Below are 68,150 nucleotides of genomic sequence, written 5' to 3' on the forward strand. Positions count from 1 at the left end.
TGCTTTGAGGGGACTGCGGCAAGGCGGTCGGGAGTTGGAACGGTATGTGGAAGAATTTATCGAGCTCTCCCACCAGGTAGGCTGGCACGAAGCTGCCATCTGCGTTGTGTTTGTTTTGGGGCTGGATGATGAGACGGTTCGCTGCGATCTCCCCGCTTGTAGTTTTTCCTTGATCAAGCTAATCAATCTCATTCTCTATTTAAATGGATCTGATTTTGAAATAGAAGAAGTTCCTAGTCCGAGAAGGTCTCATCTTCCAGTCCCCTCCCAAACACGGCGCAACGCACCAGCCTGCCCTCAGCCGAGAACCTCCACATACCGTGTCAACGGCTCGAGCCGCCAGCCCAGTCCCAAATCCCCAGTCATCCTCCAGAGCTCCACCGCGGTCCTCAGCCCGATGCGGCCCAGCGCTCAAGCCTGCCGGCTTCCTCTCCACGCTCAAGCCCGTTAGCCGCCAGGCCAGCGTCAGCTCGCAAAATGGCCGACACGCCAGTTCACAAGATGGCCGCCATGCCAGAGTCTACAAGCAAGATGGCTGCCACGCCAGAATCTGTAAGCAAGATGGCTGCCACGCTAAAGTCTGCAAGCAAGATGGCTGCCACGCCAGAGTCTGCAAGCAAGATGGCTGCCACGCCAGAGTCTGCAAGCAAGATGGCTGCCACGCCAGAGTCTGCAAGCAAGATGGCCGCCAAGCCTGAATCCCTGGCCAAGATGGCCGCCGTTCCTGAGTTCCCGGCCAAGATGGCCGCCAAGCCTGAGTCCCCGGCCAAGAGGGCCGACGTTCCTGAGTTCCCGGCCAAGATGGCCGCCAAGCCTGAATCCCTGGCCAAGATGGCCACCGTTCCTGAGTTCCCGGCCAAGATGGCCACCGTTCCTGAGTTCCCAGCCAAGATGGCCGCCAAGCCTGAATCCCTGGCCAAGATGGCCGTTGTTCCTGAGTCCCCGGCCAAGATGGCCGCCAAGCCTGAATCTGCACCCAAGATGGCTACCGCCAAGTCAGAGTCTCCGCTGGTTCCGCCCAGCCTCCCTGAGTCTCCGCTGGTTCCGCCCAGCCTCCCTGATTCTCCGCTGGTTCCGCCCAGCCCTCCAGTGACCGTTAATGTCAGGATTATGCCTCTGTTTTGTTCTGTTCTCCCAGTGTTTTCCCCCTCTGTTTCTAGTCCTTATGGTTTAGTCCTTGTCTCCCCCTTTTGGTTTAGTCTTAGTTGGTTTTGTCTTGCCCTTATTTGTATTTCCCCCTCGTCATCTTGTTATCTCGTTTGTTACCACGCCCCTGTTTCTCTGTATTTAAGTCTGTGTCTAATCACTCCCTGCTGTCCGTTGTTAATGTTACATATGCTCATTTCTTGCTCCCGGTTTTTGTTTGTTTGTTATCATTTTCAGTGTTTTGTTTAATAAACTTTATTTATTCATTTACTCCAGTTCTCCTCCATCTCCACTCCTCAACCCAGCCAGACTGTGACAGCATATGGCTGTTGATCAAAACTGATAAGTAGATTTTCACTGAAATTGTGAACTCTTCACAACTTGTAAACATTATTTCATCATGCGAGCCATCAAATGCAAAACGATCAAATATCAAAATCTGAGTAATATGAGTATATTCTGTAACTGTCTGACATGGAATGGTTGTAATGTCTGCTAAGCTGGCAAATGGCTTGCCATTAGGGTTGCAAAGGGAATTTTTGGAAATTTTCCAGACATTTACCAGAAATGTTCTCCTTCTTTCCAACTGTATTTGCCATTGTAATTGTAGGAATCACAATTTTGGCAATCAAGTTTGGAAGCATATATATATATATATAATATATAATATATATATATATATATATATATATATAATATATAGAGTTTGCTCAGTACAATCACTATTTTTTTTTTTTTTTTTTTTTTGGAGGAATGTCACAACCCTAAACAGCAGCAGCTACAGCAGTAATGTATACATTTATATTTGTACAGTACATTTATTTACAGTACAAAAAGTATTTATATTATTACTAATTACTTATTAAATCATATATCTCTACAAGGTAATGATACAAGGATAGACTTGAAACTGTTCTTTTAATTCTTTCAAATAAATAATAGATAACTACATAAATTAGTTAGACTTTTGCCTCAGTATACTCCTAATTACTGCATATTAATACTTAGTAAAGTAGTTGTTAAGTTTAAGAATTTGGTAGGATTAAGGATTTAGAATAAGGTCTTACCAATACTTTTTTACCTACTGTTAAAATCTATATTTAAAATGCTCAGTGTGATACATAGACAAAATTGACATTCTTGTGTAGTATAGAAAGCTGTCAACACAAAGTTGAATATATTGCATATAACAAATATAAAATTGTATACAACATATTGTTCTAAATATAGTCTCATTTGTAAGCATTTTTTTCTATTAAAAAATTTATATTTTTTTGGTGTGCCCTGATTTCATGTCAGCCCTGTTACCCTCATCAAAAACCCTTGTATAATAATGTACGTTCAAGTAACATAATTTCTAGGAGGTTACATCATCTCTCAACCAGGATTCCAACACTTTAATACATAAGCATGTTTCTCTCACTCCTCTATAATGTTCTATTTTTGATCATTTATGAGGCTTGACTGAGAGGGAACCATCATACAATGTCAATTTTAAAATGTAAATTTAAACACTTATTTCTTACATTTAATATAATTAATATCTACAAGTAAAATCCTTTCAAAGTGGACAATATGTGCTTTTGTGAACTTGACTGTTAGCAAATTTGTTTGAAATCGTCAAAACTTTTACTTAGGGTGTGGGTAACAGGGATGACATTGATTGTTTTTAAAGATTGTCTTTGTAAAATTCAAACATTTTAAACGTCATCCTTGGTATATTATTGACCTAATGCCTATATCGTTCAGTGGCATATGAGTTCTAATTAAACTATAGTATCTAATAACGCTTATGTCAGTAACAGGATTGACAAAAACACCAAAACATGAGGTAGAAAAATAGTCATAAAATAATAATTACATAGCCTGAGAAGGCACAATACAATTTCTTGTCATTTTAAGGTGTCTTCATTTCATGGATATTTAAAAAATATTGATTAAACTTTTTATTTTTCAAGTTTTGAAAGTGGAAAAGGCACAGATTTTGTGGAATGACACATTGGCCAAGTCACTGACACAATAATTTGGTTTTGAAGCATGGAATAAATTTGGGTGAGTTACTAAATTGTTTCAAAAGTGAGTACACCCTAAGTGATAACAGCAGTATATTGTTTAACCATGCAAAGCCACATGTCCTATTCATCATGTTTTTGTTTTTATCTGCTTGACAGGACCAAATAAAGTTGTGTATCTTGTATTACAGCAATTCAAATTAGGTGCTTTAAGTACAATTCTTTCATACTGACCACTGGCTGTTCAACATGGCACCTCATGACAAAGAACATCTATGGTTACGTATGTAACCCTGGTTCCCTGAGGACAGGGAACGAGACGCTGCGTCCTGGTGGACACTTTGGGAACTGCCTCCAGCAGGACCGGTTCTGAAGCAAGCTATAGAACAACGACAATGAACTTGACATTGGCCGGCGCCAGCCTATGACATCATTAACAAGGCGCCAAACAGTATAAAACAGGCGCCTGTGAATACATCAACCATCTTTTTGTCCTCAGGGAACCAGGGTTACATACGTAACCTTAGACGTTCCCTTCCGGAGGGAACTCTACGCTGTGTCCTGGTGGACACTTTGCGAACGTCTATACCAACGGCGCCATGCTGAGGGATAAGTGATCAACTGACTGATTGAGGAGTCAAGAAGGAACATCACCCCTGCTTCCAGCGAAAATCGCTTGGGCCAGAGCCTGAGCTCAACCTCACAGGTCAGGTCAGAGCTTCGTCGCGTCATAGCTAGCTCGGCTACCCAAGCACGGAACTCTCAAGAGTGGAGGCCTTCTAAGCGAGAGAAGATCTAACTACACTCAATGCCACAGAAAGTAATGAAGCTTACAACTAAGCCTTCATAATAAGTGGAGTTCTGAAGAGCGGAGGCTTCAGCAGAATGACTCTCAAAACGAGAGGAAGCCTGGCAACACTCTGTGCTTGCAGGAAACAACTCTAAGAATGGAGGTCTCATGACCTAGCTACACTCAACACTGGAGGTAATCAGTGAGGCTCAACAGCCTACACAACAGAACTACCTGCGTGGAGTCTCTGGAGAGTGGAGGCTTCAGCAAGAAGACTCTCTAAACGAGAGGGAGCCTAGCGACACTCAGTCCTAGTAACAGTGTTACCTGGATTAGAGTTGGAAAAACCAGAGGTTTTTAGAACCAAACCAAAGATGGGAACGAAGGGACTGCGTAACCCACACCGTATAGGTTTTCAGGAAAGAACCCAACACTCGGGGGAACATTATCACTAACGTGGATTTCAGGAAGTGCTTAAAGACTCGCTTGCACTTACCACTCATGTGGATTTGAAGGAGTGCTCAAAGACTTTGCATGAGTACTACTCACCACTAATGTGGGTTTGAAGAGGTGCCCAGAGCATAGCGAGGGATCACCATATTACTATCTTAGGCGGTAGTAAGCCTGGAAGCGGAGCTTTTGGAGAGCTCTAAGGAGTGGAGGTCTCAGAATGATAACCCTCAGGTGAGGGGAGACCTAGCTACACTCAACGCTTGGAAGTAACACACAGAAGAGCTCACATGCTGAAAGCAGAGCTCTGGAGAGTGGAGGCTTCAGCAAGAAGACTCTCTAAACGAGAGGGAGCCTAGCGACACTCAATCCTAGTAACAGTGTTACCTGGATTAGAGTTGGAAAAACCAGAGGTTTTTAGAACCAATCCGAAGATGGGAACGAAGGGACTGCTTAACCCACACCGAATAGGTTTTCAGGAAAGAACCCAACACTCGGGGGGAACTTTACCACTAACGTGAATTTCAGGAAGTGCTTAAAGACTCGCTTGCACTTACCACTCATGTGGATTTGAAGGAGTGCTCAAAGACTTTGCATGAAACACCGCTGTGTGTTTGTCAGATTTGCGACTGTTCTGCTGCTTATTTCGTTAACAAAAACAGTCAGTGATGTGTCTAAAAATGTAAGTCAGTTAATATTAGTTAATATTAAATACTAGTTTATTGAACTACTGTTGTATAAAATCAATGTCACGTTTGCAATCGTAATGTTGCTTACCTATATAATATGTTATACAATATTTATCTTTTTTTTCTACCGCAGTATGTTTGTTTCTTTGTGTATGCTGTTGCGCCTATTAGTTTAAAATTTCCGTGAGTCAGATAGGCTGCACGAGCTTGATACTTGATACTGTCCATTTTCAGTCACACTTGCCCATTCACAAAATCCACTTGTCCCAGACAAGCGGACAAGCGTTAATGTCGAGCCCTGTTTCTGATGACATGTATTGCTTGGGAGTGCAGGCTGCTGAACCTGAGAAGTGGACGGAGTTTTGTTATCCATGCTGCTTTGTTTTGGTCGCCCACATGCGTCTGGTGAGTGGGCGTGATGTGTCGACTTCTGGATTTGACGTCTACGTTTTTTTTAGAACCGAGTCGTCGACGTCATCGACGCATCGCTGCAGGCCTACTTACCACTCATGTGGGTTTTAGGGAGTGCTCAAAGGCTTGCTTGAGTACTCACCACTTATCGTGGATTTGAAGAGGTGCCCAAGCTCAGCGTGGGAACCTGTGTTTACAATGGTAGCAGATTGCTCACAAAAGGCCTGAATTTCTGGAGAGCGGAGGCTTCAACAGAAACACTCAAACGAGAGGGAGCCTGGCAACGCTCGATCCAAATGGAAAAGCTCTAAAGAGTGGAGGTCTCAGCATGATGACCCTCGGTTGAGGGGAGACTACACTCAACGCTAGGAAGTACCAAACTCACATAAGAGTCTACATGAAGGGCTCTGTAGAGTGGAGCCTTCATGGAATGAATCTCTAAAGAGAGAAAAAGCCTAACAACACTCAACCTTGGCAGACGGGCTTTAGCACAATACCAAGAATAGTTAGCGAGACCTCAACAGGGCCTACCAGCTTTTACATTGTGAGAATGGGTCTAAAATGAGCTCTTAAGAGTGAAGGTATTAGCACAACGACTCTCGGACAGAGAGGAGACCTGAATACACAGTGCTACCGAGAATGGAGTTGGGAAAACCAAGGTTATGACCAACTCGAGGATGGGAACGAAGGAACTGCGTAACCCATACCGTATAGGTTTTCAGAGAAGAACCCAACACTTGGAGGGAAATCACCACCATGTGGATTTTAGGAAGTGCTTAGAGACTCGCTTGTGCACTTACCACTGAAAGTGGATTTGAGGGGGTGCCCAAGCTCAGCGTGGGCCAACACCATATTAATATCTCATGACGGTAGCAGTGCTCACAGTAGACCTATGTACTAGAAGCGGAGCTTATGGAGAGTGGAGGCTTCAGCAGAAAGACTCTCTGAAACGAGAGGAAGCCTGACGACACTCAATCCTAGGTGGAGAGCTCTCACGAGTGGAGGTCTCTAAAACGACTCTCAAGTGAGAGGAGACCTAGCTACACTCAACACTAAAAGCAGTTAGTGAAGAGCCTACATTTACTACCTGAGTGGAGCTATGTAGACGAGAAATAAGTCTAACAGCTCTCAGTCTAGGCTGTAAGAAAGACTGTGAGAGCAAAAAGGTCTCAGCATAACGACTCTCAGGCGAGAGGAGACCTATTCAGCAGCACTTAAGAGTGGAGGCTTCAGCAGAAAGACTCTCTAAATCGAGAGGAGGCCTAACAACACTCCGACCAACTTGCTCTGAAAGGGGAAACTCCTAAGAGTGGAGGTCTCACTTGTATGTGTACAAATACTCAAAGGGAAGGGACCTGACTACACTCGACACCTAGAGGCAGTTAATTATGCTCAGCAAAAATAAACCGCCTCAGTGGAGTTTCGGAGAGCGGAGGCTTCAGCAGAGTGATTCTCAAACTCGAAGAGGCCTGACATCGCTCTACCGTGGCAGGAAATCTAGGAGTGGAGGTATAAACAGCACACTCACTAAAAATGAGGGGAGACCTAACTACACTAAGCCCCAGAGTAGTTAGCGAGACTTAAAAGAAAGCCTGCATACTAAGGATACCATCTGAACAGAGCTTCTAGCGTATACAGAAAGTTCTTAATAGACTATGATGAGTGGAGGTCTAACACAGGGTTTTCTAACCAAGGGAAGACCTGACTACACTCATTCTTACGCATAAAGTAATTAGCGAGGCTGAGAAGAGCCTACAAGCTACTACTAGAACTGCTGAAGATGGAACTATGAGAAAACGGCCTAAAAGCGAACCTTAAGTGAGGTGAAGGTTACAGCAGAACAACTCTCAATGAGAGGAGGCCTGATTACATTATGCTAGAAGTAGCAAATACTCACAGTGGGGCCTAATTTTTATTTACTAAAAGCAAAGCCCTGGGGAGCGCGGCTTCAATAAAGACTCAAAACAAGAGGAAGTCTACAACAATCAACCCCGGGTTGCTCTTTAACATAAGTATATGTACGTATAATGATGTCTAGGCCGAGCTCTAAAATAGCGGAGGCTTCAGAGGATAACTCTCAGAGTGAGAGGAAGCCTGACAACGCTTAACCCCCTTTTTCGGGTTATAAAGAGTGGAAGTCTCAAACACTAACTCACAGACAAGGGGAGACCAACTACACTCTACGCTAGGGACAATAACGGCTCAGACAGAGCCTAGCTAAAGTCTAACCTAAGCGGAGCTGGTAGACAAAAAATACATACATATACAACATATAACATAAATGTTTTATTATTCAGTTCATGTACCGGGCCATCAGACTGAGTTTATCAATCTCATCATCGGCCCAGCCCCAGAGTCTTGCGAGGGGGAAGGAGGCAGGCAGCCGAAAGAACGTGAGGGAAAAAAAGGAGAGGAGACCCTAGGTACCCGCTCCAGGCCTGCCGCCACGCCTGCGCTGGATCGTTTCCCTCAGATCCCCTCTCCTCTGTCACGCATCACGTCTCCTCTGAGACAGACTCCTCCCAGGGGGAGGGCCTCGAGTGGCCACACTAGTCGCCTGGCCCTGCCTCTGGCCCGTAGACCAAGACGTTCCCCTGCGTTCGGGTGGGGGCGTAGACCGGCGAGGTATAAACTACCTGAAAGCCGCTGAGCGCGCCTTCACCTCCCTGAATTTCTCGACCACCGTCTCGACGGATGTGCCGAACAATTCGGAAGGCGAAACCGGCGCATCGAGGAGAAAGCACTTCTCTTTCTCCCCGATGTCAGCCAGGTTCACCCACAGATGTCTCTCTGTGGCCACCAAAGCTGCCATGGGCCTGCCCACTGCAGTCGCTGTCTGCCTGGTGGCCATCAGAGACAGATCTGTGGTGCGGCGCAACTCAGCCACTTCCTCCGGGGAAAGCCCCAGACCCCGATCTAGATCTTTCAGTAGATCAGCCTGGTACGCCTGCAACACTGCCACCGTGTGCAGAGCAGCACCAGCCTGACCAACTGCCGTGTATGCCCTGCCATTCAGCCGATATGTTTCTTTCAAAGGCTTGGATGGCAGGGCCGGAGCCCTCAGCGTCGATGTCACCCCGCTGAGAGATAGTTTGCTAACGTCTCCTCAATGGGGGGCATCGTCGCATATCCGTGCCCATGCATTCCCTCGATATCAGCATAATTAGTATGCAGATATCTGTGAATGCGGGCCGAATATGGTTTATCCCATGCCTTCTCGATCTCATTATGCAGATCGGGAAGGAATGGGAGGCTCACGGGAGCTGGTCTGTTATGACCAGGAAGAAACCGCTCATCTAATCTGCCATGAGCAGCCTCTTCCCACGCGTGCTTCCACTGCAAATCCAAGTGGGCAGCCGCGGGGTCCATAACAATGAATGTCCCAATTCCCTCGAGAAAAAGGACAAACGAGAGCGGAGTTTCTTAAGAGAGAAACTCTCACAATGAACGCACTCTATACCCTCAAGCACAAAGCGCGCATGCTCTTCACCCAAACACATCACACAGAGGTTGTATCAGGTGTCAGATTTCTCCGACACGGATCCGCACACTTCCTAAATAGTTTTTCTCTAGGCATTGTTTGTACTCACTCGCTTAGAACAAAGACTCTCTGAAGACAAAAAGATGGTTGACGTATTCACAGGCGCCCGTTTTATACTGTTTGGCGCCTTGTTAATGATGTCATAGGCTGGCGCTGGCCAATGTCACGTTCATTGTCATTGTTCTATAGCTTGCTTCAGAACCGGTCCCGCTGGAGGCAGTTCCCAAAGTGTCCACCAGGACGCAGCGTAGGGATTTGAGAATTAGAATTGTTGCTCTCCACAAAGATGGCCAAGGCTATTGGAGGTTCAGTAACACCCTAAAACTGAGTTACACTACAGTGGTCAGGGTCATACAGAGGTTTTCCAAGATGGGTTCCATTCTGAACAGGCCTTGGTGGTGGTAGCATCATGGTCTGGGGCTGCATGAGTGCTGCTGGTACTGAGGAGCTGCAGTTCATTGAGGGAAACTTGGATTCCATTATGTACTGTACATTCTGAAGCAGAACATGATGCCTTCCCTCCAGAAACTAGGCCGAACAACAGTTTTCCAACATGATAATGATCCCAAACACACCACCAAGATGACAACTGTCTTGCTGAGGAAGCTGAAGGTAAAGGTGATGGGGTGGCCAAGTATGTCTCCAGACCTGAACTCTATTAATCACCTGTGGGGCATCCTCAAGCGTAAGGTGGAGAAGCACCATGTGCATAATGTCCAGCAGCTCTGTGAGGAGTGAAAGAGGATCCCAGCAACAACCTGTGCAGCTCTGGTCAATTCCATGCCCAGGATAATAAAGGCAGTGCCAGATAACAATGGTGCTAACACAATATATTGACACTTTGAGCAAGTTCACTTACGGTGTACTCACTTTTGTTGCCAGCTATTTTGACAATAATGGCTGTATGTTGAGTAATTATCAGGAGACAATAAATCTATACTGCTAAACAAGCTGCACATTGACTACTCTAAAATATATCCAAGTTTCATTTCTATAGTATTGTCCCTTGAGAAGATATACTAAAATGGTTGCTGAAATGTGAGGGGTGTACTCACTTTTGTGACATACTGTAGATAGATAGATAGATAGATAGATAGATAGATAGATAGATAGATAGATAGATAGATAGATAGATAGATAGATAGATAGATAGATAGATAGATAGATAGATGATGATTTTTGGGGTGAGCTAAGGGCATCAAGACACTGTTCAACAGTGTCAGTAGCAAAAGCTTTGAGTAAGTTTTTGTGGATGTGCTATTAGGCCCTGTCCACTCTACACTCAGCAGTGAGAGAGACTGATTCAGACAGAAGTGCTTCCGCCCCAGGTTCATATTTCCTCACTTCTTGCTGCACTTCAATAATTAATATTCATAATCGCATATCATGTCAGCAGAACACCCTCAGCTTCCTCTGCGGAATGACTGATCCCATCACCAACATCATTTTCCATTGTCACATCAGCATATATTAATAGCTTTATTCTACACTGTTTGCAGCTGGAGCTGGCAACCACTGGCCAGCCTCTTGTCACACGATGTCAGTGGGTGGTCACTTGATACAATTATGAGTGAAAAGGAGCAATCATTTTTCAATATTCTATATGTTTTTGGCTAGTCGGATTGCTGAAAATGAATTTGCCACTCTGGATTTGGTCCAATGTATATGAATGTGCTTTTTAATACTGACTATCAACAAGGAAAAAGGCTGCAATATTAATAACTGCAAACTATATTGTTTATTAATGCATAATTTATTAAAACTATATCACATGAAAGTCTCATCAGCTTTTATGTTTTTTAAACATTTTAACATTGCTTCAAATATAAAAACTTAATACATAAGCAATAATTTTTTCATGTAAATTTATGTTTGGTACTGTATTATGGCTAAAAACAGACTGATCTGAAAGGGTTGAGTTGTACAGTTTGACCTCTTTTGGTAGATTTTCTCAACAAGTAGCTAGCACAATCAATCAAATATTTAAACGTTTTGAAGAATGTTCACACTGTTTTAAAAACATGATGCTAGGTTTGATGTCAGTGATGCCAAATGCTGGTGATTAATTACTCATACAAAATGTATTTTTTATAGTATCTTTGTCGCTATTTGTATATGAAAAAGAGTAGCTTGTACATTCTGTCTAATATAATATACTGTGCTCTATGGAAGAAAGCATTTAAAGTAGGTTTAAAACAACATGAGGGTGTGTAAACAATAGAGCTGGGTTTGCAATAATGATAAATTGATTTTAATTATTCATTATTTTGATATCAATTCTTAAATCCCAATCATTTAAGCCTATGCTTTTTCAATTGACACATAAACAAAACTTGCATTGCATTGAAATGAATATCTCCCTCTATACTACTAGCAGTTGAAATAAACATCAATGAACATTAGAGCGTATGTTGAAAGATACAGAACAATTTACTGAAATGTAGCTAGTTATCATTTTTTCATGTAATGGAAAAAAAGACTATTTTGTGAAATTAATTGAATGTGATTAAATCATTTTAACATTACATTTTCTTCACCCTTCACATTCTTATATTTCCATAATAAGTACTCATTTTAAAAGAATGCTTATTTTTTATTTTATTTTTTTCAACTAAGTGGTTTCCCAATACAATTTACAGCCAACTGAGAGTTTCTTTCTCCCTTAAGAAAAACTGATGCTGTACTGTATTGGATATACAGTCAAACCAAAAATGACACCAGATATAATTTTTGTTATTTTTTTACTTGTGGGTGCAAGACACTGTAGTTCATTTATGTAAGTGAGGGTAGCAAAAAAAAAAAGAAAAAAAAAAAAAGTAAACCCCAAAATTCTTCATACAGCGGACTACCACTAAAACTGATAAAAATTTAGGACCAAAAATTTTATTTGACACTTTGACCTGACCATGTTTTCTACCTTTCTAATTATCTGACATTATCAAGATGAATTTGTTCTAGCACAGTTTAACTCTTGAGTTCTTGTCATATTTTATTACCATTTTCTAAACTATAGCGAATAAACTGTGATAACGTGAGCAATTTTGAAGGTGTCTGAATTAAAAGTCTACTTCTGTGACTTCTTCTATGACTTCGACTTCGACTATAACTTCTGCTTCTTCATTTTTTTTCTTCGACTTCTACTTCTTTGACTTCTATGGCTTCTGTTTTTTTAACTTTTTTTCTTTGACATCTTCTATGGCTTCTGCTTCTCCGACTTTTTCTTCGACTTCTATTTCGATTTCTTCTATAACTTCTGCTTCTTTGTTTTTTTTCTTTGACTTCTATGGCCTCTGCTTCATTTTTTTTCTTCAACTTCTTGTATGGCTTCTGCTTCTTCGACTTTTTCTTCGACTTCTACTTCGACTTCTATGGTTTCTGCTTCTTTGACTTTTTCTTCGACTACAACTTCTTCTATGGCTTCTGCTTTTTCAACTTTTTCTTCGACTACCACTTCTTCGACTTCTATGGATTCTGCTTCTTCAACTTTTCCTTCGACTACGACTTCTTCGACTTCTATGGCTTCTGCTTCTTCGACTTTTTCTTCAACTACGACTTCTTCAACTTCTTCTATGGCTTCTGCTTCTTCGACTTTTTCTTTGACTACTACTTCGACATCTTCTATGACTTCTTTGACTTATCTATAACTTCTGCTTCTTCGTTTTTGTTCTTCAACTTCTACTTCTTCGACTTCTATGGCTTCTGCTTCTTCGACTTTTTCTTCGACTACCACTTCTTCGACTTCTATGGATTCTGCTTCTTCAACTTTTCCTTCGACTACGACTTCTTCGACTTCTATGGCTTCTGCTTCTTCGACTTTTTCTTCAACTACGACTTCTTCAACTTTTTCTATGGCTTCTGCTTCTTCGACTTTTTCTTTGACTACTACTTCGACATCTATGACTTCTTTGACTTATCTATAACTTCTGCTTCTTCGTTTTTTTCTTCGACTTCTACTTCTTTGACTTCATTGGCTTCTGCTTAAATTTTTTTTCTTTGAATTCTACTTCTTTGACTTCTATGGCTTCTGCTTCTTCTACCTTTTTTTTCTTCAACTTCTACTTCGATTTGTTCTATAACTTCTGCTTCTTCGACCTTTTTTTTCTTTGGCTTCTACTTCTTTGATTTCAATGGCTTCTGCTTCTTAGACTTTTTTTTCTTTGACTTCTATGGCTTCTGCTTCTTAATTTTTTTTCTTTAAATTCAACTTCTTCGACTTCTATGGCTTCTGCTTTTTAGTTTTTTTTTTGCTTCTACTTTTACTTCTATGGCTTCTGCTTCGTTTTATTTATTTTTTTCTTCAACTTTGACTTCTTCTATGGCTTCTAAATTCACGTGTGATTATCAAGATGAATTTATTTTGACACAGTTTAAATCTGAGTTCTTGTCATATTTTATTAACATTTTCTAAACCATTTTCTACAATTTTCTAAAATATAGTGAAGAAACTGTATAATGTGAGAAATGTTAAAGATGTCTAAATAAATTTGGGTTTGACTGTATTTCCAAATTAATCAAATTTAATTGAGATCTTTGACTCATGAAATTTGTATCAATACCTGGCCCTAGTAAACAATGATGGAGTTTTCATGTTTGCATGAGCTATTTCTTTAAGGTCTCAGTGTATCTACTTCATTTGACCTGTTGACCCCCTTGCTCCTATAACTAGGGCTCCTGTCAAGGGTCAGTGGTGTCCCCCTTGACCCTAGGCCCTCACATACACAAACTCTCCTGACACTGAGACCTCTCTGGGACGGGCAAGTATCTCCGTCTTCTTCCATTGGCTGCCACTTTCCCTCAGCCACTTGACCTTTCTTCCTCTGTGCTGTTGGAGTTTCTTAAGAAATGTGCTTGTCCATCAAGTCGTGGTTTTGACGGGGCCTGGCTAGACATTTCCTTTCCATCTTCTCTTGCCTCTCCATCTCCGGCCATAAGCCTCCTGACCTCTCCAGGGGAAAGGTGAGCAACTGCTTTTATTTGTGTTATCTTTCCACATGCTCTCTCAGCCTCCTTTCAGTCTATATACATAGGTTTTGTAGCCCATCTACAGTCTAAAGTACCCCTAAATGTTGACACTTTAAACCATTTGGACCCCAAACAGAGTATTTATTAGGCCATTCTGGTGTCTTGAAGTGTTTTCTCTCATTCTCGTTCATCAAGTCTTGTCTTTCATTTTATCTTCCCATTTCTTCCTCTGTTTTCTCTTCATCTGTTTATGAGACAACGAACAGACACTTACGGCAGGTCTGCACTGTCTTAAAGATGTTCTTAAAAGGGCATTCTGGAAACTCTCCTTCTTCTTCCCTCCCTCTATCAGAGCTCAATCATACTTAATGCTGTCTTTTCCCTCACTCCATCCATCTCTGTCATCCTCTCTCTCTCTTTCTCCTTCGCTGAGCCTTTGCTGATGCACTCCTGGCCATTAATAAAAATTTTATACATAGTCAGGAAGTGCATTTGCAGCGGGAGCGGCTGGAGGCTCTCAGGACGGCAGGAAATGAGCCTCTGGCTGGCGGCCAGCTTGGCTATTCCGAGGGGCCGGTGGCTCGGCCAATCAGAGAGCTCCGTTCACTTAATGGAATATGGATACTTCACCCCCAAACTATTAGCGACAATTACGTGGTGCGAAGGGGGGACAGGGGATGTGTGTTTGTGTGTTGCGAGAGGAGTTTGGGGTGTGTTTTGATGGGTTGTAGATGTGTGTGTGTGTGTGTGTGTGTGTACCTGGTATTCATCACGTTGTGGGGACACACATGGATAGGAATACCAGTAGATTTTGACCTTGTGGGGACATTTCTCAGGTCCCCATGAGGAAACAGGCTTATAAATCATGCACAATGAGTTTTTTTGATGAAGTAAACGTATGCACAATCTCCTGTGAGGGCTAGGTTTAGGTGTAGGGTAGGTGTAGGGCGATAGAAAGTACGGTTTGTACAGTATGAAAACCATTATGCCTATGGAATGTCCCCATAAAACATGTAAACCCAACATGTGTGTGTGTGTGTGTGTGTGTGTGTGTGTGTGTGTGTGTGTGTGTGTGTGTGTGTGTGTGTGTGTGTGTTCACATCTTCGCCCATGTCCATGTAATGGGGTGATGATTTGTAAGTATCTCCATGTGTGTATGGGACCAGGCTGCGAGAGGGGCAGCGGGGAAAGATGGAGAGAACCGAGGGGGGTGGGCATTAATTCTGATCAGATACAGATGGTGGTGTTTACGTAGCTCAGTGGTACAGAGCAGGAGGATGAGAGGGCTTGACTAGTTGTTTGGAAGAATAAGCTCTGCTTGAGTGTGTGGGGTTAAGGCCGCTTTAAAAATGATACTTCAAGGAACCTGCATGAATGGCTCACTCTGCTTTCTGGGGTTTAGTTTAAAGGCACAGTTCAGGCAAAAATCATTATTTACTTACCTTCATGCCATCCGAAAACTGCATGACTTCTTTCTGTGGAACACAAGAGGACACATTTTGAATTCTGTACCCATCACTCTATACCATTTAGCTTCAACAAATATGGGTTTCAAGCCTCTAAAAGGATGCAGAGATACTGCAAATGTAACATAGAAGTGGTTCATATGACTCTTGCACTCTTTTTTAAGCTGTTAACTACTCTGATTGAATTGAATTTAATAACCAACTTGTTCTGTGAATTAGTCAGGCAGTTTACTGAAAAAAATTCAAAAAAGCATTCATTCACAAATCGCACATCACTACTTCTCCCATGAACCCTCTCAAAAAAAAAAGCCAATGACAGCTAGAGTCGATGATTTTTAGTAAATAACAGCTAACATTTCTAATGTTTATTTATTTATTTATTAGGGGTTCAAGCGTGTAGCGCCTATTGTAATTGATAGAATGGCCAAAGATCAGCAACCTCCACATAAAAATAATCGTGCAGACCAAACCGTAAGTTGTAGAGACTTGAATTTTGGAGTGATGGTAGTACTCACACCGCCGACAATGTCACCAAGGCTTGCCCCAATCGGACTGAAGGGATACGTCAGATTCAACTGTGAGCTGCAAAATTTTCAAGTATTTTAGATTTTTGGGAAAAACTACTTTTGCAAACTATTTCTTTCTTTCTTTTTTTTTTTTTTTTTTTTCGCTCAATCAGATCCAAGCAGAAAAATTCTCTGGAGAGGAATATCAATAATAATCAAAAAAAAATTTGACTCACCATCGCAAAGGGACACCAAAACGTTTGAAAGGGGTAGGGCCACTTTTAGTAAAATGCCTATAATTCCTGAATGGAATGAGATATCTTTGCCAAACTCAGAACACTTATGTAAGAGTTCAACCTGAGATCACAAAAATAGCTGAGCTGAAAGGGAAAAAACATAAAAATGGCTATAACTTTGTAACCATTTGTCCTATCAACATGAAAATGTCTTGGTCTTGGTCCAGAGTGCCACAGCTGTCTATAAGGACATTTGCGTATCTCAAAAAACATGGCCGCCATTGGCCGATGAAGTTTGAGCACCTATTAGACAAGGTTAATGGAGGCCGATCGGAACGAAACTCGGTAGGGGCTTTTTTGACTCATGGCCCCAAAGGTCTGTTTCGCACATACACGCAATATTCGTATCATATTATAGAACTCCTCATTATGGACAACTTTGCCTCTAGAACCACTGGTGTCAAATAAATTGTTTGTTAAATGTTGATGTAAAAAAACTAAGAAAAAACACTTCAGTACAATTCTCTGGACTCATATGTCAATAATTATTAAAAAAAAAGTTTTCCCCAAAACCTTAAGCTATAACAGGGTAGTTTAGAAAAGGGGCCTGTCCAAATGTACCCAAAATCCTATAAAGCCTAAAGGAAAACTCAAAACTTCACAAAACCTAGTGAGCACGTGCGACAGGTGATTCTAAACAAGGATTTTTTTTTTTTTTGAAAATGCAAGTCTTTAGGTGTCAGTCACTTTTAGTTATTTTAGATGTACAAAAACAGTCATTGTTGCTTCATATTGCAAACTGTTATTTGCTGTCATATTATTTTACTTTACTTTCAGAAACACTGGTTTGTGGCACAAATGCCAATTTCTGTCATGAAACTCTAGATGGTGCAGGCTGATGGGTCATTAATGCAAACTGATGTTATCCACAGCGTTAAATTACTTGACACAGGGTGATTGGTTCATATTGCATATGCAGCCAATAAGCATTCTGCTTTACAAATAAATGTTACATTTCACAGCGCACTTTGAGAGTTCCTCTGAAACCCTTTACCTTCCCCAGCTCCACCTGTATAGGTCTGCTACCGGTTATTATATATACTATTTGTGCAACAGCAGTATGTCTTAAATACTCACTTAAGCACTCACAGTATGTACTGGCAGTAGCAAGTACCTGTATTTGCTTTCCAGCAGCAGCAGAAATAACCAACATCGGCAGCAATTCAGCAACGTAGCAGATTTATTCCGTCAAGACCAAATACATTAACATTGTCATATCTATGCTTAAATCATCCTAGAGATGTCATGACAGTAATAGTTTTACTGAGTACTGCATTTATTTGCATGTTATTTTTCTAGTTATTTACTTATAGCAGCTTATGACGAATCAGTCTTCAGCATTGCATAATAAGGTGAATAGTGTTATATTCATGTTTATAATATTTTGATTGTGCTTTTTTCAGTGTTCGGGGTCACACATTACAAGTAACACAAGTTACGTAATCAAAGTAACACACTACTTCTAAATTTACAACAAATATCTGAGTTACCTCTTCAACTTTGTTTTTCCATTCATTCATTAACACCTCTCCTTACCCCATGTTGAGAGAAATTAGTGAGGTGCAGAGGCACTTCCTTTAGCCAGAGGCTGAATAATTTCACTTTTGGTGTGAAAGAGCCTTTACAGTTGCCAAAAATAAAACTTTGGGGTTTTTTTTGGTTAATAAAAAACAAACAAGCAAGTCCAGCCCAGGTGACAAATGTATTGCAAAAGTAACGTAATGCATTGCTTTCCATAACAAAATTAGTTACTTTTTATGGAGTAATGAATGAAATGTAATTTTCCCCAACACTATTTTTATTTATCCTTTTGAAACATGACAACCTCAGATCTCAAGAAGGATGAGCATGGTCTTTAAAAACACAGGTTTGGAACGAGGTAAATGGTGGCAGAAAATTCATTTATTTTATGTGGACTATCCCTTTAAGTGATCTGGATGAGGCAGGGCCGTGAGTGAGGGGTGTTTTGTAACTCAATAGTACAGCTTCATCTGCAGTGGTGCTTTGACATGGGAAGTGATCTTTACACTAACACTGTCATAACAGAGCACACACGCACATTCACACAAACACTCTCGGTTCCTCTATTTATCAAACCCCAACATCAGAAGTCCATTGAGCTTTCATTTGTTTTTCTAGCCGGGTCTCTTTTTCTGCTTTTTATTTCCTAATTCTTCCTCTCTTTTTCATGTTTTGTTTCACATAGACTAAGTGCAAATCCCTCCTGTTCACGCACACACAGAATACATAGTGCCGGCAGAAATGAATGACTTTGTCAGATGTGTGCCGGTCATTAACCAGGCCATTTAACATTGATCCTTCTATGGCCCAGTACTGCCTCTCTCTCTCTTTCTCTCTCTCTCTTATTCTCTTTCTCTCTCCCTGGCAGTATGATCGCCATGGGCTGAGGCAGTGGCAGGCCTTGGGGAAAAAAGGCAAACCAGTCAATGTTCCCATCACACTCACACACATTATGATAGAAAGTGAGATGGATACATGCTATTGCATCATACAGATGGAAGAAGATAAAAAAGGACTTGAGTAATTTTACGTCATTGCTATAAATGTATTATTGTGGGAAATGTGTTCACTCCAATATTGTTGAAACAGATCTTTATGAAGATCTAATATGATTCTTGTGCAACTTATTTGTTATTGTAAAAAAAAAAAAAAAAAAAATACATATAATTTTCATTTTGAACTTCTTTAAATTATTTAATATCTAATATAAAATTACTATAAAATCAGCTAATAATGTAAAATATTAATAAATAGGTTTGAGGACATTTATTTCAAACATTTATTCTGCTTTAGAGCCTTACATATGCAGGATTTATGTTTAAACTATGGTTAATTAGATTTTTTTCTTTTCTTTTCATTTTTAAATAGAATTTTAAAAAACTTTGTACAAAACTTACTGTAATGTAACGTTACTGTAATGTAATTTTGACACATTATAACTTATAGTCATTAAAAAAATAATATTTTCAACACTTTTCATTTTGAATTTTGTAAATTATTAAATACCTCAGCTAATAATTTATAAGATTAACAATTTTAAGTAATAGTTTTGAAGACATTCATTTCAAACATATATTCTGTCTTAGAGCCTTACATAATAATGCATTTATGTTTAAATTATGTTTAATTTAATTAGTTTATTTATTTCCTTTTTTAAATATAATAAAAAAAAAACTTTTTGTGCAAAAAAAAAGAAAAGAAAACTTTAATGAGAGCATCTCTTTTGTCTTTTAATTTCCTGTCAGTTTCTTACGTTTAAAAAGTTTATTTTTCAAAACTTGCTTAAAAATAGCTTTTCAAAATGTCCTTACTATACTGTATGTTAAATTTATTAATATATAATAGTATGTAACATATTCATTACTTAAGTTTGATTAAATATGGTAATAATTTTTAATTTCACTGGATTTTGACACATAGTCATTGTAAAAAAAAAGAAAGAAAAGAAAATAATTTTTTAACATTTTTTTTAACAAGATAAAAAAATGTAGGTAATAGGTTTGAGGACAGTGATTTCAAACATTTATTTTTATAAAAAAAACAATAAATTAAAATTGTAAATGACATATCTAATGTTAAACAGCTATAAAAAAGCTAAACAATTTTAAGATTAACCATTTTATGTAATAGGTTTGAGGAAATTGATTTCAAACATTTATTCTGTTTTAGTGCCTTACGTAATCATGCATTTATGTTTAAATTATGTTTAATCTATTTTTATTTTTTTAAATATGGTTTTAACATATAAACATTATTAATGTTGGAAAAAACGTTTTGTACAAAAAATAAATAAAAACATTGAGAACTTTTAATTCCCTGTCAGTTTCTAAAGTTTAAAAAGTTTATTTTTTAAAACTTTCTTAAAAATAACTTCAAAATGTCTTTACTGTGCTGTATGTTAAATTTATTAACACATAGTATAGTATGTAACATATTTATTACTTAAGTTTGATTACATTTGTATCCAATAGTTAAAAAGATAGAAAATAAATGTTTTAACATTTTTCATTTGAACTTCTGTGAATTATTAAATATCTAATGTAAAATCACTATAAAATCTGCTAATAATTTATAAGATTAACAATTTTAGGTAATAGGTTTCGAACATTTATTCTGTCTTAGAGCCTTACATAATCATGTATTTATGTTTAAATTATGTTTAATTTTATTTATTTATTTTATTTTTTACCATTTTACCATATATATATATATATATATATATATATATATATATATATATATATATATATATATATATATATGAAAAAATACTTTTTAACATTTATCATTTTGAACTTCTGTAAATTATTAAATATCTAATGTAAAATGACTATAAAATAATTTAGAAGACTAACAATTGTAAGTAATAGGTTTAAGGACATTGATTTCAAACATTTATTCTTATTTAAAAAAAAACAAGTTAAAATTGTAAATGAAATATCTAATGTAAAACAACTATAAACAAGCTAATCATTTTTAAGATGAACCATTTTATGTAATAGGTTTGAGGACACTGATTTCAAACATTTATTCTGTCTTACAGCCCTAAGTAATCATGCATTCATTTTTAAATTATGTTTAATTTGATCTATTTTTGTTAAAAGAAACAAATTCAGAACTTTAATGAGAGCATCTATTTTGTCTTTTAATTTCCTGGCCGTTTCTAAAGTTTAAAAAGTTTATTTTTAAAAAGTTGCTTAAAATTAACTTTTCAAAATGTCTTTACTGTACTGTATGTTAAATTTATTATAGTATGTAACATATTTATTACTTAAGTTTGATTAAATATGGTAACCATTTTAAATGCACTGGATTTTGACACATTTTAATGTATTGCCATTGTAAAAGAAAAGAAAAGAAAAGAAAATTGTAACATTGTACAGAACGTCTGTAAATTATTAAATATCTCATGTAAAATGACTATAAAATCATCTAATAATCTATAATATTAACAATTTTAGGAAATAGGTTTGATTGATTTCATTTATTCTGTCTTAGAGCCTTACATAATCATGCATTTATGTTTACATTATGTTCAATTTGATTTTTAGAAAAAAATTGTGAAAATTTTAATGAGAGCATTAATCTCTTTTGCATGAGTGCATAATCTCTGTTTCCGACACTAAATAAAAAGTAAAAAAAAAAAAAAGGTTATTGCGACTTGTTATCTCACAATTCTGACTTTTTGTTCTCAGAATTGCGTGATACAAACTCGCAATTCTGACTTTTTTCTTAGAATTGTGAGATATAAACTCACATTTGTGAGTTAAAAAAGTCTAAATTGCAAGATATAAACTTGCAATTCTGAGAAATAAAATCAGAATTGTGAGATATAAACTCGCAATTCTGTAAATATACCAGTCTTTTTTTATCCTCAGAAATGGACTTTTTAACTCACAATTGCAAGTTTGTATCTCACAATTCTGAGAAAAAAAGTCAATATTGCGAAATGCAAACCCGCAGTTGTGAGAAAAAAAGTCGCAATTGTGAAAAAAACAGGCTTCCATACTTTTGTTTTTTAATTTCCTGTCAGTTCCTAAAGTTTAAAAAGTTTCTTTTTAAAATGAGCTTAAAAGTAACTTTTTAAAATGTCTTTACTGTACTGTATGTTACATTTAGTATAGTTTGTAAGAGATTTATAAATTATATTTTATTAAATATGGTGACAATTTTTAATTGCACTGGATTTTGACACTAAACTTGAGTATATATTTTTTGTTTTTGCTCTAAATTAACATCTGATTCATAGCACACTGCGAGAACATAAATTAAACAAATTTCATTGTGAACAGTTTAAGCAGAGACTCTGTTTTAGGGCTGAAACTGTTCTGTCATGCGTTTTGAGTGTGTTCAGTATAGAGAAACCTGATTCACTCTCTTCTCTCTGCACTGTTTGGCCATCCTAGCTATTTCCCTCGACAGGAAGCCAGGAAGCACCCCTCTTCCTGCCCCATTACGCACACAGACATACACACAGACTCACATTAACACACACACATACGCTCACATACACACAAAATGTGTCCTGTTACCTTGGATATACCTTCAATGTGCTATCAATAGTCTGACATGAACACATATGAATATCCTGTATATTTTATGCTCCAGCCAGTGCATTCACATTATCCTTTTGTTTATTTCCAAGCAGGAAAAATGATAAAGCCTTCAACACTGCAGGCCACAAACAATCCTTACTTTCATCTAAATTTACATGTGTTCATACTTGATCATTTCACTGCCATTATGATAAGGCAGTTTGTTGTCTGTTGGCAATGACTGAAGTGAAGTGGAAAGGAACATGGGCTGGGTTCCAATCCGTCATGCACTCGATTGAGACACTGAATTATTCACTGTTCTAGGATGTAACCTGCTCTAGGACAGCTGCTAGCTGGCACAAACACATCAGAATGGGTCAGTGAGTTCCTAAATGTTGAGTCTACAACCACATGAAGCTCTTAGAGTAAAAATGGCATGTGATGTTCATATACCTCCATGTTCTGTTCATGTTAATTAACCGTGAAGTTCAAGGCCATGTGCGTATTTCTGTTATACAGTGTTGCAAAATATATTTGCACACTTTTAGAGAGTTTTTTCTGAGCCGGTTTTTGCAACAACTTTTAATCAAGTGATTTTAAGTGAACGTTTGAAGTCAGTTCTCCTCAAGTTGGTCAGGTGTCACAGGTGTCATAGTCATTGCATCATTACATTCCATGCTTCATTCTGAATAAAGTGCATATTCATTTACAATGTGATATGTTGCTTCTAATGCACAGATTCTAAATACTTCTAACTGCATAAGTGCCCAAATTGGTGCTACTGTATGCCAGGGTCAATCAGCAAAAATGGAGTTGTTGATATGTATTCAGTATACTGCCTGAGCTGTTGGTCTCTTCACGGTTCCAAGAAGTTCTTATAAGTTATTGTGTTTCTCATCTCTCTCCCTCATTGTTTTCATCACCTATCATATTGTTGACTCATATCTTCCTTCTTTTTGCCCATCTCTCAGTGTCTTCATCTCTCTCTCTCTCTCTTTATCTCCTGTTCCCTTCCTCCCTCTGTCCATCTTGTTAGGCTTAGCTCAGGGAATCATATAGAACAGTTCCTGAGGGGGAGAAAATGAGAGATTGGGTTTCAGCCCGATGATGCCACTTAGCCATTAACTATCTCCAGCAAAACCAAGTACCCCCCACCCCAACCCCCTCCGCCCGGCCTCCTTCCTTCTACCATTCATATCCAACCACCCCTCCTCCTCCTCCTTCTCCCCGTCCCATCTCCCTCCCTCTCTCCCTCACTGTTTCCCACCCTCCATCTCTATCTCTCTCTCACACACACACACACATACACACACACACACACGCTCTGGGAGTGAGTGGATGATCGCACGAGCAGGAAGCGCTGACCGTACACAGATAGAGAGAGAAAAAAGAGAGACAGAGAGTCCGAGAGAGACAATCCAACATTTACATTTTCAGCTCATACTGAGAGGAGACAAACTACATAGCTGCTTCTGTGCTCTTTCCACACTGTTATGTGGAAGTACTTCTGAAAAGCAAAGCTCCTCTCCGTTACTTTGCCCCGGGGACATTTTTGTTTCTTATTCAAATAAATTGGGATATTCCGTGTGACATGTTGCCCTCGTTTTCACAAGAACCGTGTCTTTCTTCTGAGTGCTCTTTGAACGTGCAGTGCTCTAGCTGTTCCCTGATAAAGGCTGTTGCTGTTCTTCAGAGGGAATGACTGAGCGCTGAGGAACCAGGATTGCTTGCACGTGTGGGACAGTTGTGAAGAAGCATTGGGAGGCAGAAGAGAGAAAACTGCTCAAGAAAACATAAAGGAAAGAAAGAAAACAAGAAACAAACAAACATAAAATACTGTTTTGCCGCAAAATGGATCTCCCTCCTTTTAGGGGTAAGCGCTTGTTTATTTAAATCTCTTTTAGCCTAAGTCTTAATCTGTTTTTGAATTTGTTTGTGAATGGTTTTCTCTTGAGATTCTCTAGATCTAGTTCTAGATGTTCTCTGAATGAAATATAATCTAGCTGACATATAATGGGAGTAGAATATCATCCGAGTGAGAGATGATCTCTGTGTGTCGCGTAGTGCCCTAAACTCAAGTCCTACTCTGACCCAGCCAATGCACAGGGCTTCGGGCATAAAGGCATGGAATTGATTGTCCTCAAGGTCGGAGATGTCAATACTACCCAGTTTGTGCTGGCAGAGGCTGATGGAGAGCTTGGAAGTGGAGTGGGAAAGGACATGGGACAGCGCCGCACAGTTTCTGTGTGTTTGGAAACTGCTTTTGTGATAAAGTTCTCAAAGATAGAGGCCGGCAAAAAGAATGTGAATTTTGTGAATGGCATAGATTACAACAACAGTGGTTCGAAGGTATTCAAATGTTTCAAGTTTCCTCACTCTGTCACAGTTTGTAATTCAGTTTGTACTGTCATAATAGTTTACATCACTGTTTTACATTTACAGCCCAGTTTGTCAGTCATTTTTGTCTTTCTCTCACTGAGTCTGTCGTTATGTTATATATTCCTCCTTTCTCTAAGTGACCCTCCCCCCTTCCTCTTCTCAGTCTCTCTCTGTTTCTCTCTCACCCAAACTTGCTGGTCTGCAGTGTCTATTTCAGTCCTTCCTGGGGGTCGGATTCGGCACATCCGGAATCTCATACAGTTTATTGTCATTCAATCCCACTGTGTTCCCAGAGGGGCCAGTGGGGCAGATCCCAGGGTCCTGGTGCCTGACAACTCAAGTCCAGCCTGGCCTCTAGGAGCGTATATATGCCCTCTGCAAAGCCCTCGGCCCTTACCCCCTGCGACTACCAGCTAATCAACACTCAGTCAGCAATTGCCAATCTGCCACTCTATCTGAGTCAGAGAGAGAGAGAGAGCAGAAATGGAAAATGGATATCTCTAATGACAGTTAGCCTGCAGGAAGTCAGACTGGCCTGATGGCTGGCTGCAGAACTGCTGGATGCTTATCAGCAGCAGCAGGGGTCAATGAAAGGAGACTGGAGGCTTTAAAATAGCACCACAGCATGATGTCATTGGCCCACATCCCATCAGCACCTCGTTCACCTGATGGCCACACCCACCGACAGATAAACAGGCTGAACAATCTTTAAGCTGTTCCGATGTTGTCCGACGACCCTTTACGGTACAACTGTTTTGCCTTTTCTCATTTGCCTGTTTTCTCCTCCCTGTTTCGGAGGTTTAAAGTTTCTCCCAGTCAGTGGTGTGTGGTGACTGTTATGAATAATATGCTCTTCTCATCCTCTTCCTGCCCTGGATTGGATTACCCTGGCCAAGGATGTGTGCAAGGTAACGGGTGCAAGGAGCCCCGGGGCAGAGCCGCGACGTACAGCTCACTCAGCACTGATACTCCCAAAGCGCAGGGGCCTGTCTTCAGGTTACCCCTCATGGCAGGCAGGGCTGAGTAAACACGGCCCTCTCTCCCCTCTTTTTCCTCTCTCTGGCACTCCAGATGCAGCTGTCTATCGCTTGCTCTGAGCTGTATGTGTGGTTCTGGGATTTAAAGTGTTTCTTAACCTGGGACAGGTGTTGTCTTAGAATATGTTTTCTTCTTACGTGCTCACAGTCTCCCTTTTACTTTTTTATTAATTTATATTTATTTATTTATAGATCAGATGTCTCTTGCATGTCTATTCCCTCTGCTATAGTGGTTTAAATGTGATACAAATTTGGATCAGGGCTCTTGTGACCTGAAAGAAAAAGAGAAATACAGACAGCCATTAGTGGTGAATGGTTATTGGATTTGCTTTACTTCATCCAATGTAAGATATGCTATCAAGTTTGGAGAGTCAGATACAGCATATCCTTTTAAATGATAAAACCATCCAGAGAAAAATAGAGGATGGAGTCTTCAGATGTGGGACCGGAAAAAAAAAAAAACATGCTTTGGATGAATGCTGGATTGCAGAAACAGATCCCGAACTCTGCCTTCAGGATAGCTGTTCTAAACGGATCTGTTTCAGAGTGAATGCTGAAGTGGTGTAGTTTAACCTTCCTCTTTCCTTCAATCCCAGTCATCACCCCATTAAAATAAATTGTACTCTAAATCAGGTTCATCTAGGTGCTTGCTCATTTAGAGTAATGCTTTTAAGAGGTCACAGTAAGAGCTTACGAATGAGAAGACTTCATCTGAACAACACAATCAATATCCTAGTGTACACTGTCACAATGCAAGCAGATTTGAATCAAAACGTCCAAAGTCTGAATGTTCCATAAACAACAGCCAGTAGCACTTTGGAAGGCACTTAAGTAGCAGTTATCCACAGAATTTGTTTAAGAGAAAACAATTGTGCAAGCTCCACTGTAGAGACATGATAGACCGGTCTACAGCTCCAGTACAGCCTCGCCCTGGTGTGCGGTCTGGGGCACGTGGGGCTAAAGAGTGCTCTGGGACTCGATAGGGAGTGGTAGAGTGCTCTTTGTTGGGGGGTTTTGAGTGGCAGGGTGATCTGCTGGGCTTCCTGATGTCAGCACCTTGCCTGCTATGCCGCTGGAGTGTGACTTATCGATCCTCTGGCACCCTTGCTGCTGCTTTTGGGTGGGGTGGAAGATCGTGTCAGGGGCTGTTATAGAGCAGCTTCTGCTCTGGTCTTCTGCTTCACAGCTTATTTTACAAGTGCGCCATGTTCATTGACAGAGCGAGGATGGAGGTAGTTGGGGAATGCTGGTGGCAGGCAGTTTTAGGTTAATGGATGGTGGCTTTCCAAATGGTCTGGCTCAGGGGAAGTAACTCACAGAATAAAAGAATATTTCATTAATGATAACTTGAGAGGAACTTTTATGGAAGGAGTTAATGGTGAGCGGGCAGTTCATTAGAAAGTGGCAGCTTAGAAATTTTCTTTGTACTATTTCACAGAGCCCAGGAAATGCAACGTTTTAAGGTGTAATTTGGGTCTGTTTTTACACAAGAGCACTGCAAGTCAGTGGAAAGTTCCAAATAAACTCCAGTGTAGCCGCGAGTGATAAATGCTCCCAAGTGCTGACACACTTGAGGAAAACCACATGGAGAGGACATGTGCAAATGCTCAAACAAATATGCAACCAAAAGTGCCTGACATGACACAGATGAGCTAACCCAAAACTTCCTCTCTGGCTTGCCTGCAGATGCGAGACTAAAAGTCCAATGTTGTTTTCGAAGTCAGGCCCCAAATAATGAGCTCATGGAAATGAACAGCAGACCCCTTTCAACAATTAGATGGACTGATAGGACTTGACTACAGCTCTCTGCTGGGTTTGATGTAATTACTCTCCAGGACTTCTCTTTCCTCCTCTGTGTAATTTGCAAATGCATTTTGTGCTTCCGACCTGGGCCTCCTTATCTTGAGTTTCTGGCCGGGCAGAGGGGGTGGGGAGGATGCTATCTTACCTTTTTTTGCGAGAGCATTCAGGGCTCTTGCCAGGAATTCAGCTGACTGTGCCCCGGATGCTTGGGGGACTGGGAGCAGACACTGCTTCTTTTAATCACTGCTGTTGTGTATGGATTTCTGTTGCTTGTTATGTCAGAGGCAGCTCTCTTTTTTGTCCAATCTCTTCATAGGCTGCCTAAAAAGTTTGCGTTTATCCTTATCACACATTGACTTTTGAAACTGTCTGAAGAGTCTGACAAACATCAAAAAGTGGTGCTCTCTACGTCTCGATGGAAGAAAGCAAAACCCATCGTTATCTAATCCAGTGCAATCCAAGGTCTTGTTCGGCAATGACATCCAATAATGCGAGCAGCATGTTTCTCAATTCCAGGATGCTGATTTTTTCCATGCACATTCCAATAGCCATGTTGTTCCTGTTTATGGAGGATAAGGCTTAACAAAAGAAGGGCTGCAGGGAGGGGCTACAGCAAATTCCTCCAAGCTGCTGAGGAAGAGATACCTCAGGACACTGACACTAAGTCTTTTGGGTTCCCCAGTTTCTCACAATTCATTGCTGTCAAATTCTTTGCTCTGGTTCCCTTCCCTTGTGTCAACAGCTGTGTTCTCCAGATGCTAAATTACAGTGTGATGTCAATGGTGTTATCTCTCCATCCTCTGTGTCTAATAATAACCGTAGCTTTAGCCATGGACCATCTGAAAGGAGTAAAAGGACTCATATGAACATTTGTTTCAGCAACTACACATTATACAGACTGAATTTAAACTTTAACCATTACATTCGATTGTGACTCTAACAATGATGCCTTTATTTTATTATTTTCTCACTACAGGTTTATCCGATGTACCGTGATATTGGTCAGCCTTGCAGCTCAGCCCCTACCCTGGTGGCCCTAAAAGAATGGATCCAGTACCACCTTTTCGGATGGACCCTGAAAGCCTGGATCTTCAGCAGGTCCCTGTATTGTCCATTGACCAGATCCGTGCTATAAGGGCTCATAATGACTATGTGGAACGCCCTGTGGCACTGGAGCCTGCCTCTCAGGTTGGTGTCTTCTATGCACACGACGAACGACATCCTCAGATGTCTCGCAGTCAAAGTCAGCATCAACATTCCCACTTGGCCCACTTAAGTCGCTCCAGTACCGTGAGCTCTATGTCCCGTGGCAGTGCTGCTTCAGACCAGAGACTTCTTACAGGATTAACGCCTTCCCATTCTGGTCTAGCGACTGTGGTGAGGTCCCAGCCCAAAGGTGACTTGAAACCCGACTCGCTAGGCAAAGGACTGGCTGACGGCGAGGACTTGGGCCTGCATCTCTTTATCTGTGAACGTTGTGGCCACTGCAAGTGCCAGGAGTGCTGTGCCCCTCGTAATCTGCCCTCCTGTTGGACCTGTGGCCAGCGCTGCTTGTGCTCCGCAGAAAACGTCTTGGAGTACGGCACCTGCCTGTGCTGTGTGAAGGGTCTGTTCTACCACTGCTCGGCAGATAAGGAGGACAACTGTGCCGACCGACCGTGCTCCTGCGCCCCGGCTCATGCCTGCTCCCGCTGGAGTGCTATGGCCTTCCTAGCACTCTGCCTGCCTTGCCTGTGCTGCTACCCTCCTGCCAAGCTGTGCCTCACTCTGTGCCAGCGTGGCTACGATCGCGCCACCCGTCCCGGCTGCAGATGCAGCAACACCAACACTGTGTGCCGCAAGATCTCTGCCACCAACCCTGCGCCCTTTCGTAAAACCCTGGAAAAGCCTGTATGACAGCATGAATGAGCCTCTTGCAACCCTCCTTCGAGGAGACACCTCTGATGCTGAAGCAGCCGGGGAATTCTGCTAGATGTACTGACCTACTCGAAACCAATCAGGCCTCCCTGCATCATGTCCATCATCATGTATCCTACTTCCCTCTTTTTTTTTGTAAACCCTTGTCTATTTATTTATTTATTAGACTTCCAGGATAGAGTTGGGTAATGTGAACCATATGTAACATACAGGGAGTATGCTTTCAGAATTAATGCAGAGGCTGTACTGTGTAAAAGGATCATCTAGGCATGGGAAGCTGTCAACAGGAAGTCGGCGCTGAGTGTGTCTTCTTTGGCCTTACTGAATGAAAAACTGTAAGCAAGCTGGCTCACTCTAGACTCTACATGGATACAGGGCGCTGGTTAGGGAGAAGAGCCCAACCAAAAAAAAAATCTGACTGTTTAAGTCAATTCTGTTTGACACCAAAAATGGGACCATACAAAATCAGAATATTAAGCTCACCTAAGAGGGATGTGTTTCAAGAGAGGCGGTAAAGAGAGACATTGTGTGCATTAGTGTATGTTAAGGAAGAAGAAGTGTGTGTATGTGCATGTGTGTATGTGTGTGCAGTCTCAGGCCGGCATCTGCTGTCAGCAGAAGCCTCTCTTTTTATTTTTAGAGGAGCTACTCTGAAAGATAAAGTGTCTGGTCAGGTTTCCAGCCCAGGGCAGCCTGACGCCAACCTCTCCCAAGCACTCTTAAATCCTCAACTCTCTTTTCCACTGCTGCCCATTGTGCTTTCCAACTGCTCAACAACAGCGATTGGATCCTTGACTGTTTCTGCATCCAACCACGTTGTGGGACCAAACGTCAAAAGGGACTGTCTGTCCAACTTTGACAGTGCTCTCAGGATGAGATACAAGCCATTACTTCGAGAGCTCTTGGACAAACTGGCCAGACAACCTGGACCATACTTTAGGTTAACATCAGATCCGAGCAGTATCAGCAAAATGAAGCCATTGTGGTTCCCCAGTTATGCCATACATGGGACATTAGCATCTCCAAGGACTTTGGCCTTTTCTTGAGGTTATCTGGTTGGCCCTGGATGCTTCACAGGAAATGAGGTTAATGGAGACTATTGTGTCATCTGACAGGAAGAAGGGATTGTATTGAGACAAGGGCTTAGTCACCTGGCCAGAACGAGGTAGAATACAACACTTGGGAACAAGGTGAAACAGATGCACTGACATCCAAAACTGGGAAGCAAGTTGAATGAGATCTGTTTCAAGTGTGTGTGTTCTTCCCCAAAAATGCACATCTTTGTGAGTTCCTTTGCTATATTTTTGTATGTACATAGAATTCTTATTGTATTTGTATTTTTATTCCATTTGTTTTAATCTGGTTATTATTACAATTTTTTCTATTACTGTTGGACATTAACCTTGTCAGATACCTGGCTAATTCTTAAGACTAACCATAAGGCTGATTGGGTATTGTGGAGGAGAGGTCCTTTTGTGCAAGGCACAATGTTCCACCGCAGAACTGTAATTTACCCTGCAAAAATATTAACAATTGGACTCTTTTTGGTTGCATGTATGCATTATCATAAATTGCTACAGAAATAACTGTCTCAAAACTGATTTTGACAATTTTTTTTGGACAAGACCTAAACAGCCTGAAATATACTTTTCCACAGTTATATAAGATAAAATGTCTGACATTACCAAGTGTGCCATTACTGGTTTAGGTTACACGGAAGCTTGCAGAGCCAATCATATGTGTTCTACCAATATTTATTAGCATGAGAGCAGAAAACATGCATCACCATCAGAGGCAAGCGTTTACAGGGTGAAACAGTGAGAAAATACCTCTCCTCCACAGTTGCATCCCAAAAGAATGGCTTCTCTGAGGAGGGTCCATGATGTGGTGTTTCAGTGTGTAGGTACATACAATTTACAAGAATGCCTAACTGGTGCTGTCCACAGTCTCTTAAGTTAACCACTAAAAGTTCACCATGTTGTAAGTATTGCTTTGGTACAATTGGCATCTTGTAAGTTGTAAAATAATTAAAGAAGAATATATAAACATATATATAAATAAATCTATACAAATGAATATATTATATATATATATATAAAATATATATATATATACATTTTACACTTTTTTGTTGCTGATATTATCATAAAGCCACAGATATTTATTTAAATGATTGCAAGGAAAGCTATGTATTTATTTCGGGTGAATGATGAAAAGAAATTAAATGAAAAGACCCATGTGATGATTTCAGCTTTTTTCAGAGTGGACTGGTGGGTGTGGCCATAAGGCCATGGATAATAAATAAAACATTTTGAAATATTCTGTGTACAAGACTTGTTTTTACATCTCTAAACTATGTTAAATTTGACTATACTGCATGTATGAGAAATTTCAAGATGTTTAAAAAAAGGTAAAATCCATCTTTAGCTTTACTGAACTGTGCAACACTTTTAAAGTACCTGTGATACACACGTCTGCAGTGCTAAATCTAGTTGCATCTGTAGTTTTGTAGTATTTATCACTAGTGCAAACACACTATCCCTAAAGGAGTTATTAAGTGCATAAGTGATCTGAAAAAAAAAAAATGCTGTGAAGTAGCAAATATATGTGTGCGTGTGTGTGTGAATGTGTGTGTGTGTGTGTGTGTGTGTGTGTGGACACTTATGGACGTTAGTTTCAGTGCAGAGGGGTTCCGGTCTTTGTCTGTCTCTTTACTCCACTCTCCGCACTTCTGCCTGTTTGCCTCATAAATAAGTAATCAAGGCCATCTCGTACTAATGGCCTTGGAAAAGAGGGACTAGAGATGTGTGTGTGTGTGTGTGTGTGTGTGTGTGTGTGTGTGTGTGTGTGTGTGTGTGTGTGTGTGTGTGTGTGTGTGTGTGTGTGTGTGTGTGTGTGTGTGTGTGTGTATGTGTGCACCTGGTATTCATCACTTTGTGGGGACCAAATGTCCCCACAAAGATAGGAATACCAGTAGATTTTGACCTTGTGGGGACATTTCTCAGGTCCCCATGAGGAAACAGGCTTATAAATCATGCACAATGAGTCTTTTTGACGAAGTAAAAGTGTGCACAATCTCCTGTGAGGGCTAGGTTTAGGTGTAGTGTAGGTGTAGGGCCATAGAAAATACGGTTTGTACAGTATGAAAACCATTACGCCTATGGAATGTCCCCATAAAACATGTAAACCCAACATGTGTGTGTGTGTGTGTGTGTGTGTGTGTGTGTGTGTGTGTGTGCGCGTGTCTATGAGAGAGAGCATGAGTTAGCTCAGAAGTGTGAGAGTGTGTATAAGATGTGTGTATACCACCATTTGTGTGTAACGCTTGTCACACCACCATGCTTCATTTTCCCAGAGCTTCAGAAGCATTAAGTCTGTACCCCAACATCATAATAGTCTACTCACTCTCTAGCCTTTGTCTATGTAAGAAGATGCTGCATGAATACAGATCCTGTGTTTTCTTTATATGTGTGTACATTAAGATATAGAGTACATCAGTTCATCAGTTCGGAGACACACAGTTTTTAATAGTGTAGCATTCATTTAACTTAATTTAAAGGGATAGTTCACAAAAAAATGAAAATTCTGTTATCATTTATGTACCGGCATGTCATTCCAAACTTGTATGACTTGCAGAAATATCCCAAAACATAGCAATAAATTCCTTTTGAAAAGTCTTGCGAAGCTATACAATAGCTTTGTGTGAGGTACAGACTGAAATGTATGCGCATATTCCAATTTACGCAAAGTACGCTACAGTTTCTGAAATTAGTTTTTCATTATGGTTTTTAACTACTATATGTAATTTAGTCAGGGTTGTTTCTTTAAAATGTATGCTTAAACTAGTGGTTTGTGCAATGAAATCAATGCTTCATGGGAGTACTGTCAAAAGTCAGAAAAGACTTCACTCTAGAAACTGACTCTGGAGGGATGCTCTTTGCTTTCTTAACCTTTAACCCAGCTAATAAAGAGCAAGAAGGGATGGGGTTGGTTGATCTTCTACCATTCTGACCTCATGGCCTCTGCAACCAGTGAGTCCCCCTATGTGGCCCTTGTCCAGCGGGGACAGGCACTGTTGAGGACACACCAGGGGTCAGGGATGAAGCTATAGAGGCTGTCAGTCAGGACTCCATGCATATGTCAATCACAGTGCAGCGGTGTGTGAAAATGGACCTTTTCTAAGCCACCCTAATCCAAATGTAAAAACACTCCACTTAAAAGCAGCGGCATTAGAGCTTACAAATCACTTACATAATTGAGCAATATCAAAGCAGGTTTTGTAACAGTTCAAAAATCATATGTAACTGTTTTGCACTAGTCGCATTAGTTCACCACATGTAAACTAATCATCATATAACTTAAACACAAAACATTAGATCAACAGGATTTCTTCATATTTGATGCATTCATCAGATTACAATAAGTAGCAAAAGTCATTTCTGATTCCATGGTTATTTCTAGCACGGTGGCTCCCAAAAGGTGAGACTGGTGGCAGTGCGGCCCTGAGCCACTCTGGGGGGTGCTGGAGCCTCAGAGGCTGGGGGAGAGCTGGAGCTGTTGACAGGTGGAGGTGTGATAGAGAAGCAGGCGCCAGAGAGAGCTGAAAGGGGCTGAAGAGGGCCACAGTGCCGGGGCAGAGCGGAGCCAGCCTACAAAGCCTAATAACAGAGATTTTGGGCATCAGTGCTCATATACACTACCAGTCAAAAGTTTTTGGACAGTAAGATTTTTTTATGTTTTTTAAAGACGTCTCTTCTGCTCACCAAGCCTGCATTTATTTTATCCAAAATACAGCAAAAGCAGTAATATTTTGAAATATTTTCGCAATTTAAACAACTGCTTTCTATTTGAATATTTAAAAAATGTAATTTATTCCTGTGATCAAAGCTAAATTTTCAGCGTCATTACTCCAGATATCAGTGTCACACGATCCTTCAGAAATCATTCTAATATGATTTGCTGTTCAAGAAACATTTATTTAAAACAGTTAAAAAACGTTAAGCAAATCAGCATATTAGAATGATTTCTGAAGGATCACATGACTGTAGTAATGATGCTAAAATTCACCTTTGAAATCACAGGAATAAATTACATTTGACAATATATTCAAATAGACAGCAGTTATTTTAAATAGTACAAATATTTCACAATATTACTGCTTTTGCAGTATTTTGAATAAAAAAAATGCAGGCTTGGTGAAAATAATTCTTTAAAAAATATTAAAAATGTTACTGTTCAAAAACTTTTGACCGGTAGTGTATTTTCAGCAACTATTACTTCAGTCTTCAGTGTCACATGATTCTTTAATCATTTTAATATGAACTGATTTCCAGGGGCATTTTTTACATTTGTGAGGGCAATTTTTATAATCACCTTATTATTATAAAACCCATACTATGCTGTCTTTAGTTTCAAAAACCAATCACTTTAATCAATATTTACTATTTAAAATAACTGTTTTCTATTTGAATATATTTTAAAATGTAAATTATTCCTGTGATCAAAGCTACATTTTTAGCATCATTACTCCAGTCTTCAGTGTCACATGATCCTTCAGAAATCATTCTAATATGATTTGCTGTTCAAGGAACATTTTTTAGTTGAGTTTTTTTTTCAGAATTCTTTAATGAATAGAAAGATCCGAAGATCAGCATTTATCTGAAATAAAAAGCTTTTGTAATGTTATACACTATACCATTCAGATAAATGCTATTCTTCTGAAGCTTCTATTCATCAAAGAAACCTGAAAAATTCTACTCAGCTGTTTTCAACATAAATGTTTTTTTAGCAGCAAATCTGAATATAAGAATGATTTCTAAAGGATCGCGTGACTGTAGTAATGATGGTAAAAATTCACCTTTGAAATCAAATAAATGCAGGCTTGGTAAGTAGAAGAGAGTTCTTGAAAAAACATTACAAATCTTACTGTCCAAAAACTTTTGACTGTTAAAAAGTAAAGATATTGTTGGCATGAAAGCATTATAATTTTCTGAACTTCTTCTGTTCATGAACTACTTTAACGATGTTCCTACTACCTTTCTGGACCTTAAACATGTCAGTTGCCTTTCTGTCTATGCAGGGTCAGAAAGCTTTCGGATTTCATCAAAAATATCTTAATTTGTGTTATGAAGATGAACGAAAGTCTTACAGGTTTGGAACAACATGAAGGTGAGCAATTAATGACAGAATTTTCATTTAGGGGTGAACAATCTCTTTAAAATGTTATCTCTTAATTTCAGTTTGTTAATGTAAATATATGGTCCAAGTAAATTTATTTCAGTTCTACTCTGTCTAGACATGACTCCATCACTCCACGGCTGTGACAGAGTTTTCGGGCCATCTGTTTCGTGGTGATCGGTTAGAGGTTGGCGGTGTTTGTGTTAAAGTATGTGAAGTGTGTTTTAATGTCGGGTTGGCTGAGATCTATGTATCTTGCTGCTCTTATGTGGGCAGGGAGATGGTGGGAAAGAGGAAATTTGGGAAAGATGGGAGATTTCCTTCCCGTTAAAAAGTTCCCACCGAACCATTTTCAACCCTGTGGGATTGAAATAGGAGTTTGGCAGTTTCTTCCCATCATCCCTTGAAAGATACAAGATTTTTAATTCTTAAATAAAATTGTGTTGTGTTGTATTAGTGTGCTTAACATTTTCAAAATTGATCTATACAATATAATATTTGTTTTATGTTATGTTTGTGTGTATACTATATGCATGTATGTATATGCTTTGAGCTGAGGTGGGACTGTACTTGATGAAAGGATGGCGTGGTGGATGAGTGATGTGCGGCGGGGGAGACGGAAGAGCACGAGGGAAGAAAGAGCGAGGGAGTGGGGGAGGAGAGGAGAGGAGGAGGACTGTTTGCGGGCCTGCTGGGTGGCTGAGTGCAGACAGCTGGAGGAGGAGTTGATGGGAATGGTATCTGCAAGGTCAGGGGTCACTAGAGAGAGCTTTAGCACACTTCCGCTGCCGGCCCCACGGCTCTCCAGTCTCTGGAATTCTGCTCCTCCAGCTCCCACTCAAGCTTGTGTGTGTTTTAAGCCAAGTTTCTTCCCTTTTCACTACTTTTTTCTCCCTCACTCTATTTATTTATCTCCATTTAGAAAAAAAAGTAGAATAACCATGATTTTTTTGGGGGGGGGGATGTAGTACTTTTATTATTTTTTGGAGGGGAGCAATGAGCATTTACTGTATATAAAAAAGACATCGGAGTAATTGGAACAACACATCACAGACTTGTTTTATAGCTTGTAAAAATATATATTAAAACCCTCTGGTATTGTTTACAGTCAAATATGACTTTTTTAGTTTTCAGTAAAATCAATGTAATATATATTTTTTCCATAATATTTTTTCTTTTTTTCTTTTTTTGCAATTTGAGAGAATTTCATAGTACTAATTAATATTTATGCAATAATTATGTTACTTTTCCCCCACTGAAAATAATAATAATAAAAAAAGTATATTACTTTTCAATTACGGCAGTATTTGATGTTAAAATAGAGACAATGTCTTTAAAATCTAAATTTTGAAGTCAGATTAGTGCCTACTGTAGTATTGGTTGGAGTAAAATAAAAGAAAAACATCTGCAATTTACTTTTATTAAGTTGTGGATTTGGATATAGATTTAGACATTCTCAGAGACAACTTTTTGTATAGGTTTAGATTTTTTGGGGTTTGAAATGTCAGTTTTTGCATTAATTTTACTACAGTCAAACCTTTTCGTTACATTTTGTTACACATAACATCAAAATGAACAGGAATGCTTTATCTGAGGTTATTCAATCTGGGTGGAGCGTGCCTATTTTACACTCTTGATGTTTTAGAGTTCAGTGCTGTGCACTCTTTTTCTGCATTGTAAATGATTTGTGGATTGTACACACAAAAAAATTACGACCATTTAGCTTTTTCGAATCAAGTCTTACATTTTTTTGTGTGTGGTCACATAGCGACTGCCATAAATGTCATTGAGTACCATTCCGTTAAAGTACCGCTTTTTAAATATTTTAAAAATAATACGTTTTTTTTTTTCAGTCTAAAATGACAATACCATATTTCTGTGTAAAATAAAAATAATATAATATCATGAATACTTACATTTTTATTACTAAAATAAATCAAATAAATAGTTATATATGTATGTATGTAGATGCATACAGAACAAATGATGTCTTGTTAACTTCCAGCTATCTTGTTAACTACCAGCTATCATGTGCTAGTCATTTGATACCATCTGTACAGCAACAGTACTTTTTTGAAAGTCTTCTCAGTGCCAGACTCAGATTATTCAACCCACATATTTTTTTTTTTTTTTTTTTTTTGATATTTGTTCCTCTTTACACCATGGCCTACATGCATATTCCTGTGTGTGCTTCCCCAGTCAATCAATGGCAGTATGGATCTACTGCTGCAGCTGTAATATAGATCTGCCCTTGCTCGATCCATGCAGTCCTGTCATTTCAACAGCGGCAATGCTGAGCTCTTCTCTCTCTCCCAGTTGTGCGCATATCGAGTGGCAGTGTTTTTCTCGGCGCTCTCTGATGGCCCTTGCTACAGCCGTGCAAAGAGGCCAAACTATGATGAGGATAATATCTGTTATTTGGCCCCAGCCAGGGAGGCAGCACACACTGCACTACCATTAAAGGGCATTAGTGTGTGTGTGTGTGTGTGTGTAGGAGCGAGAGAAACAGAGAGAGTAAGCATATATCTGTACAAAGTTTGTGTGGCCTCTGAGGGACAAGATAGCATGTGCTGAATGCGATAAATGCGTGTTTTTGTAACATGATTCTGTCATCATCTGTGTGTTTCTCACTTTAACGGCCCCCGCCTGTCCAGCCCCCGCACACACATGCATACATGCACATGCAGGGGAATGAGTGGCGCAAAATCTCCCTGCAGATGTTCTCGATTGTGGTGATCCAATATCCTCTTGTGTTCCGCTGTCTAAAAAAAGAGAGCTGTTTTACATTTCCCTTGGGGGCAAGAAGGGAGAGATTCTCACAGCGATAGAGCTGACCCAGGTCCTTCGAGGGCTGCCCCACATTATTTTAGACTGAGTCTGTTTTTTATGAATTTGGGAGTCATTCACTGTCAGATATGGTGGGGAAGATGGGATAAATTGTATGAGTGTATGTATGTGTGATGTATAATAATTTCAGTCCACATTATCAATCCTTGTCATTTGTAACAATTTATAATAGGTGGGAAGATGGAAAAAGACCTAAACAATCTCATGTTTCTCAAAAGTTTCAGAAATGATCTTAACTTCACAAACTGTGCTTAGATTTGCCAAGATTTTGATATATGAAATCAATATGAAACATTTGTAAACAGAATCAGGGCTGAGCAATCTGGATTTATGATATGTGAATAAATGTCTAATTTCTTTGTATTTTTATTTGTGCGAAATTATTAACATTTAATAAATTAACATTTAAGCTGATTTTTTTTATCTTTAATGGTATCTCCCAACTCAATTTAAACAGCTGACCCTCTAATTTTAACACCCTCTATTCTAATTCTATTCCAAAAAAAAAAACAAAAAAACTTGCCCTTTAAGACTTATTCTCTATTAATTTACTTAAAAAAAAAAAAAATCTTGATACGTGTTAGGCTAAATGAGACTTGTCATAGCACTTGCATGTTATTGCTCTTTTGTTGTTTTTGATTGCTTCCATTGTCCTCTTTTGTAAGTCGCTTTGGATAAAAGCATCTACTATATGTCTAAATGTAATTGTAATGGCATGATGAAGTTTACCACAAAAACCTGTTTTAAGAAAGAAAGAAAGAAAGAAAGAAAGGAAGAAAGAAAGAAAGAAAGAAAGAAAGAAAGAAAGAAAGAAAGAAAGAAAGAAAGAAAGAAAGAAAGAAGAGGGGAATAGGGATTTTTTGATGATTTTAAAAGCAGAAATGTAAAGAAATGTAATTTTTTCTAAAAAACACTAAATTTGATAAAAAACCACATGAATATTCTAATAAAATGAGTTTTATTATTTGTGACCCTGGACCACAAATCAGTCATAAGGGTCAGTCATTTCTTTCTATTTTTATTTGTCCTAAATGAATTTATATTATTAACATTTAAGCTGATTTTTTAATCTTTAAAAGAATATTGAATTCCAGGCTAAGTTATTTTAGGTTAATCATCAGAATTTGTGGCACGATGAAGTTTACCACAAAAACTTATTGTAACTTGCCCCTTGTTGCAAGTAAAAGAAGAAAGAAAGAAAGAAAGAAAGAAAGAAAGAAAGAAAGAAAGAAAGAAAGAAAGAAAGAAAGAAAATGGCAATAGGGTTTATTTTTGGATGATTTTAAAGCAGAAATTAAAATTTTATATAAAAAAAAAACACTTTAAATGTTATAAATTGTATAAAAAACACATTAATTATTCTAATAAAATGTGTTTTATTATTTGTGACCCTGGTCCACAAAACCAGTCATAAAGGGCAATATTTTGAATCTTTTTTGATTTACACATTATCTGAATAAATAAGCTTTCCATCAAAGTTTTGATATATTTACGGTAGATAATTTACAAAATGTTGTCAGGGAACATGATCATTATTTAATATCCTAATGATTTTTGGCATAAAAGAAAGTTTTTCTTGTAAAATTGGATTTGGAAAATACTGTACTAGAGATAAAATGTATGTAAGTTTAAATTCCCAGTCATCTAAACTTTAGACAACAGAATTAAAATGCTGTCAAAAATACATCCAAAAAGGTCACTTTGATACCTTAAAGGCAAACTACACCTTTGGTTCTTTGTTTGTTTTGAATATGCGGCCCCTAGCAGTGAAAACTTACATATTGTGTTTTAAAGAAATGAGGTGCTGTTGAGTGTTGACTCATCTTGAACTCCAGATGTTCTTGCTTAAATGAAACAAAAATGAGACTATCTATAACCCTAAATTATATAAAATAAAACACTACATCTTATGACAAAAACGTACCTGGAAGCACTTTTTCACAAGACGCGAAATACATACCAATAAGTACAGTATCTCACAAAAGTGAGTACACCCCTCCCGTTTTAACAACCATTTTAGAATATCTTCTCAAGGGACAATACTATTGAAATGAAACTTGGATATATTTTAGAGTAGTCAACGTACAGCTTGTATAGCAGGATAGATTTACTGTCCTCTGAAAATAACTCAACATACAGCCATTATTGTCAAAATAGCTGGCAACAAAGTGATAACAGCATACAAGAGGTTTTCCAAGATGGGTTCCGGTTCCATTCAGAACAGGCCTCGCAAGCGTCGATCAACGAAGAACTTGGCTTCAAAAAACAGATGCATGAGTGCTGGCAACATTGCTTTAAGAGTTGCAGACATAGAAGGTCAGCTTGTCAGTTTGCATAGGCGTCATCCCAGAAGGAAGCCTCATCTGAAACTGGCTCACAAGAAAGGCTGCAAACAATTTGCTGAAAACAACCTGTCCAAGAGCATGAATTACTGGAACCATGTCCTTTGGTCTGATGAGACTATAAGATAAACTTGTTTGGCTCAGACGGTGTCCAGCATGTGTGACAATGCCCCGGTGAGGAGAACCAAGAAAATTGTGTCTTGCCTACAGTCAAGCATGGTGGTGGTAGCATCATGGTTCATTGAGGGAAACATGGATTCCATTATGCACTGTACATTCTGAAGTAGAACATGATGCCTTCCCTTCAGATAACGATCCCAAACACAACACCAAGATAACAGCTACCTTGGGGTGGCCAAGTATGTCTCCTGACCTGAACCCTATTAAGCACCTGTGGAGCATCCTCAAGCATAAGGTGGAGAAGCACAATGTATCTAATGTCCAGCAGCTCTGTGATGTCATTATGGAGCAACAACAACCTGTGCAGCTCTGGTCAATTCCATGCCCAGGATGATTAAGGCAGTGCCAGATAACAATGGTGCTAACACAATATATTGACACTCTGGACAAGTTCACTTAGGGTGTACTCACTTTTGTTGCCAGCTATTTTGACAACAATGGTTGTATGTTGAGTAATATTCAGGAGACAATAAATCTATACTGCTATACTATACTGCACATTGACTACTCTAAAATATATCCAAGTTTCATTTCTACAGTATTGTTCCTTGAGAATATATACTAAAATGGTTGCTGAAATGTGAGGGGAGTACACACTTTTGTAAAATACTATTTAAAAAAACAAAAAACAAAAAAACAAACAAAAAAAAACCACTAGAGGCAGTAAAACAAAAAGTATGATTTACAGAGTTTGATAAAGTGTAATTTTTGCACAATTACTTGAAGAATATTATAGAATGACTTAAAAACAATTTTAATATTCTGGGCGATTTGAAAACTGATGCTTTTGAATGTTAGCATGACGTATCTATGGGTTTTCATAGACGGCAAGTCAAGCAGTACATTGAACTTTCGTTGAACAACTGCAGAGGTGAAGAGCTCCGGTTCGAGAAAAGAGTTCAAATCTACACACAAGGATCATTCAAATGGCGTCAACAAATGTGTTTTTATATCAATTTTGCAATTTTTAACACTGTCGGGTAGGTTTAGGGTTGGGTCTGGTGTAGGGCATATTTCCAACATGATAGAGCATTAACTTTTTGCAACAGTTATTTGAACTCTGAACCGCCGCAATATGTACCTGAAGCAACGTAATAAATACGTACCAAGGTTCACGTACTGAACCTGTGTTTTAGTGCCACTCAGTACCCAGAGGTACGTATTTTTATGAGACTGGGTTAAAAAAAAAAGTATATTTGAGCATCTGAGCCAAAACATGGTTTAAATATCAATCGTCTTTATATATCTAATATTATGGGTGATGAGATGTATGTGAGTGATAAACATTACATACATTAAAAGTCTTTAAGCGTGACCATGATGTTGATGCATAAACTATGCCAGCTGTGTGTAGGTGTGTCTAATCCTGGGTGGCTGGATGCTGGAAACAGGAAATGCTGTTGCATTCCTTGCATTTTTCAAAAAGCTGCAAATTGCTGAGCACGTCATTTTGACCGAACATGATCACTGACCTGGGGGGTAAAGTGAGAGAGATTTCAGGAGGAATAGAAACTGATGCACACGTGGGAGAGCGAGCACTAAAACACTGTTCCGTTTCACTCACATCAATCTATGCTTTCACATTTGTGGGCCCATTTATTACTTGCTGTTATATGCAAACGGAAATAGTTATCCATCATCTAACAGATCCATTCAGCAGGATCCCAACTTGAAAAGATAAAATTATGCTTTTAACATATGGGCCACTGCATCTGCAAGGATGTACCAGAGTCCAAAAAGCTTTAGTCACCAGATCCTGGATGATTACTCAGCTTGAACAGCACCAGTAACCAGAATCTCAGTCTTAACAAGCCTGATGTGTGACTCAGACTGAGGAGAGGAAAGCAAAGAATAGAAACATCCAGTGCTTCCGAAAGGCAAGTGCATAAATAGGCGCCCGGTTCGGGCAGGAAGTCTCGGCCGTTGTGATGGTCAATCCAGCCTTGATGTTTTCCTTCTCTTTGCACGTACTGTACAAAGAGGGAGGTTTAGTGAAACTGAAATTCTTGCAAAATAAATGGTGAATTCTGAACATCCATTGAAGAAAGAGCTGCCGGATAAATTATTGAGGGCATTCTATCAAATCTGAGTACTCACTCTTTTGCCTTCCATTGCAGGTTAAGTGTAGGTCCATTCAATCTTTCAAAGGGAGACCCTGGGATGATATATGATGTACAATGTACGTTTAAGAGATACATTTATTTGTAAATTATGTTATTTCAGTAGCTGGCACATTCCACTTCTATGTTAAAAGGAAAACCTCAAATATTAAGAAAAAAATATGTTGGCATGTGATCAAATATATTAAATATATTAGAAGCATCTCTATAAAATAATCTATAATAAAGAAATTAAATACATAAATTAAAATTATAAAGTATATAATAAAATACTACATAACATATGTAAATGATATAAATATAATTGAAAATATTAATAACAGATTTTGATTTATTTTTAGTCTCAAAACAGATAACAATTTACGATAAAAGTGACAAACTAGTAGTCAAAAGTTTTTGAACAGTACAATTTTTAATGTTTTACGAAGTCTGCAAAAACAGTACAATTTTGAAATATTTTTACTATTTAAAATAACCGTTTTCTATCGATCAAAGCTAAATTTTCAGCATCAGTACTCCAGTCTTCAGTGTCACATGATTCTTCAGAAATCATTCTAATAAGCTGATTTGCTGTTCAAGAAAACATTTTTATTAGTATTATCATCAATATTTAAAACAGTTGAGTAGTTCTTTTTTTTTGATAAATAGAATGATCCAAAAATCAGCATTTATCTAAAATAAAAGGCTTTTATAATATTATACACTATACCATTAAAACACTTGTATTTTTATTATTCTTATTCTTTTTAAATATAGAGAAATTATAGAAGTTAATACTTTTATTTTATATAATTTTATATATTGTATATAATACTTTTATATATTTTTAACAGCAAATCTGAATAATAAAATTATTTCTGAAGGATCATGTGAATGGAAAAAATTCAGCTTTGAAATCACAGGAAAAAATTACATTTTAAAATATATTCAAATAAAAAACAGTTATTTAATAAGTAAAAACATTTCAAAATGTTACTGTTTTTACTGTACTTTGGATCAAATAAATGCAGGCTTGGTGAGCAGAAGAGACTTCTTTAAAAAACATTAAAAATCTTATTGTTCAGAAACTTATGACTGGTAGTGTACCTGTTTTGATGTTAGTATTTTTTCCTAACTTGCATGTATCCACTATGAAGTTATGAAATACCCATGCCAATGCTGTGAAATCAGCGTATTCTTTGTTTGAAAGAGGTAAATATACTTGTAAATTCGTCATACGTTTACTGGAAAATGGACATTTGCTTTCTGACTCACAAACCTACAAATGACTGGCAGATTTAAAAAAAAAAAAAAAAATCAAACTACTTTAAGATGTAGTTAATTGCCCTGTTTTGAGCAGAAAAACTTCTCTAGTTAATGTAATTAATTTCGTAAATTTTATTTAAACCGTTTTAATATAATTAAATTTATTATTGGTTCACCATATTTAGAAAAAATGCTACTTAAAAGAATCATGTCAAATCACTGTCAAAATCGTGTTTTTTCTCCTCCCATTTCATGAAGTCTGAGAAGTAATCGTCTCACATATTCTCAAGATTCTGCATATCATGCAGACTGTTTTGAAGATAAGAATTCTTCACAATTCATAAGGAGCTTTATGATAGGCATCTTGACTGTGCAGTCACTGTATAATCGACCTGATAATACACTGACTCAGAGGGCCACATTCATGTAGTTTTCATTTCCTCTTCCCACTTCTCATCTCCATTCTTGCTACCTCACACCATTCAGGAAAGTGAAGCCCATTGCCAAGCGGGAAGAACGTCAGTGGCCGAAAAAGCCATCGGGAGGAACTTGGAAAGAACATGTTTGATGTCAGCGCCAGCGTATTTTTGGGCCCGTGCGGAACAAAAGGCCCGGTATATTTAGCGGCGGTCAGGAAGCAGGCTGAGAGAAGGGCCGGGGTGGGGGGGTGGGGGGGTGGGGGGGGGTCAGCAGAGGCCTCATCCACTTTCCCACACTTGCAGACCGGAAACAGGCGATGACAACTACTCCACCAAGAGGCCCCAGGTCGCCTGTTATGGGAGCCATTGAGCCCAGAGGAAGGAAGAGGTTATACAGCCCTCCCCCCATCAACATCCCAGCTTTCTAAGAGTGACCTGCTCAAGAGCTTCCCCAATGATGCACTATTTTGTCAACACCAAATGTTTAAGAGAATATAAGTTGCATATAGCCACATGTTGTTATATGTTTCAAAAAAGGAACATGTTGCTTCCTAAATTTCTAAGTTAAGCTGTGCGCATGACATCACAAGACTATTAAATTAGTTTACAGTAATTCATTGACTTCCAAACAAGCACATTGTGTATTTCTGCACATCGTTCTGGTTACATCTGCGCTTAGCTCCATCTGCACATGATCTGTGTTGTTTGACCCTGGCATGTACTCAAGCTTGGCATAGTTTAGTGGCATGCTTATCCTAGGCGCTTTTCCTCCTCAGGAAACACGGTATTAGATTGCAGTTTTATTTATTTACTTCATTCACACAGCTTGATTGCAGCATGCTCAGGGGATGATGAAGTTTGCGAAAGTATTTCCCTTGCATTCTGTTATTGTTCTTGTTGATTAACAGATCTTGACCACTTCTATTTTATTTTCTAATAATATACAGTTATTCATTTTACTTGATCTAGCTCAAGGGTGAAGATGGATGACTGTCAGTCCATCATGAAATATTTATAATAAACACATAGCTCAATTTCTCATTTTTGTAGTGGTCTAAATTGTTTGTCTTTCCCAGCTAATCAGTGTATCTGCAATTAATAATGTATCTGTTTTAGACAGATAAAACTTATTTTATAGTCATGTGAACAATTTCTTAGAAATATTTAAATAGGTAATATCTCTAAATATTACTATAGAGCATACGTTTCCTTACAAACTGTACCCAACTTACAACTGCAAACCACTTGTTACTGAATTTCTGAGGTCCTGGTGGTCATAGCTCAGCCTCAAACTCTGAATGCATTGGGTTTTGTCTCCATCTAGTGCTCGGTGGTCTATCTACACACAGTAGACATTTAAACATGCATTCCGTCTTTATATTTGCACTGTGTGGCCCAGTTGTATTAAATGTTAATGTTAGAAGCAGAAGGCACAGACAACTATTAATTTAAGTCGGATAAATAAAATCTTAGAGTAGCAAGTGGTTGTGTTGAGTCCTATGCGACTGTACATATCATAAAGGGTGTTACGTTATGTTACCAACAGAAGGCAGTGTTGTCATTTTATCAAATGTGTCTTCACGCGTTTACAGTGCCGTCTTCGTCGAAGATTTGCTCTGGTAAGAAAGGTCCAGATTCAGATGTTTTAATTTAGTGTCCATTCAGTAAAGCTTGTTGCTTTAGCACTGTTTCTGAAACAATTTATGCCCCGTTTCAATGCAATATATTTTAATGACTGTTTGTACACTAGTTTTGTTTACTTCGATCACCTCAACATTTCTTAGACAGTTTCCTAAATATGTGTCAGAGAGGGACTAACGTGACTTTAGGGATGTATTGGTGCTTTACCATAACAAAATGGTAACAGATTACCAGCATAACTGTTAATATTAGCACAGATTAATGTTAAGAGTCATAAAATGTGCTATGTAATATTACAGAGCGTTCAGAGGTTAACTTTCCTACAGATTTTAAACTCTATAGAAGTTTACTGTACACATGTTTGCTTTTTTTTCTATAATTCAAAATACATCTACCCTGTTGAAAAAAAAAACAGCATATAATGGTTACCTTGACAGCTCATGTACATCTCTGAGATGTCTATTTGACGTCTGCATTTATATCTGCAAGACATAGTTTGCTCATGTGCAATAGGTCTATTGGACGTTTCCTCTCAGATGTCAAATAAATGTCTATTAGATGTCTTTAAGATGTTTATGATTTAGAATGTATGTAAAACTGACATCTTACAGACGTCTGCCAGACGTGTGTACACAACAGATGCTTTCCAGATCAAGAGATTTTTACCAGACCTATGTTATCTTGCAGACGTATGTGTGCTATCTGGGTATGTAGGTTTTGATGCTGGTTTTAGCTGCTTTAAGATGGTCCTTTGCTGGTCATGTGCTGGTCCCTCTTGCTCAGGACCAGTTAAACCAGCTAGGGACCAGCTAAAACCAGCATCCCAGCACCAGACCTAACCTCCATATGCTGTTTTCTCAACAGGGAAATGTTTTAATACTTTTAAAATATTTGAGTCACATAATTTAAAATGTATTATGGCCTTATTGTTTTTCCTAGATAACCAAAGCCAACATTGTTGTACCTGCTTAGCCTCTAAAATCAAGGTTTGCTATTTGTATATAGGTCCCTTGGTACATGTACAGTATACTTACTTTTATTGGTCTGCTTTGGGCTTTGGACAAGGCTGATGCTTTATAGTCTGGATAAATATGGGGAATTATAGACCTTCAGGGATAAAACTTCTTTATTGAATGAATGAGAAAAAAGCTATTGTTGAAGGTAAAGTTAGTCAGAGTTGGCTTAAAGAATGTTGAGGTTGTTTGGAGGTTTCTGCGATTTAATTATGTTTGATATAAATAATACGTTGTCATTGTTGACGTTTGATGTATTGAAGTTGACTGTGGTGCTCCCAATTTCCTGGACGAGCTTCTTGGATGAAACTGTAAATATGCTCTCCCAACATAATGCTTTATGCCACTTGTAAAAGCAAATCACTTTAACTTTCATCTGGCTGTAATTTGCTAAAACTCACACGCATGTCAGCCCAGAATCTAAAGTACATTCACTGGCTGTTTACAGGCGAAATGCGAAAAACCTTGAAGATCGAGTGAATGCAGGCAAACGAAGAGGAACGTAATAAAGAGGTGTCTGAAAGGCAATATCTGAGGGATTTATTTATTTTCTGATGGGGGAACGTGGGCATGAAATTGTTTGGGGAGTTTAAGCACTGAAGTACTGAGGGAGTTCAAGGCCAATAAATTTAGAGAGCACAAAAGTCTGCGAGTTAAGAGCAGAGTCTCTTTCTATTATTAATCCTCAAAATGAATTAGATTTTTTTTTTTGGGGGGGGGGGGAGAGTTGATTTTCTTCTTTTTTTTCCTTTTCTTTTCCCCTCCATTTTTCAACAGATGTAGAAATGATTGAATTCCCAGCAGACCTCATTATCTGAATCCTCCTGATACCCAGGGAGGGCTTAAGGTCTTAAAGAAACGATTCAAACATGATTTGTATTAAAGCCAACAATCTCCCGCGCTGGAACATCAAATTACTGAGAACTTGCACAGAAAATGCGTGTGTGAGGGAGTTGTGTTTTTATGTGTGTGTGTGTGTGTGTGTTGGAGGAGGGGGTGGGGGGTCACTTTTCGCAAAATTGTTATTGCATCTGACTCAATGAATCTCATTTAAGATTATGACTCATTACATAGAAATAGAAAGTGTATTGTTTTGGACTGTTTTTTGATGAGAAGGTTGCCTCAGGTTACAGAGTTTTGACACATGCTAAGCCGTAAAAAAGTCATTGGCTGATACCAAGATTTACACAACTGTTGGTAAGAGCACAAGACTTGAGCATTAGAGTTTATTAGCAGATACATATGCAGCCTCACTAATGACTTAAAGCAGGCCTCATGGGAGCTTCCCTCTCTACAGTGTGTTAATTAGTGCTTTGTTTGCTCTGTTTATTAATGGTTCAGCTTTAACCTTACAAATCCGTCTCTGGCAGGCACGTACCCATACCAATTTGGTTCTTTTTTTTTAAACGTCTCTTCTTCTAGTGCAAGCAATTGACATAGCACAAGCAGCTGTACGCAACCCTAAACAGACGTGACATGAGGCTTCCTCCGCTGCTTTCGAAAGAGCTGTTTGATCCGTACTCTGTCATACTGGTTGAGATAGGCCTCAAAGGCTGGAGAGAGAGCAAAGAAAAGAGACATGAATGAGAGACGTGTTTCTTTGTACCGACTGTGCCTCAACCTTCGACTGGTGTGGGAAGTAATTCAAGAAAATTGACTGTGATAGTGAGATTCGGTATACACAGGAATTGTCTGAGGGGACGACGTGCCCACTAGTGACCCACATTGAGCTCCTCTGCATGGAGTCCCACCTTGGGAGCAGCAAGCACATAATTGTATATTGCTATGACCGATGGGCAAGTGCAGTTCTTTGATTCTCAATATTCCTAACAATCCAGGGCCCAGGCAGCATGCTTGGCCTCACGATGCACTTTTTCCTGTTCTATCCGCTCCTCTACTTCTCATGTCTTCCACTCACTGTTTCGCTGAATAAAAAGCTTTGAAGAGGAAAAAAGATAGAGAGAGTGGAAAAGAGAGGGAGGATCGATGCCCCCTCTGAAAGATGCAGGGCCGAACAGGACCCAGGCTGCATTGTGAGTGCGGCCCCTCGTCGATCGATAACGCAACTCGAAGCGAGGAGGAGGCTGAAATCCCTGGTTGAATGAAGCACAGCTAAAACACCAGAGGAAAAGCAGGAATGTTGAGAGGAAAGGCAATTGACAGGCAGATTGATTGATAGATAATCTAAATTCAGATTTTGGGCAGGGAGCAGCACATGGTGGTGGGTATAAATGCTAACGTTTGTGTAGTTTTTTTGTAGCCAGACCGTGCTTGGATGTTCTTGATACATTTCTGCTTATTTTAATCTGCCAATTAAATGCAGATGCCACATCGACAGATACTGGATGACTGATTCAGTATGTTGAAGATTTGGCCACCAGCGCAGTGTAGCTACAGTGATGGGGTAGAATAATAATACCCAGAGCAAGACGGCAGCCAGCCTAGTGGATTATGACTTCATCTACTGCTAATGAGGGAAAGGCTGCTCTTTGTTCTTCTTCAAATCAATAGACAGATCATAATAAGACCTGGCTCATTTAAGCTTTTCAACAGGATCAGAGCAGTGTGACTTTTATGAGGACAGACCCAAGCTGTTCCATATTATCTGAGATAAGAAGGCCTGAGCAGACCCATGGGAATTGGGGTTCTTTAGCGCCTACGATCATTCGCCGTCCTACCGGGGCACAAGTATGTGGGCAAATTACAGTACAAAGATTCCATTACCCAGGAACCTTTGGAGACGTTTTAGCATATTGGAGTGTATTGTAACACACAATTTACAGTCTGATCCTGCTTACACTTGCTCCCTTTCTCTGCGAGTTAATTTTTTATTTTACATCAAATTCATTCTTACTGGAAACAGTTTGCGTGATTCAGTGTATGCATTCAAGACCCCGCCCACGCTATTTCATCTTACAATGTACATTAGTCTTTGAATTAGCATCTGCACCTCCCAGTGCCTGAACAAACACTTCCCAGTGCAATCCTGTCTGACACTCCAATAGACCCGTCAATGCCTCTCCATCTCTGGGGCACTGTTCCTTGATAACCCATTAATCTGGCCAGGCATCCGAGAGCCTGGGCAAACACCATCTCTATATGGTAAACACCCTCCCTTCTCCTCCCTCTGTTGCCCAGGTGACTGGGCACGGGAGCCTGGCGCCATGGGGTTAAATTCTTTCAGATCATGTACACATAATAGGCCCGGTTAATATTCATGACAGGGGCCAGGTACAGGGAAGGTTAAATTTGACTTACTTTTCAAAAGCGCATTACTAATGCATGATGCCAATAAGAATATTCAAAGAGGCCGGGTGACCAAAGGTTGATGAGATCCTTACCTCTCCACTGACATTTTAAACACATTACCATGTGGGTGCCCTGCCTCTCAGTTGTGGGGAGAGAATAAATTGCTGGCTAATCATGGCTAACCCCCGGCCTGTCCGAGCACAGACCTGCATGATGATGTTACTGGTGAGAGGGCCACTTAAGGGTTATGTGGGTATTATTGTGGAATCTGGGCAGCTGGAGAGGAAGAATCTCAAATGATGAGCAAACTCATCTGTCTCAATCATTCCTCAAATCATTCCAGATAAGTGTCAAAGTCAAAACAATAGTGTGGCAATATACTGTACACAGGGTCTGAAATTTTCTAATGTGTTTTTTCGTATTCAGCAAAATTCATCATGCACAGAACGTCACGGTGGCTCTGAATTGTCTCGCACCTCGCAAAATTCTCGCTACGGAAAAAAAGGTATAAAATGAACCTCAATCCGATTTATTTTTATTTTTATGAGGACTAAAATTTCAGAGGCAGTGTGTAAACTTGATTGGCACAGTGTGACGTTGTATTTGGGTTTTTTTTACCATGCGAAAATTTCGGACGATAATTTCAGACTTTAGACTTTTGACTACCACTATAAAGCCTGCTCTCCTTTGCGGTTTATTATTCTCTGCACAAGAACTACTATCTGATGGTAATCTAAAGCAACCAAGCACAGTTTAGTTTACACAACATTTAGAGCCTGAAGTTGACCTGAAATTGCAATGTTAGAGCAAAGCAGTATGTATTGTGTTCTCAAGGATAGCTTGTTTGCTTTGTACCACATATCTAAATAACTAGGCTTGTGTAGCCTTACCTTTGTCTGCGATATATGGTCTGGGCCAGGGGTGTCCAACCCTGCTTCTGGAGAGTTTTCTTCTAACCCCAATTAAACACACCTGAACCAGCTAATCAAGGTCTAGACACACAAGAAACTAAGAAACTTCCAGGCTGGTTTGTTGTGGCAAGTTGGGACTGAACTCTGCAGGACAGTGGCCCTGTAAGACTGAGTTTGGACACCTCTGCTCTATGTGAACACTGTGTATTCTGGTTCATGACAGTTAGGGTAGGTCAAAAAACTCCCATCTCATTTTCTCCTCCAACTTCGAAATCTACCTACATCGCTCTTTTACCTTTTTTTTTTTGTAAAGGGCATTTTACTTTCTTTGCATGTTTACTTTGTAAACCCTGGGTCAGTACATCTGCAGTGATGTAGGATGATTTTGAAATTGGAGGAGAAAATGAGTTGGGAGTTTGTCGACATACCCTAACTGCCCTGAACTGGAATACACAGAGTTCACGTAGAGCTAGACAAGCGTTTGAGGTTAAATGTATATACATTGTACATTTTTTTTTTTAGAAATAACCAGTTGTTTTGCTAGATAAGACCCCTCTTCCTTGGCTGGGGTCATTTAGAGCTCTTTGAAGCTGCATTTAAACTGCATTTTTGAAGTTCAAACTCTTGGGCACCATAGAAGTCCATTATATGGGAAGAAATCCTGAAATGTTTTTCTCAAAATTTCTTTAACACTAAAGAAAGAAATACATGCACATCTTGGATGACAAGGGAGTGAGTACAATATTTGTCCATTTTTGTTTTTGAAGTGAACTACTCCTTTAATAATTAGTTAGATGTCTGTAAGGTTTGTTCCCAGAAATATAATTAATCGAATATGAGTAAGCAACAATTATGTGATGCACATATGTTTGTTTGAAGCATGTCTCTGGCTCCCGGGAATCTTTTTTTTTTTCTACCATTGGAGGACATGTGCATGAGACACTGAATGGCACTGATATTTCTGTAAGCTAAATAAATGCAATATAGCTAGATCTAAATTCTGAAGTTCATTTATAATTTAGAGTTATGTATTGTTGCAACACCCACAAGTTGAGGCATTGTTGACATTATAGTATGAAATTCTGTAAAGCTCCTTTCAAACAATGTGCATTGTAGAAGTCAGTGTTTCTCTTTTAGTGTGCCATATGCAGATGTTTAGTGAATGGAGTGTTGGTGGTCTGTGGGCGTGGCATCTGAGGCTGAGACTACTAAATATCTTAATATCTGTCAAATGTTTTATGAAGATGAATCAGGGTTGGGCAACATTCAGAATTTATGAATGACTCCCTTTCATTTTATTAGTTACAATTTGAACTGAATTTACAGCCTCTCACAGTAAGTTACAGTAAGTAAGAGTGAGAATTACAGAATTGGGCCCCACTTTATATTAGGTGGCCTTAACTATGTACTTGCATTTAAATTACTAATTTGGTACAGTGCACTTATTGTGTACATCATGTTTTTACATGGTACTTAATTTATAAAAATACCTGCATGTATTTCCATCTGTAATTAATTTCTGTAACTACATTTATAATTACACTGTTGACCCATCCCTTACACCTTAACCCACCTTTAAACCTACCCAAACCACTAAACCTGCCTGTCATTTTTTTTTCCAGCGTGTAAGCTTCTTTTGCATTGTTGTCTTAAAAGAAGAGGAAGTTGGTGTGTGGGACCACATCTCTCAGGGAAACTTGTTTGATATTATTGCACAGTCAGTGGACTCTCGTGGTCCTGGCGTGCATGAGCAAAATTTTTTTTTTTTTTTTTTTTTTGGGTCATTCAGTGTGTGAATGAGACAACGGAGCATACATCAAATAAAACAACAACCTTTCAATTCAGAAAGGTAAAGAATGAATTGTCTTTCACATCTTTATAGATGCTGCTGCTCTAATTTTTCTCCTGTAAAGTCCAGAATGCAGCAATATGGCTGTAACAGAGGTAGCCTCTTATGCCTTGTCACAGGTTGGTCACCCGCAGGCATCTGACGGACAAAGCGATGTGTTAGATAACAAACAGAGGGCAAACTTTCATCTTTCAGACCTAATCAGTGTCAGCGGTGGCTGAAATGGATCTGTCTGTCACCCTGAGGCACAACAGAGCTACAGTTGGGAGGTGGAGGAACAGCACTGGGGGCTTCAGGTGACACACATGCATTACTGGCAGTCACAAGACCTTGTTTGCTCAAGTCATTTTTTTTTTCCATGTCTGTTACCAACAGCACAGACATATAGACAACACAAAACAAATTGATCTCACAACATTGAATCAAATTTGAAATCTGGAATCTAAAATGACTTATTTCATCAGAGTTCTTCCAGAACAAAAATGTACAGATAATTTACTCACCCCCTTGTCATCCAAGATGTTCATGTCTTTTTTTTCTTCAGTCATAAAGATTTTTTTTTTTTTTTTTTTGAGGAAAACATTTCAGGAATTTTCTCCATATAGTGGACTTCTTTGGTGCCAGCAAGTTTGAACTTCCAAAATGCAGTTTTAAATGCAGATTCAAAGGACTGTAAATAATCCCAGCCAAGGTAGAAGGGTTTTTATCAAGCAAAATGATCCGTCATTTTCTTAGATAAAGTAATATTTATACACTTTTTAACCACAAATACTTGCCTTGTTGAGCTCTGCAACATGCATACCCTGTGTCCGGTTCAAGACAGTTAGGGTATGTCGAAAAACTCCTATCTCATTTTCTCCTCCAACTTCAAAATCTGCCTACATCGCTTTTTTACCTTTTTTTGTAAAGAGCTTTTGAACTTATTTGCATGATCACTGCATTTTGGAAGTTCAAACTTGCGGACACCATAGAAGTCCACTATATGGAGAAAAAAAAAAGAAAGAAAGACATGAACATCTTGGATGACAAGGAGATGAGTAAATTATCTGTACATTTTTGTCCTGGAAGTGAACTAATCCTTAAAGAAAAATGGTGTCTCATGCTAACACTTGTTTGCTGGTTTTGAGTAAGATTTGAGTAAGACTTACTTTCTAATGATATTTTTCTCACCAGCTTCCCTGATGATCAAGGTCAAGTTTGCTGGGTTATTAGACACCAAGTTGAGTTTGGCAAGGGGCATGTTGATCTTTCTTAAAACATGTTGTTGTGTCTCGCTTTCCCTCTTCGGCTGTTTGTCACTAAACAGACTGACAGGCCAGGTCTTTAGGCCTTTAAAAAAATATTAGTAGATTAATTTTTCATCTTTACTCTTTCTGTAAATGATCTTATCTAAGTCCTTCCAGACCTTACTCCCAATGGGTGTCTTCTCAGACCTGGACCCTGGTTTCTTCCTAAACGGCGGTAAATGGCTCTCGGCACAAATAATGCATAAACAGCTGTTTTGCCCAAGTAAGTTATCCTCTTAAAAGATTTAGAAGCCTCTCCCGCACTCTCTCCCACTCACTCTCTCTCTCTCTCTCTCAGTTAATTCATCAATTTCTTATGATAGCAACAGTTCGGAGCAGCGCAAGTGTTTAAGTACCAATTAGGGGCCTGGTTCCCTTGGTCCTTTTTGCCACACCTCTTCTCCTCCCCTATCTCTCTTCCTCCTCCTTTTCCCTCCTTCGTATACCTTCATCAATGTCCCCTCACCTCTCTCTGCCCCCACTGACCACTCATCCATTCTGTCATTTCCCCATCCATCCATCCATCCATCAAAACCCTCCCATCTTCTCAGACGCCTTCTACTTAAATGAAGTTTATCATATTTTCTTTATTAAGTTTTTAGTACCCTAAATTATTTATCCCAGATAATCACTGATCATAAGATTGAAATAAGAGCACATCAATCAAAAGGAGTTTTTTAAAAGCTCCCTTTCCCTCGGCCAGGGACGTTGCCTCTGCTCTAAGCAAACAACATGCCAAACTGTGGTGTCCTGAGCTGGCGCCCCCTAATCTAAGATGAACCCACTGGACTTACTATCAGCTCAGTCGGAAACCCTAAACAGGACATTCACTTCAACCTTAAACACACAGACACATGCACACACACATACACATCTTGTAATAAACAGGCCAGAGACAGATGGTGTTCATCCCTCTCATGTCAGAAGATCTTAAGTTGGCTCCCTTGAGGTAGAGCTTGACAGCCGTTTCTGGGTTTATAATTAGCCTGTAACTGATTGGTCATCACTTTTAATTCTGATGTCTTGCCACTTTTTGGAAAGCGGTTCAAACTTGACTTGCTGAGTGTCTTCGTGATTGGGAAAAGGGTGCTTTTCTTGGTTAATGCTTCATGCTGAGGGCTGGACAGATATTCTGTAGTACCACATTCTTGTACAGTGGGCTTTCTTTTCATTGAAGGCCAGGCTGAAGCCTAGGCAACTCTGACTCCTGAAGAAAGGAATAAAACAGATGGTAACAGCCTAAGAAGCACTTGAGAGAAAAACCTTTTGGGACGTAGTCTGAATTCATAACTTTTGCATGTGGGGCATGTGACATACTAGGAAGGAATACAGTCTTAGTTTGTGCCATGAATAACATTTGCACACATTTGATTTTCTTTGTTTCACCAGATTGAACTTGTCTTTTGAGTGTTTCAAGTACAGCTACCGATCTCACATTTCAGTGTGGTTATTTCAAGCTTGTTGATATTTCTGACATTAAAAGTTGTTGAAACAATTTTTTTTGGAATATAGTGAGAGCCACTATTCATTGCCTATTCTGGATCCCTTAAAAGCCCCCATTTTATGTTACAACCTGTGTCTATTTCAATGCCTGAGAGTTTACCAAGACTGTATTAGTATTAGTATACTAATACATTAGTATTTTCACCAGCTAAAAATGATTTTAAGCCAGTAATTGCTGTCTTTTGCTGTAGTGTGTCAGTAGGCAATATTCATTTTGCCATAATCATCTGGTCGGCGGACAAATATAATCAACACAAGGACAATGTGTCAGTGGAGGGTTTTTCCAGTCATTACTCAACTTAGATCAATATTAAAGAGCAAAATCCTACAAAGAGCAGCTGTCACTCGGCTCAATTAAGCATTTTATATGAGGTTTCAGCTCGGATGGTGTGAAGAAACGTGAACACGTGAACAAAATGGCTGACGTGTAGGTGCCACGATATACTTGGTGTCTCAGTACCACTGACAATTATGCAGCCAAAACTTCTTCTAAGAACATATAATTTGATCTGAACATTACTACCTACGATTTAAATTACCAGGCCATTATACCAAAACGCTCAAACATGCCTAAACCTTCTAAAAGTAAACCAGACGCCTCAGACCCGGCACCTGTCGAAGATTGCGGGGCTCTGACTTTGGCGTCCGTCGCCAAACTTCTTGAAAAAAACCGAGAAGCACTAACCTTGGATTTTAAAGAAACGCTTGCAAAGCTTGAGTATAAGCTGGATCGAATTCATGATACTGTTGCAGCGCATTCAGTGACGATTGGTGAACTCGAGAAAAATGCAACGCAACAAGATTCACGCTTGGCAACACTGGAAGCAAACTGTGTTAAATTAAGTGACAGCAACACCAAGCTACTTGCGAAAGTAAGTGACTTGGAATCCCGGTATCGTCGAAATCATATCAGGGTGGTTGGCCTACCTGAATCCATCGAAACACAGCAACAGCTGACAGTCTTCTACTCCAAAATGTTAACCGAGGTGTTTGGTCACATTCTGGACTCCCCGCCTGAGTGCGAATGGGCCCATCGAACCCCATCTGCCAAACCACAACCAGGTCAGAGACCGAGGCCGGTCATCATTCGGCTTCACAAGTACCTCGTAAATGAGAAAATCATCCGTGAAAGCCTGTCCTAGGAACTAAAGTTGTTGTCCATGCGGACTGATTTAGTGTGACACAAAAGACCGTTCGGTGTAGGCTCATCTCTGCACGTCTCTGTCTATGTTCTGTTTATTGCGTTTTATGCCTTGATGTAAGTACATTTGCATGTGTATGTTCATCTGGTATACTGTGTTATTGATCCCCCACGATTGTTTGCGGTTGCAATATACGAGTTTTGAACGCCGTAGCGGCCATAATTTGCCGCGAGAGAAACCCGCTAATTAGCATTAGCATCGGCAGGATTATTATACTGCATCACACTTGTGTTTACATTAATAATGCGTCATTGCAAATTTATATTATGCTTATTTTGCATTGGATAGGTTGCTATTAATGTTAAGGATGCAGACCTGATTGTTTAATCAGTATTTATTTGCATATGTTTTTGATTTAATGCAAATGTGTAAATGCCACTCAGAATGTGGTTGTGATTATATTTCTTTATTGTTCTTTAGACCATTAACACAGATATCACTGCCAAAGAATGATTGATGCAGATGACAACCCAAAGACTGTTCAATAAATGCATCTTTGTGAAGAATCTCTTCTCCAATCCCTGATTCTCTTATCGGAATCCTGTCCATATTTGGCCGCCTCAACCAGCGTAAAATAGGGTAGCTTGACTCTGCTACAAAAGTGGTCCTTCGAGCCGGATTGAGAGCAGTGTTGAACCAATATGGACAAAGCACAAGGTGATGCACCTCAGACATCGTCCCGACCTCGACGCAAGACGAATCTGTCTACCCATCTGGATGATTACGATGTTGGCTACCAACCTGCAGGTGACCCTCCTCCAAAAGCTTCCTCTCACTGTCCTAGTCAGCCCCGAAGCAGCTCGAGAAAAACGTCTCACAGCGGTGTCAGCTCTCACTCCAGGACGAGTAGGCGTTCCATTACTTCCGCGGGTGTCTATGTTCCACCAGAGCTCTCTAGCGTCCAGACTGCTATGTTGGAGAAGATTAAGCAGAGACAGTATGACAGTCTGTGGCAACAAGTAGAAGAGGACACACTGATCGATCTGGAACACCAACGACTGCAAGCACAAGCAAAGGAAGCCCAGCGCATGCAAGAGGAGGCGCTTGCCGCAAAGGTGGCCCTGTCAAAGCAACTAGAACGACAGCGTAAGCTTCATCAAGCAGAGACTGAACTCGAAGTAGCAAAGCTTGTATCCTCCATGCTCTCTATAGACTCTAGTTCAACTACTCCAGCTCCTACAGACTCTGGTTCTCCGAACACGCAACAGCTTCCAGTGCAGCGCAGCCAGACTTGTTCACCTCAGCTTATGTCTTCCACGCCTCAGCAGCCCCCCTTCCAGTCACCAGCTGTGACGTCATCGCTGCTGCCCTGTCCTACCGAACAGCCTGTTCCTGATGGCACTGCGGTGTCCCAGCCGTCACCTAGACCACCACAGTGGGCCCTACCTGCTACTTACTCTGTCAGTGCACCCTTGCCTGCCACACTCATCCAGGGACCACAAGCATTCTCATCGCCAATCACTGTCACCGCACTGTCTGCTCATACCACCGTTCCAGTACACTCTGTGTCATCACAGTTGAAAGCAGCACCACAGTCCTCAGCAGTGTTCACTATCCCAACCTCTGCTGCATACCCCATGAGCATCGGCATGCAGCGCGTGACACAGCAGCCTACTACAGCCACACTACCTACTCTTTGCTACGGGGTACAACAGATGGCAACAACGCCAGTGATGACAGTTCCAGGTCCGTCACAGCTCCCTGCCTCCAGTCACCAAGCAACGGCGACGACACCTCATGTCCCTGATTACGTTCAAGCAGCTTCGTCTCAGCTTCACCCAGCTGTCTACCCACCGCATCCGAGTCCAGAGCTCCTGCTTCCGCCTATGGCATACCACGACGTTCATTACCAGTTTTTGAGAGCGGTGCTGAGAGTGACTTTGCTCTATTTAAGTTAGCATTGGACAATTTGTTGAGCAATCACAATCATATCAGTGAACAGTATAAATACCATGTTCTCTTAAGCCATTTGAAACTTTCCAGTGCCCATCAGCTAGCTAAAGCTTTCATGTATCACCCCCAGCCTTATACTGCTGCTTTGCAAGCACTTCAAGACAAGTATGGACAGCCAAGACAGCTCGTTCAGTCTGAGTTGGGTGCTATCCTAAGCACCCCGCCTCTTAAGTTGGGTGATGCTAATGCCTTTTACTCATTTGCACTGTCAGTACAGTCCTTAGTGGGTATGCTGAGAACTCTTGAGGGCCAGAATGGTTACGCGCTTTTGTGTGGCTCACATGTGGACCGTCTCTTGAGTAAACTGTCCCCAGCCTATCGCGACAGTTTTGTTGAATACTGCTTAAGTAGAGGAATTCTCCAGATGGGCTCCGACAAGACGTACACACTCCCTGATTTCGCAGAATGGCTCCAGATCAAGTCTCAAGCGAAACGGATCTCAAGTAGAGTCGCGGCTATGTTCCAGAATGAGACTCCAAAGGCCTTTGGTAGAGCTAGAGGAGCACCTCATCCCAGAGAGCACACCAGGCCAGTACTCCTGACACGTGAGAGTGTAGCTAAGGCTATGTTTACATTAATCCGGATACATTTGAAAACGGAGTTTTCATTTTAAAACGCTCCACACTAGCATTTCCAAGCATTTTCCAAAAGTTTCTCATCCACACTGAAACGTAGGAAAACATCAAATTCGCCTTACTGCGCATGTGTAAAGCCTCCAAAATTATACAGACGTAATAAGTTTTCACGCAATTCTTCTGGCGGGATAATTTACGGAAATATCTCATCATCCACTGACGCGTCTATATCGCGCTCATTCATATTTTATCTGAAAAGCAGTTGTCGTCATGTTTTGCAGGACAGCAACTGTGAGTAAATTTTCCGTCATCATTTTAGGACTGTAATTTGAAGAGTGTACAAGGTAAATCTCTTTAGCAGCAGTGTGTGAATAGCACAGGCACAATTACTGGTGTAAACATAAATATCTATTGGTACAATATGCGTCACATGACTATAAATATGCGTCATCGTTTTCAAAAGCCTCCGTTTTCACAGTCCACACTACAACGTGAAAACGGCGTTTTCTAATTTATCCACTTTGGCCGGAGTTTTTAGAAATAATCGTTTTCTGTGATAAAAACGGGGTTTTCGTGTAAATGAGAGGCCAAACCGCAGGGAAATATCTGCGTTTTCCCTTCGTGTAAACGGGGCCTAAGACTTCTGATCCGACACCTCCTAAATCCAGCTTCAGGCCCAAGCCATACTGTCCCCATTGTGACAACAGGGATCACTACCTAAACTCTTGCGAGACTTTCAAGAAATTGACAAATGCCCAGATTGTAGCTTGGATTAAAGATGGTAAGCGCTGCTGGAGATGTGGATGGTTCCATGCTGTAGAGTCTTGTAACCTAAAACGGCCATGTAAAATATGTAAAGAGCTACATATTACAGTTCTTCATGATTCCATCAGTGACACCACCAGAGCTGTCTTCACTGTTAGCCTCCCATCTACCCGGGTTTACTTGGACAGACCGAACCGTACACCCAGAGTTATGCTGAAGGTCGTAAAGGTCCTCCTCCACAATGGACCCCGCACAATGGAGGCACATGCCATTCTCGATGATGGGTCAGAGAGAACGCTTATGCTTCCCCAAGTCGTGCAGCAGCTCAAGCTTACGTGTACCCCAGAGTTACTCCATCTACAGACTGTCCGACAATGTCACACAGAACTTGAAGGGTCGTCTGTTTCCTTTGAGATCTTCTCAGTCACCAAACCCACAAAGAGGTTCACAGTTCCCAGTGCCTTCACTGCGACCGGTCTGAGTCTGGCAGAACATAACTATCCAGTGGCTGCACTTCAACAAGCTTACCGTCATCTGAGAGATCTTCCTCTTCCCCCTCAAACCATTACTCCTTATTGGTTCTGACATACCGCACCTCTTAATGCCGATACAGCCTTTATGCCGAGGCCCAGAAGGCAGACCGATAGCCATCAAAACACAACTGGGATGGTCTCTTCAAGGTCCAATGAGCCCCAAGCAGCCTTCACGGTGTTATCAGCAGTGCCTTCACATTACCACTGCTCAGCCCCATGATGATCTGATTCGGCACGTTGAACGACTCTGGTTGGTCGACACCCTCCCATACAACGAGAGAATGGTCACCAGGTCCAAGCAAGACAAAGATGCTCTCGCCATGCTCCAGAATGCCACCACAAGAGTGGACATAGATGGTGTTCAACGTTATGCCACGCCCTTGCTCCGACGCATACCCATGACCATACTTCATGCTGGAAAGGAGGCTGTTCTTCCCAGTCTTCGAAGTACTGAGCGCAGATTGGCATGAGATCCGGAACGAGCCAAAGCCTACTGCACTGATATCCACAAGCTGGAATCCGCTGGATATGTAGCCAAGATTACCACAGAGGAAGCACACGATACTTCAGAGTCCTGGTTCATTCCACACCACATGGTGCATCATAATGGTAAGGACAGGATTGTCTTTAACTGTTCCTTTCAAAATCAGGGGCAGTCCTTAAACAGCCAGCTACTTCCTGGTCCGATGCTGGGACCATCATTGTTAGGTGTGCTTCTGAGGTTCCGACAGCACACCGTGGCCGTAAGTGGGGACATAAAGGGTGTGTTCCACCAGGTAAGCTTGCTGCCCACAGATAGGCCTGTGCTGAGGTTCCTTTGGCGGAACATGTGCAGAGACAAGGAGCCTGAAATCTATGAATGGCAGGTGCTTCCGTTCGGAACAACATGCAGTCCGTGTTGCGCCATCTACGCCCTCCAACGGCATACTCAAGAACATCACAATGACCAGGTCAGTTTGGTTAACATTGTTGAGAATTCATTCTATGTTGATAACTGCCTGTATAGCACTTCAAACCCTGACGATGCTAAGGAGGTGGTTGATGGACTTCGTCAACTGTTGTCTGAGGGAGGCTTTGATATAAGACAGTGGGCCTGCAATGTACCCTCCGTCATTGAACATCTTCCCGCAGAAGCCCGATCTGTTAACAGTGAACTGTGGTTGACCAAAGCCAGTACAGAACTACAAGAACCGACTCTAGGTCTACGGTGGGATTGCCTTAGTGACACTCTGGGCTATAATTTGCGCTCAACGGAGCCCCTAGAGCCAACCATGAGAAATATGTACAAGACCTTGGCCAGCCAGTATGACCCATTGGGGTATATTATCCCGTTTACCACCCGTGCTAAGGTTCTCATCCAAGATCTCTGGAAGCAGAATCTGGGCTGGGATGACCTGATAACACCTCTACAGCTAAGAGAGAAGTGGCTAACCTGGATAAGAGAGATTCCGAATCTCCTTCAGCTGCAATTCCCTCGACCATATGCGCCATTTTGCGCTGATCACCCTCGTGCCATCCGAGAACTCCACATCTTCTGTGATGCGTCAGAAAGGGCATACGGCTCAGTCACCTATTTGCGCACTACTGATGATCAAGGCCACATCCATGTCGCCTTTGTTTTGGCCAGATCCAGAGTGGCTCCCAGGAAATGCCTCTCCATGCCACGCTTGGAGCTGAGTGCAGCCCTGACAGGTGCTCAATTAGCCAACGTGATCCAGACTGAATTGTCTCATAACATCCATACAGTCACCCTCTGGTCTGACTCAACCACCGTGCTGCACTGGTTATCGTGTAGCAGAAATCCAGACCCTCACAGATGCAGCTGAATGGCGATACATCGATTCAGCTCACAACCCTGCTGACCACATCACGAGAGGTCTGACACTGACACAATTAGCAAGTCCTCACCAGTGGAGTTCAGGACCAGACTTCCTCCTACAACCTTCGGACCAGTGGCCATCTACACCTGTTATCGAGGCAGAACTAGACTTTAGTGAGTTAAGGAAAACTGCATTCGTCGGCACTGTCACAGTTTCCAGTCATTCACTTCTGGACCCCAGTCATTTCCACACATGGCTAGAGCTGGTTCAGGCCACTGTCAGGTCCCTTCACGGGGCAGCTGCCGCAGACAGTGACTCTTCACTGCAAGCTGATGATTATGTTGAAGCAGAGAAACTTATTCTGGCTCAAGCTCAACAGGACTCATTCCCACTAGAAGTTCAAGCTTTGAAGACTGGACAATCAATTCCAGCTAACAGTCGCTTGGCATCCCTTGCTCCAGAGTATGATAAGGACACAGGTCTAATCAGAGTAGGGGGACGATTACGTCGAGCAGGTGACCTCGACATGGATGCCATCCACCCTATTGTGTTAGATCCTGGTCATTCTACAACTAAGCTATTGATCAAGGAGACAGACTGCCAACTTCTACACCCTGGTTCTGAACGTGGGCTAGCAGAATTGCGCCGCCAGTATTGGATACTTCGGGGCAGAGAAGCCGTCCGTAAACATCAGTGCAAATGTCAAGATTGCCAATTCTGGCGTGCCAAGCCTGAAGTCCCCCGAATGGCCGATCTTCCATCCTTTAGGCTGCAACTTCACCAGCCGACATTTATTCTACTGGAGTAGATTGTTTCGGCCCCTTTTCGGTCAAGGTTGGTCGTCGCCACGAAAAGAGATGGGGCATCCTTTATAAGTGCATGACGACCCGATGTGTGCACCTTGATCTGCTTGAGCACCTTGACACTGATGCATTCCTGCTCTCCCTGCGTCGCTTTATAGCGCGTCGAGGTAAGCCCATGGAGTTGCTCTGCGATAACGGCACCAACTTTGTAGGAGGAGATCATGAACTGCGTGACACTTTCAATATCATGGCACCAAAGCTGCAACAGCTGCTTGCTCCACAGAAGATCAGATTCCGCTACATCCCACCTAATGCTCCTCATTTTGGAGGAAACTGGGAGCGTGAAGTCAAATCTGTTAAAACAGCATTACGTGTTGTTCTGCCAGAGCCAGTGCTACAGACTTTGTTAGTGGAGGTTGAAGGCATTTTAAATGCCAAGCCACTCGGCTACGTATCCTCCGATGTTGCAGATTTGGACCCAGTGACTCCAAACCTACTCCTTATGGGCCGTTGTGATGCCTCCCTACCGCAAGTCTTATTTGACTCTACTAACCTGCTCGGAAGACGCAGATGGAGACACAGCCAGGTGTTAGCGGATAATTTTTGGACTGCCTTCATCCGAGATTACCTCCCAAGCTTACAGGATCGACAAAAATGGAGAAAGGATGGGAAAGAACTGACGGTAGGCCAAGTGGTTCTCATTGTTGATCCGCAACTTCCTCGCGCCCTCTGGCCTGTCGGCACAGTGACGGAGACGTTGGCTGGACCTGACGGAAAAATTCGCACTGCTCGTGTCAAAGTTCAGGAAAAATCCTACACTCGCCCAGTTATACGTTTGATTCCACTTCCTCAATTTGAGGATGAGCCTCAGACACTTTAGACAGACTTTCTTGGTGTTTACAATTATCCTGTCAGATAATTGGGGGCGGCTGTGTACGAAAGCCTGTCCCAGGAACTAAAGTTGTTGTCCATACGGACTGATTTAGTGTGACACAAAAGACCGTTCGGTGTAGGCTCATCTCTGCACGTCTCTGTCTATGTTCTGTTTATTGCGTTTTATGCCTTGATGTAAGTACATTTGCATGTGTATGTTCATCTGGTATACTGTGTTATTGATCCCCCACGATTGTTTGCGGTTGCAATATACGAGTTTTGAACGCCGTAGCGGCCATAATTTGCCGCGAGAGAAACCCGCTAATTAGCATTAGCATCGGCAGGATTATTATACTGTGTCACACTTGTGTTTACATTAATAATGTTAAGGATGCAGACCTGATTGTTTAATCAGTATTTATTTGCATATGTTTTTGATTTAATGCAAATGTGTAAATGCCACTCAGAATGTGGTTGTGATTATATTTCTTTATTGTTCTTTAGACCATTAACACAGATATCACTGCCATAGAATGATTGATGCAGATGACAACCCAAAGACTGTTCAATAAATGCATCTTTGTGAAGAATCTCTTCTCCAATCCCTGATTCTCTTATCGGAATCCTGTCCATATTTGGCCGCCTCAACCAGCGTAAAATAGGGTAGCGTGACTCTGCTACAGGTGATGTCGGAGCTGTATAAACGCAGACTTAGACCAACGCTTCTTTTCCCTGCCAGACTTTTCATCAAACTTAATGAGGGAGGTAGGATGCACTTTTCATCTGTTTCTGAAGCAAAGCAATACGTCAAGACATTGCCCTAAAACTGGCTGGCTGGCAACCTGTTTGGTTATCTGAATAGGCTTAGTCCTTGTGTAAAACAGCCTTGAGAACTGTCAGTTAGGACTAATTTCTTTTTTTTTTTTTTCTTTTTTTTTTTTTCCTTTTCTTTATTTTGACTGGGATTTGATCTTTACCATGAGATGCTTTAAAGATGCTTTTAATGCATACCCTGTGATTGACTAATTATTTCTACTCTTAAATGTGGGTGTTGAGATCACCATGTAATGGTAGAAATGTGTCAGTTTGTGTACTACATAAATCAACCTGTGGTTGTGAGTGGGTGTAGATGTGGATGTGAGGATGTGTGTGGGCATGGTTGTAAATGGAGCAAGGTGCAAGTGAGAGTGCGAGTGTGTGTGGATGTCTTTTGACTTATTGTTTTATTTAGGAATGTATGCTTTATGTGTATATGCTTTATCATGGATGTTGGATGTAGGACTAGGTCTACAGCTTTTGAATGGGTTTGGATGACTTGGATGATCTAGATGGGGAGGTTCAGCACTGCTGTGACATTGGTACAAATATCACTTGCAAGCAATATGACATAGAACATCTTAAATGCTTAACTATGAATAATAATTTTTCGGCAGTCCATATCAATATCAGAAGCCTAACCAAACATCAATGCTGTCTGCATCAGGTTGTAGTTTTGATGTAATTGCTTGCAGTGAAACCTGGTTAAATGAAAGGACATATTGTGATACTCTTAACCTTAAGGTCTATAAACTTTATTATAAGAACAGATTAGGAAGAGTGGGTGGAGGTGTTTGTCTTTATGTTAAATCAAGACTCCAGGCCAATGTTTGTGACAACTTGGCTTTGGATGATGAACAAATAGATTCATTGTTTGTTGACGTAAGCATTAATGCAACTAGTAATCTCATTGTTGGCATAGTGTATCGCCCCCCTGATGTGAATCCAACTACTTTTACTAGCCTTGATGGAATATGCAATAAAACCTTTCCAAGGCATTTGATACTATTGATTTTAATATTTTTCTAGAGAAATTACATCATTATGGCGTTAGAGGAGTAGCATTTGACTGGTTCAAAAGTTACCTATATGGTTGTAAACAATATGTGATGGTTAATAACCATATATCTCAAAATAAAGAAATTAAATACGGGGTTCCCCAAGGCTCAGTCTTGGGTCCATTACAATTTAACGACTTGATACAGAAGCTTTCAAAATATGTTGGTTTGTTCTTTAAAATACGGCACTATCTTCTACTACCTGCTCTTCTTACCCTGTACAAAACTCTATTTGAACCTCACATCAGTTATTGTAACGTCATTTGGTGTAATACCTACCCGAGCCACTTAAGTCTACAAAAGAAGATAATACGAGCTATGTCATGGTCTTGGTACAATACTCCGGCTTACTGAGCTGAATATATATCACAATGCGTGCATCATGCACCAAGTAGTTAATGTGACAAACAGCAGGCTATCTGAGCTCATTCCAATTTGTAGTCCGCTGCATGCTCATGCTACCAGGAATAAACAGCTGATCATCGGTAAAACCAAAAGACTTAAAAGTGCAAGTTTGAGCATTACAAGTAGAGGCCCAAAGATTTGGAATGAGCTAGATGGCAAGCTGAAGGTGTTGAAATCCGTATCCATCTTTAAGAAAACTCTAAAGAAGGAACTTTTACGCCTATATCTATAACCTTTTCAATAGCCTACCTAGACTACAGTAGATCCAAAAAGCATTGCCCTGATTCCTTTTGTGTGTTTTACTTTGCAATTGTGTAGTTTGTATGATATTATTGTCTGTGTGATTGGTGTTAAAATCTATGTTCTTTTTTGTTTTGTTTTAGTATTGTACCTACTGTATTATGTATTATGTCCATATGTCCACAGGCTCCCGATTATAAGCTTTGGATAGCTTCTCTGGGAGACCTGATTCACACATGACCACATGTGCCATTTGGTTTGTTGCCATTTCTCTTGATATTATGTGTGGGTGAATTAATAAAGAAAGAAAGAAAGAAAGAAAGAAAGAAAGAAAGAAAGAAAGAAATTGTAAAAATCCAGTGAGATTTTTGTTTGCACAAGGAGTCTGAGAACAACCAGTGCTCCACACAGAGATCTGATCTCACCATCATCCAGTCTGTCTGGAATGACATGAAGAAACAGAACAAACCGAGACAGACTATGTCCAGAAGAACAGTAGCAATGTCTCAAAGATGCTTCAAGACACCTAATTGCAAAGCTACCTAAGGCAAAAGCTGTTCTAAATGCAAAAGATGGTCACGCAAAATGTTCATTTAATTTAGTTAATAGATGTTAATTGATAAAGAAAACCTATTTTTGTCATTATTTTTGACAGCATCCTCATTTTACAGCATTTTTACACAGTGCATAAAACTTTTAACAACACTGTTGCTTTGCAGGTAGGTTTCTTGAAGCATCTTGGAGACATTGCGCACAGTTCTTATGGATTGAGACTGTCAGTTTGTTCTTTTTCTTCAAGTCATTCCAGACAGACTGGATGATGATGAGATCAGATCTCTGTGTGGAGCACTGTCTGTTGTCAGA

General features: G+C 40.1%; 1 protein-coding gene across 1 annotated transcript; it reads left to right on the plus strand.

Moving 5' to 3' along the window:
- Positions 1 to 23,658: 23,658 nt before the first annotated feature.
- LOC141292409 (protein sprouty homolog 2) lies at positions 23,659 to 31,736 on the plus strand. Its single transcript, XM_073824424.1, has 2 exons — positions 23,659 to 24,198; positions 28,521 to 31,736. The coding sequence occupies exon 2, from the start codon at positions 28,589 to 28,591 to the stop codon at positions 29,438 to 29,440; it is 852 nt and encodes a 283-aa protein (XP_073680525.1). The 5' UTR covers positions 23,659 to 24,198; positions 28,521 to 28,588; the 3' UTR covers positions 29,441 to 31,736.
- The last annotated feature ends 36,414 nt before the right edge of the window (positions 31,737 to 68,150 follow it).

This window comes from Garra rufa, chromosome 19 (genome assembly GCF_049309525.1).
Source record: "Garra rufa chromosome 19, GarRuf1.0, whole genome shotgun sequence".
NCBI lineage: Eukaryota > Metazoa > Chordata > Actinopteri > Cypriniformes > Cyprinidae > Garra > Garra rufa.

Coding starts and splice junctions, on each gene's coding strand:
- LOC141292409 (XM_073824424.1), top strand. CDS start 28,589: ATGGATCCAGTACCACCTTTTCGGATGGACCCTGAAAGCCTGGATCTT.